At 44.0% G+C, this 70,969-nt stretch overlaps 3 protein-coding genes across 5 annotated transcripts; all 3 read right to left on the bottom strand.

Annotated features, from left to right (window-relative positions):
• Positions 1-11,825: 11,825 nt before the first annotated feature.
• Positions 11,826-26,978, bottom strand: RBM38 (RNA binding motif protein 38). Of its 3 annotated transcripts, XM_039378511.1 has the most exons (5): positions 26,872-26,958; positions 26,281-26,365; positions 25,479-25,602; positions 24,830-24,884; positions 11,826-13,266 (listed from the first exon to the last, which is right to left on the bottom strand). In XM_039378511.1, exons 3-5 carry the CDS (start codon positions 25,594-25,596, stop codon positions 12,966-12,968), a joined length of 474 nt encoding a protein of 157 aa, XP_039234445.1. In that variant the 5' UTR covers positions 25,597-25,602; positions 26,281-26,365; positions 26,872-26,958; the 3' UTR covers positions 11,826-12,965. The 3 variants fall into 3 exon arrangements, with proteins under 3 accessions (XP_039234445.1, XP_039234446.1, XP_027566312.1); XM_039378512.1 differs by lacking the exon at positions 26,281-26,365 and having other exon boundaries at positions 26,872-26,978; XM_027710511.2 differs by lacking the exon at positions 26,872-26,958 and having other exon boundaries at positions 26,281-26,650.
• A 12,259-nt stretch (positions 26,979-39,237) lies between these two features.
• Positions 39,238-46,722, bottom strand: RAE1 (ribonucleic acid export 1). Its single transcript, XM_027710672.2, has 12 exons — positions 46,638-46,722; positions 46,003-46,099; positions 45,746-45,850; positions 45,026-45,118; positions 44,527-44,613; positions 44,071-44,157; positions 43,780-43,851; positions 43,346-43,453; positions 42,927-43,033; positions 42,755-42,830; positions 42,031-42,225; positions 39,238-40,565 (listed from the first exon to the last, which is right to left on the bottom strand). The coding sequence occupies exons 2-12, from the start codon at positions 46,090-46,092 to the stop codon at positions 40,479-40,481; spliced, it is 1,107 nt and encodes a 368-aa protein (XP_027566473.1). The 5' UTR covers positions 46,093-46,099; positions 46,638-46,722; the 3' UTR covers positions 39,238-40,478.
• Positions 46,723-47,493: 771 nt separating this feature from the next.
• SPO11 (SPO11 initiator of meiotic double stranded breaks) lies at positions 47,494-60,891 on the bottom strand. Its single transcript, XM_027710688.2, has 14 exons — positions 60,800-60,891; positions 59,995-60,141; positions 57,333-57,446; positions 54,424-54,512; positions 53,836-53,902; positions 53,521-53,629; positions 52,833-52,919; positions 51,819-51,855; positions 51,486-51,595; positions 50,518-50,617; positions 49,972-50,009; positions 49,083-49,159; positions 48,776-48,887; positions 47,494-48,206 (listed from the first exon to the last, which is right to left on the bottom strand). The coding sequence occupies exons 2-14, from the start codon at positions 60,138-60,140 to the stop codon at positions 48,087-48,089; spliced, it is 1,206 nt and encodes a 401-aa protein (XP_027566489.2). The 5' UTR covers position 60,141; positions 60,800-60,891; the 3' UTR covers positions 47,494-48,086.
• Positions 60,892-70,969: the final 10,078 nt, after the last annotated feature.

The following is a 70,969-nucleotide window of genomic DNA, read 5'->3' as shown; positions in this document are numbered from 1 at the left end:
CCTGACAGGGAACAGCATCTCAGGTTGATGTTTGAAAAAGCCATCAGGCAGCAGGTGGGTGAGGGGAGCCTGAGAACACAGGGTGTTTGCTGTAAATCTAGGCCAAAAAAGCTGTGATTCAAACCTGTTCTCGGGGCCAAGACTGGTGCTGCCAAGTCACCATGGATTGCATGAGAGCCCTGCTCCTTTTAGGTGAGGATAAACAGTCCTGGAACACATGGAGGAGAGGCATACGTGGGTCTAGCCTGCTGGGGTCCATCAAAAAAAGTCCCAGTTCCATAGAGGCAAGAAAAATTACTCAGGAGAATTTCTTCTGGATTTTACCTGGCACCTCTCTGTGGTACTTTGTGATACTTTTGAGTTTGCTGTGGGAAAGTAAGCAGCTCAGATTGGTTGAATCTCAAACCTTATATTAAGCATTTACTGTCTGGTCTCCAGGCAGAGCCATATTCCTGCTGCCAGCTAGACTCAGTCCTCAGCCCTGCCCTGGGGGACTGGGGGGGTTGTGAGCAGCGTCTCCCCCACTGGGATGCACAGTCAGGAGGAGGGACTTGTGCCCTCCCACCTGGAGCTGTGGGGGCTGAAGGGACTCACTGATTTCAGGACCTGCCAGAAGGATCAAGGACCTTGTGCAGAAGGTGGATGTTTAATGTTACAAAGGCTTCTGGAGTCTTGCTCTATAATTCCAATTATATAAAAAAATCCAGATTTCAGAGTTTACTCTAAAAGAAGTGCAGGGGTAGAGGGATGATGGTTTCTGACTGATCATGGATTTATTTTTTAATTGTGTACCCACAAAGTGATGTCATGCAAAAAAAATCTAACCCATACAGAAACTCATTTCAAAATGAGTAACTGCAACATTTTTTCAGTCATTGTCTAAAAAGGCTATTGCAAGATTGCTGGGACTTCCCTTCTGCCCAGTATGATATTCTGGTATAATTGATGGGCCGTTTGGACTCTGATAGTTTCTCATGAAAACCCTCCTGACGCCTTGCAGAGCTACAAGAAGGTACGTAAGCTTTACTCCCCCACTTTCTCCCTCCCAGAAGGAGAATGGGAACTGGAAAATTCCTCCAGTTTCTCAGCAGAGGGGCTGAGGCGATGTGGTTCTGTACAAAGCAGCTCTGGCCGTGGGCTCTCTCAGCAGTTTTATCTGCTCGTTGGGCTGGAAATCATGACCTCAGCCACGGTCACAGGTGCTCTCTGGAACACTCTGCAAGGAAATCTGTTTGAATAGCAATAGCAGAACTACTGGAATAATTTATACATCTGAAGTAGCAAGGTGTTAATCCATCTCAGGGGCAAAACAAAAATCCTGTGAAACTTCCAGGGCCTTTGCTTGGTTTTTCTGCACCTCAGCAGGCTCTCAGGCTTGTGCTTGTGCTTGTGCATCGCCATGTGGAGAACACCCAGCACAGAGAGGCCATTTCTGCTGATAACAGAAAAGTTGGTGTTTGGTCCTGCTGTCAATGGGCTTTAGCTTGGAGAGAAACCTCCACTAGTCAGCTGCTTTGTGGCATTTTTACAGCAAAATAAAAGATGCCTGGAATTATTTGTTGGTCACCAAGCAAATGTTTTACTGCTGAAATGTTCCAGAGGCTGTTTACAGAGCCTTGACTGACAAAAGTGCAAAAAACTTACAACCCTCTACGTGCCCTGCCCTCCCAAGAGGCAAACCATGCCCAAGGCTGGGATGGAAGATGGAGATGATGGAGATGAACCTAAAGCTGAAGGTAGAGATGGAGCCACCTCCTGCAAAAGCCGCAGGGGTCACCCAGGGCTGAAACTGGGGAGAAGCTCATTTGTTATGCAAATGTCTACTTGAGCCTGGCTGTATACAGTGGAAAGCTCTTGAATTATTTTAAGCAGAGGACAAAAGTTCTCTCCCTCCCCCTATCATCTTGGATCCTTGCAAAAACAAAACAAAACAGAAACCTCTGTGTGAACCATCTGACAATGATCAGTACTTGGCTTTCCTGGCAAGAGCAGGGCGTACACAGGCACATGGAAACAGAGCAATTAAGGAAAAAAACGGTATTGGAAGCAGCCGGGCTTTATTTCGTCTTGATGACAGCATGAACCGATCATCCTCCAGCCTTATCTCTGTGAGCTTGCCGAGCACAGGATGCTGCAGGGGCTGGGGGGCTCTCCCTGGGTGACCCACAGCTCCCCCCGCTGCCTATCTGAGGCTGAGGGCTGAGGCTCAGCCCTGGCTCTCTGGGCAAGGAGGGGAGCAAGAGTGGCTATTTTGGAAGCAGGAAGCACTTTCAGGCCAAAAGTTCAGGCTGGCAGCCTGGTTCATACAGAGAAGGCACCCGTGCGAGGTTCCTGTGCCGGCCAGCGCTGAGCTCCCCGGCCGCCCATTCCCAACCACGGCACTGGCCACGGCTTTGCATGAGCAGATGTGCATTTCACACTGCTCAGAAAATCCTGTCAGCATTTACATAGAATTGAGGGGTGCAGAGGGGACAAAGCTGAGCCTTTCCCATGCGGGTGGTGATGCCATGCTGCCACATGCTGCCATTCCCGCGGGGAGTGCAGCTAAACCTGTGCCATGTGCTCCTGCAGCACTGCCTGTGCTCTGCCCACACGGAGCTGCAGCAAAAACTTGTTTTCCAGACAGGTTGTGTCTCTCCAGAGTGGTTTTCCACTGAGTCAAGCTCTCCCCTGACCTCAGCATCCCTGTGCCCCCACACCATGAGAAAGCCCAATGGGCAGCTGAGCTCTGGCATGCAGGGGGCTGGTTAACCTGGGGTGAATCAGCTTTTAAAAAAGATGTGGGGTTCAGACAAGCCATTGCCCTGTGTTGGAGAGATTCCTGCTGTTTCTGCAGCCCTGTGGTCAAATGGGAGTGCAGCACAAAACCCCTTCCTACAGGGCTGCCTGGCTGCCTCGCTGGGCAGCTGCTGGTGCTGGCATGACCCAGCTGCTGACAGGGAAACCTGGATTTTTCCACACAACAAATGTCACACAGGGTCAATTCCACTGATTCCTGCATGGGGCTTCCCCACAGTCCCATCCCAAACACGTCAGGGAGCTGCTGAGCTGTGCTGCTCCTGCCCCAAAACATGTGGGTCCCTCGGGCTTTGCTGGTGCTGCTGAGGGAGGTCAGCGAGGCCACAGAGGCTGGGGAAAACCCTCCACAAGCCCAAACAACCCCCCAAAAGCCCCATTCAGCCCGCAGAGTGGAGTTCAAGTCAATGTGGGCTCTGCTGTCTCCTCAGCTCAGGGCCAGCTTGCACCCCAGGGTCCCTGGGTGCAGGTGACATCCCTGAGAGCTCAGGACTCGCCTGTCCTCAGCCTGGCTCTCTCCTGTAGCACACAGGGGAACCAGAGGCACTTGGCCATTCCCTGAGGCCCCGCCCTCACATGTGTACCTTTTGTGGTAGGGGATGAGCTGCTGTGCTGGCGGGTTCCTCGTCTCATGCCACCATCCTGCCTTGCTGACACCCATCCTGTGGGAGCCTGTGGGGCATGGCAGAGGAAGCAGCATGTGCTTCTGGGAGGTTGGACAAAGCCCCCACCATCATCTGTACCACAAGGTGGGAGCAAAAATACTCATTCAAGGGCCATGAGCTAATTGGAGTGAGCTCAGCTGCTTTTACTACTCATAAATGAAAAAAAATGAGCCTGGTGTGCCATGACAGCCCATGCTTGGACCTGAACTGTGACCAACCAAGACTGAAGGTGACATTGAGCTGGGGAGAGTCATGACCATCTCCCAACTGCAGGCGAGAGCTGTGTCTCTGTGGTGACTGCAGGGCAGAGCAAATGGCAAGATTTTCCTTGGCATGGCCGGGTGATGCCAGCAGGACTTTCCCAGTAATCCCAACAGGGCCACCTGCCACCAGCCAGGTGTGAGCTGGGTGCAGGAAGGACCTGGGGTCTGTGGTGTGGTAGCACCTGGGCCATGTTTTCCTCTCTGTATAAAATGCTTCATTTCCTTGCAGTGCAATGTCTGCGCTGCAAAGTCTCCACTGCAATTCTTCAACACTTAAAAGCAGTTGCTCTCATGGGCATTTTTGCATTTGTTGGAAAAATTTGTGTGGGCATTAGAATGTTTGTTTTTTCTGATGACTATTTTTAATCTCGTTTTTCATATAAAAAATAATCGAGATAGATATGAATTGAAACTGTGCCTTTAAATATGACGTGATATTGGCTGCCCAAAGCTAAACACAAAATAAGGGAGAGTTGGAGCATGTGCCTAAGAGCTGGGAAAGGCTAAAGCTTTGTGTGCCACTCGCTTGGCAGTACTGTGAGAGCCCAGGGACCATGGCCAGGGTATGGCACTGGCCAGTTGGCACCAGAGGGGTTAAAGAAGCGGGTTCACCCTGCAAGGAGCTGGAGCTGAAATAGGCCTTTCCAGGAGAAGGTGCTGGCACCAGCTCCCCCAGTCTTCCCCTGGGCAGCACTGGGAGTGGGGAATGGCAAAGGCAGTGAGGGGGTGGTTCATGTTTATTCCCCATTGGTTTCCAGTGTTGGAGAGGAGCTGTGCAGGGAGCTGTGCCCTCCCCCAGCTCCCTGGCCTGTCTCTGGGGCTCTCTGCTTTTGTTCCCTTGCTGGGGACTTGGCCAAATGGTGTTTGATTGGAGCCAAAGGCTCGGAGAGACTGAGCAGGCTTGGTGCTCCCTTGCAGCAAGCCAAGGATGGGGATGGGGGGCCCTGCAGAGGGGGCGTGTGGGACTGCGGGCACCCCAAAAGCAGAGGCAGAGTCTTCCCCACAGTGCTGGCAGTGCCATGTCATGCTCAGTGCCATGTTGCCCAGGGACCCTGATACTCTGGGACAGGAGCAGCTCTGCACGTGTCCTGCTTTGTATTTCAGGAACCCAGCCTTCCCCCAGGAATGTTCACGGCTGAAGCCGGGGAGGGAGGACAGAGGACGGTGGCATGTGGGAAATGCGGTGGCACAGACCCTGATGAATGTCATGGTGAGCTATTTTAAGATTTTTATCTTGCTACCCTCTGACAAAAATGTGCTTTGGAGCAGAACTTATCATGTGCAGTTTGGCACATGGGGGCCCGTGAGGGGACAGTGGGGCTGGTCCCTGTGAGCTGGGGCAGTGATGTGGGGCCGGTGGTGCAGCAGCACTGGATGCTGCCAGCACAGCACCCATCTGTGCCATGGGAGATGGGCAGGAACAGCCACAGGCCTGACCCAGACAGCCTGTTCAGTGGCTCCCCAAGATAAAAACCAGGTATCTGAGCCAAAATCCCAGCCTAGGTCTGAATCAGGGAAGTGCTGGACTTCGCTGTGCTCCTGGCTTCCTGGTGTCACCCAAACCGTGGAGCAGATGAGGACCTTCCCTACCTCCAGTTTCTGAACTTTGGATCTTTCTAAACAGGGGGATTGATCAGATGATGATGATGATGCTGCCTCCTGTAGTCTCTTTTCCCCATGGTTGTGTCCCAGGAACACGGGGCATCACGTGCACAGGCAAGCAAGTGGCCCAGGGTGTGTGCCCTGGGATTGCCACCACCACCAGCTCCCACTGGCTCCCAGGGGAGGGCGAGGGAGTGCTGGTCTGGGATGGAACACCGCAGACAAGCCCTCCTGAGGTGAGGAGGTGCAACTCTGCAAACACTCAAACCGACAGCAGCACCCCCACTGCTGCGAGCTGAGGGTTCGTGTGAGTTATCACCCTTGTCCTCTGGGCTGCTGGGGTTGGAGATTAGGGAGCTGCTCCTTATCAGCCCCCGGCCCCGCACCCGTGGGGCTCCCCTTTCAGTCTTACTCACTGGAGAAATGAGTAAGTCTGTTGTAACCACCATGCTGGGACCTCTAAGCGGGCACAGGCTCGGGCTGCGCTTGGTGGGTTGGGGTGAGGGTTTTTTAAAGCATCTCAGCACATTGACCTGCAGCATCCAGGACATGCTGCAGACACCCATGGGAGCTGGGGCTGTGCTGGAGCTCGGGGCCTTGCACATACAGAGCTCAGCATGTCTGATGAGGATGGAAAGAGTTAACTCTGTGTGTGTGCATGTGCACGTGTGTGCATAAGAGGAGAGGGGAAATCCAAGGCCCTCACTGTTCCCACAATCTGCGGTGCCTCAGTTGCACAGAGACCCCACACCTGTTCCCAAACCCACTGCCTGTGCACAGAGCTCTTGGCCCAATCTCTGAACATGGGCCCAACTCCTGTGTGTATCCATTCCTCCATCCCTCCCTCCCTCCCTCCCTCTATCCCTCCCTGCAGCACCACACTGGGATGTTCTGCACAGCAACCATTTCTAGCAGTTTATTCGACAGCTACAAGAAAATATTCCTGCATTCTTCAGCTTCCCTAGGCACATGACCCAGACAGTGGGTATAAACATTTGGATTCAATTTATTGGATTCAATTTATTCTCCTTCCTGTAGGCTCTGTCTCGGCTGGCAACTGCAGAGCAGTGCTGGGGCTGGGGCTGCTCCCTGCCCATGGGACAGGGGCCGGGGCAGGTGCTGGCAGTGCCCTGGCAGCCTTTTACCCAACTCGATGTGATATTTTTAATTTTTTTTTCCATTCAAGCCCATACAGAGCTGCTGGCAGGCCTGGTGCTTTCATCCAGATTGCAGATGCCCAAAATATCTGTGTTCTGGACTGAGCAGACTGAGGCTGAAGTGCCCATGGTTGGTTGATTGAAGAGAACATATGGGAATGCAGAAAGACAGACAGACAGACAGAGACAGACACCCACAGGCAAAGTGCCTGAGCGTGTATGGCAGCAGTGGGCAAGAGGATGGGGGATGCCCTGGACTGTGAGTGCCCATCTCCAGCCATGGCTCTCACATCACCATAGGATCTTTTTACTGTTTTTCCCAGCCCTCTGAAACCTGAGCTCAGTCCAGGACATGGTTTTGCCCCAGGCGAGCTCGTGCTACCAGCCATTAAATTTTGTTGCACTGCTGTTATGTTATGCTCCTCAATTTAAATTGTCTTCCAATCTGCAATTCACCTGGCATCTTTAGCAGCCAGGATTTGTGAAACAAAAGTTAAAATATCAGTTGAAATAAGGCATTCATATGTATTCCTTCACACACACATATATACGAATGCACACGGTTATTGATAAAAAACATGTGTTTGTTCATAGATACATGTTTCTAATCAGATTTATAATGTATGTAATATAAATGTTTTTGTACACATAAAATTCACTTGAAAAAGGAAACCAGATTGGTTTACCTTACTAAAGTGGCATGAAATATAGAGTAGTGTACACTGTTGAAAATAAGGTAGGATGTGGGTTTTGGATGGTTTTTCTTCCCCTGAGGGCTTGTTCTACTATGTTTTTGTCTAAAACCTGCTAATTTTAAAGCCAGCTGATGGAAAACTAATGGTACGATCTATTTATTTCATTTCACTTTCATTTTGCACAGCTCAAGCTTTGTTTAACGTGCTCACATGTCAGCAGCTCATGCAAACACAGCAGCTGATGCTACCAGAGACCGCAAACGGCTGTCGCTGACCCCCCCACTGTGTTTATCCAGAGGTAGAGATTGAATGGGAGCCACTCAAGTGAGCTGAGTCTGATTTTAAAAGATCTTTTGAGTGTTAAACATGTAATAAGATGCTCAGTGCTATTTTCAAACCAAGACATATTCCTGGCTGATTTACAAAAGGCCATGGTCTCCAGCTTTATGTGGCTCCTGGGATTTTGGGGTCTCATCGATTCAATTCCTGACAACAATCTCTGACTTCTCCATCTCTGTGTCTCCATCTCTAACCTTTCCATCACTAACCTTTCCATCTCCAACAGCTTCATCACCTCTATCAGCCTCCTGAGCACAGACACAGCTAATAAATCTGAGTCTTTAATTGCCCTTGCACACCGCGTGCCCTTATCTGAGCCATCGTTCCTGTTGCTGTGCCCTGTCACACCTCTGTGTTTCCAGGTTTGTGCTACTGGAGTCAGCAAAAGGATAAAACAAGTTATTTGGGTCTGGTGTTCGGTACAAATCCCCCCTGTAACACACTCCTGCTTGCATGGTTCCACACAGTGTGTCTGACAAGGCCGAGGGGGCTTTGCATATTTACAAATCCTCTGCTTTTATCTCATGCAAGGTCCCACTTTTTGATTATTTATGCAGCTAAAACTAAGCAAAAATTTGTGGAGGTAAAAAACCCCAACAACCCAGCATAAATTCCCTTGCTAAGGACATCAGTAAGGGTGGAGGGGGCTGCTGCCCCGGGGTGTGGGTGCTGGGACAACTGATGCTGGAGAAGCCGGGATCACCATTTACAGCTGTTTGTTATTCGGGTCACAAGAAGACCCAATGCCTCTGGTACCCAAGAGAGATTTCTTTATTCCCCCAATTTATCCCCCCCCCTTCAGGAAGTTTCCCGCAGCCCTCCAGGAGAGGGGCCGGCACGGGCACAGCTGTATCAGCAGCCGCAGGTCTATCGGGCTGAGCAGAAGCTTTTCCAGGAACTATCTAGTGAAACACATGACCCTGCCCGGGAGATACGTGACAGGCATTCACCGGGCTCCCGGCGAGTCAGTTGACTTTGTTATTCAAACTATTTTAGTGATGGTTTTTAATCCCAGGCTTAAGTTTTTCTTTTTCTATTTTTCTTCCCCCCCCCCCCCTTTCTTTTTTTACTCTCTGAACAAGGGAATCTCTATGCTGGCAGGATTCAGAGAGGCACAAAGGAGGGAAAAACAAGTTTCAGCCAGAAGAGAGAGAAAAAAAAGAAAGGGATGCTGTTAGCATTCCCTGTATGCGAGGGGGTAAAAACATTTTGCTATGAACTCTATTTTAAAGGGCAAGTGCCAACAGCAGCCCAGTTACTATGCAAATAAATCCTGTGCTCAGCCTTTTCCTCTCAGCTGTAAAGGTTTGGTACTGGGGCTGTGGGAGCTGGGCCATGGGGGCTGGTAGTGCCCATTGTGCCCTGGCAGTGCCCCCCAGTGCTCCCTCTCGGGGATGGCCACTGGTTGGGGGTGCCACTTCGAAGCTCTAGAACTTGATGGGAGCCCTTGGGGCTCCCCAGGTGTCACCAGATAACATGGGGCAGCGGGGGTAGTGCTGGGTAACCCCTGCTCCTCATCATGAGCAGGTTCAGGCAGCTGCTGGCAGCAGAGCCCTCGGCTGTGCCTCTGTGATAGGGGACACCCCAGGGAGAGGGAGTGCCTGAGAAGGGCAGAAATCTCACCCTAGCCATCCCCTTCCCACAGTGGGCAGGTGGGGAGGGTCTGGCACCAGCCAAAGCTCCTCAGGCAGTCTGGGTATACAGGGCTCGCTGCTGTGGGGTGAGAAGGGAGGGGATGCCGGGAGATGATGCCGGACTGTGGCTGGGCTGGTCCAGATGGTGACCAGGACCCCAGCCCCAGTATTTATGGTGATATTTCCTCATGACAGTAGAGGGGCTGCACATGCTCTAGCCCATGCAAGCCAAAGCTCGCCCTGACAGCTCTGGTGTGATCGTTTCCTATAAAAAATATTTGAATTTGTCATGCAAATGACTCAGCATGTGGGCACAGCTGGTGGGAGGTGGCCCGGGCTGTGTCAGCCACCAGCATGGCCATGGGGATGTGCCCAGGACAAGGTCTGGCCCCATAAGGCCAGTCCCACCCCCAAAACCTGTGCCAAGCAGATGGTGCTGCTGGCAGTGCCCTGCCAAACCCACCCAGCCCTCGCCACTCCTTCCCACATCCCTGTGGCTGCACGTTGTTGCACCAAAGTTCTTAAAACAAGCACTGTGACCCCCCAGCTCATGCCATCCCTTGGCTTCTGTCTGGCTGCAGCAGAGCCGAGGTGCCTGGGGTGAACTTCTTTCATACCAGGACAACATAAGGCAGGCACATGGTGCAGGTGAAAGAGGATGATCCATCAAGCAATGCATAAAAAAAAAAGAAAAAAATTACACCTTTAAGCAATTTCAAAGTGATTTAAGCACTTGCCTTGTGCTACCCTTACCAGTCAGGAGCCAGGCAGTCACCACCTCTCATCCACACCCCACTGCTCATACACTGCGTTTAACTCAGCTAACTGTTAACACAGAGACCCTTTGAGCTCTTCCCACTTTCCCAGTGTAGCACCGGGACAAGGAAGTGCTTGGGCTCCTTTTTAGGAGCCACAGCCTTCCCTCACCACCTGCCACAGCCCCTCTCCCACCCGGCGGAGCTCATTATTCTGCCCGGCCGCACTTTGGCAGTCGGGTTCTCGCACACAGGAAGGTGGCAGGTTGGGCTGTTGTTTTGATGTGGCCGTTTCTCGAGATGAGCCCGGAGCAAAAGTGAGCGGGATCCAGGAATGGCATTCGGCAGTGGCAGGCTGGGTGCTGGTAGCGCCGCCTGTGCCCTCACTTCCTGGCAGTTTGGCCACCGTTCAGGAAATTAGACAGCTAAATGGAAAATCATCACTCTTTGCACTTCAGACTGCACTGCACACATGGTTTTTTTCAACAGCAAATTGATTTTCAGCAGCTTTGGTGTGTCCCTATTGACTGGGGGGAGATGTGGGTCCCCAGTGAAGGCAAAAGCTGATGTTCAGCAGTGCCAGGCACCCCTGCCTGAGGACGGGCACCCCAACGCTGCTGGGCTGGGGCCAAGTGCTCGCCAGTGGCTCCCAGCACCTCCATCCAGCTCCAAAATCCTCCCATCCCTCTTCTTCAGAAAGATTTATGACAGGGAGGAAGAAGAATTGCTGAATAATCTCCAGCCCCAATAGCACTTCAAAGGCAGGTCTCGGGCCAGGCTGAGCTCCCCGCCAGCACCGCGCTGGATGCGGCGCTCGGCTCTTACTCCTTTGGCAGCCCCACAGCAACTCCAGAAAGTAATTACTTAAAAAGGAAATAAGTGTCACCCATATGGTTGTAAGCAAAACCCTGGGCAGGATGGACAGAGCCCCATCAGGATCTGCGTTCTCACGCAATACAAGCAAGGGAGGAATGAGCTGTTTCCATTCATCCAGATGGGCTGTTTACTCTGAGGCCCACTGATGACATTAGACATGCCCACCGTGTGCCTTCCAGTTCACCAGGGTGGTTGATCAAAAACAATGCTGAACTGCCTCTGCTTTCATCCTGTGGCACCCTCTTCCCCTAGGATGGCTTTAGGCACCATCACCTTTAACAGCAGCATACGCTGGTGCCAAAGACATGACACTGCCTGGCACCAGTCCTGCCCTGACCTTCACAGACATGAACCAGATAACTGGCGTGATCAAATAGAATAATTTTATTTACTTCTAAAAACTGATTCTTGAAGTTTTGTAATTGTGAAAATCTGAAAACCAAGTTGGTTGGGAAAGTCTAGTGCAGCCACCTCACTAAGGCAAAGGAGGCTCAGGGATGTGAGCACCCTGCCAGTCTCACTGCTGCTGCACCTGCCTCAGCATCAGAGAGGCCTTCAGCAACCCATCCTTAGCAAGGCTTTGGCAGACCACTCACTTTTGGATAAATTCAGCTATGGAAAACAACTCTTAGACTGAACAATTAGGAAGGTGGTGTTCTGAGGGTTACGGGGTGTGGTCTGACCCCAGCTGTCCCTGCTTCCACTGGAGCTGCACCAGGATGGCAGCACTTCCCACCCTCTGCTCTGCACAGTGAGAAAGGGCCCCATACCAGCACTGGGGACCCACAGCTCTGTGAGCTCAAAAACCCTGAGGTGACTTGGGACAGGCAGAGCAAGTAAGGGCGCATGGGACACACTGCAGGGACAGTGGCACCCGGGCAGTGCCTGTCAGGATGCCAGCAGGGGCTCTTGCCCCAGGACACACACTCCTGGCCTACTCCAGCACACTCATGGTGAAGGCCCAGTGTAGCCAGATCAGGTCAGTTGGGAAGTACTCCCTAATGCACTTCAGCCAAGCAAACATGGTATCATAGAGCACTGAGTAATTTTAAAAGTTAAAATAGTTTATTGCTGTCTTTGTAGAAATGCACTTAACTTACATCGCCTGTTCTCTTCCTTTATTTGGCTGTTGGATTACAGGCATAAAAAGGTTACATTTACCCATTTGTTCAGTGACATAACACCTTTTTCCTCTTTTGCTCCACTCTTCTAAAACTCGCTGGCCAACAGCCCCAAATCTCTTTTACATAAATACTGTAAATGTCTCCATAGGTTGCAGCATTGTAACAAAAGATCTACCAAAGTAGACAAAATGTTCGGTATTCTTGGTTGGTTTTTTGCATTTAAAAATATACCTAAATTTGAGATAATCTTAAGAGTAACAATTACGATAAGAAAATAGTACAGTGCGTTGACTAAAGGAATATTCTGCTCTCCTTCAAGCCAATATTCCCTTTTGCATGTTGAAGTGATTCAGCAATTACTTAAGAACTTTTACCTACATACAATAATTTAGTAAAATGAGAATTAAACAAGGCAGATACTTACTACTATTCTTCTGTCTGCAATTCACAGCTCATGCGAATAAAATCGCAATAAATATTAAAAAATAGTTTTTCTTTTGCTTTTTTTTTTTCTGTAAGGCATCTCTGAGTATTACAAAGTTTTTGTACAACCAAAAAATAAGATTGCTTTTTCTCCATGTTCTCCAAGTACCTCTGTACCTCACCAGTAAATAAGAGGATTGCAGGTTTGATGAGGAAAGAAGGGCTGACGGGGAAGGGGAGGGTGGAAAGAAGACCACAGGTGATGGAAGCAGACCGCGATGTGTGCAAGAATCTGTAGTTCTCCTGTGAAACATTTCAGTCACTTTTAGAACATCTTCAAGACAGTATCTGTCCAGATTGAAGGAAAAAAAAAAAAAAAAAGGAAAAAAAACTTACCAGAAGTCCATTTTCATAAGCACAGTCAGACTGCAAGGGTTTGGGTTCGCCCTCAACACTATAAATAGCTTAGGTATCGATATGCACCTACATAAGGGAGATAAAGGGACGGGGTGATTTTTTTTTTGTTGGTTTTGTTTCTTTTATTGTTTTTTTTTGTTGTTGTTGTTGCTTTTGTTGTCCTAGTCGTATCCTTCCACGGTACGATTGTCCTAGGAGGCGAAGGCGCGGGCAGGGCCCTCACTGCATGCGGTCAGGCTGCAGCTGCTGGGGCTGGTACTGCACGAAGGCCGTGGCGGGTGCTGCGGGGTTGCTGGCGGTGATGGGGGGCTGCACTGTGCCCGTGTAGCCATATCCCACAAACCCGGCAGCGGGGGAGGCAGCGTAGGGGTACTGGTCGTAGGCAGCTGTGGTGTACTGGGAATAGGCTTGGCTGGCGGCGGTGTAGTCGATGTAGGGAGACGTGATGGACTGCACAGGGGTAGGGATCACCACGCTGGGCTGGATGATAGCTTGGGGGTAAACATAGTGAGGCGTGAGTCTGTGGAGGCAAAGGGACAGAGTCAGCGAGGGGCTGGGCTCCCTCCAGCCTGCATGTCCCCTCCTCCCCCCCAAATTCACGTGTATCAGCCACAGAAACGGTGCTGCCCAGCAGTGCTGCCCTCGAGCGAGGGGTGCTGCTCGGGGCGGGGGATGAAAAGCAAAACACTCCTAAACTCCAAGGGTGGAAGTAGTGCAATGTGAAGCATGGACTGCAACAAATACACACACCCTGGTCCCCACGGCTTGTAACTCCCATTATCCAGGCTGCTGGTTCCCAAAATAACCTTCTTGGATGACCATGACATAGCCCCTGCTCAACTGGTTTGCTGCATCTACTTGGCACTCACACACCCTTGCCTGTCCCAGCCTTGCTGCCTCCCATATCCTCCAGGTCCCACCACCCCAACCTGGGTGTAGGGTTGTGAGGACCCACAGCCCCTGTGGGACACCTCCCAGCACCAGGGACACCCCACTGCTCTCCACTTGCCCACCAGGGATGACCACCATCCCCTGGCACAGCCCTGGCCCCTCCAGCTTGGGAGCTGTTATCAGTTACCACACATTTACGCCCATGTTTCCATAACACTGGATGTTTAGGGCAATGCTACAGGGTGTTTGTTGTAAAACATGAGATATTAATGCTGGTTTTCTTCCCCTCAGCAACACTCCCCTGGAGTGTCCGTTCCAGCAGCCCCTGGCCCAGCAGTGACACTCCTGTGCCCATGAGCTGACACATCTCTGCTGCCCTTTCCATGCAGGTCCTAAAGCACTGCTTCTCCCAGCCACTTTGCCCCTGCCCTGAGGCAGCCATGCTGCTGCTGAGAGGAACTTAAGAACACCACCGTCAATTAAAGTCCATAGGCGGAAAGATCCTGGAGATGATTAATGCAGGAGTGCCCACTAATGTACTAGAAAGTGCTAATGAGGAGGAAAAGAAAAAAAAAAACCAGCAAAATTAAAGGGATGTTTTTTCCAAAGGGCTCACATCAAGTCAGGCCTCAAACAAGAGCAAAAACTGCACAAACCTGAAGGTTTAGGTCCATCCACACAAACTGCCACGGGCCAGACAAAAATGGGGAATTGCACATGGACTACAGAGTGTGAGCAGCCCCTGCCCACATAGCCCACTGCAGCAGAGCTCTGCTGTGTGTAGAGTGACACATCTGGGGCTTGTTTAAGAAATGGGGGGTGAGGACTGTCACCAGCTATCGGCACAGGCTCACTGTGGGAGATCAGAGCCACAAGCACCAAAAAGGGCACCCTGTGGAGAAGGTCCCTTTGGCCACTGCTTGCTGAGCCACGTAAGGCCACAGCACAAACCAAAGCCATCCTCTGGAGAGCTTGTGCCACTCTGCTCCCAAACCCAACTCGTTCTGGTAAACAAAAAAAAAAAAAAAAACCAAGCAAAACTCTGCAGAGAGCTTATGCAGATTCAAATATTTTGGGGATTTTTGTGTGGATGTGTGTGACAGCACATTTTCAAACATAACCACTTTTAAAAGCCTCCCACAGGCTCTTCACAAGGCACAGGGCTGTACATGACCACCTTCATTCCACCCAAGCATCCTAAGTCTTGGACACCATCTACAACGTGCTGGGATCCACCTGGGGTTGGTCACTCCTATCCAGCACTTGCAGGGCTGTTCCCATTTGCTTTACAACCAGCACCTGATGGTTTAACCTGCTCCTCAGGCAGGAGAAAGGCTTCTCACAAACAAGTGCTCATCTGAACCGAGTTTTCTCTCATTTTCCCACTGCCATATGCAGTTTGTTTTTTCTTGAGTCCATTTGCATGACAAGAGAATAACTGTTCTCTCCCCACACAGCAACACTGCCCCTGAAATCAGGGTCCTTCAATTAGACAAGGGCACCAGGGAGGATGGAGAATGGCAAGAAGCACCTCAACCTTTGGCTCATTAAGTGCAAGACCATCTCCCAAGGCCAGAGCCATCCCTGGCACAGAGAGAGGGACCTCACAGCCCTTCAGTCCACGAAGGCACCATACCCAGTATCACCCTCTGGGTAACAAGAATGAGATGAGGCAGCAGAAATTCATTGGATCCGTTTTTGTTCAGCTCTGATCTAAACTGAGGCTGGCACAGCTGAGTCAGAGCTGGAGCTTATGCACCAGTTCAGCCCAAGGGCACTTAATGTCACACACTCACATGAGGCAGCAGCAGCCACCTCTTCTGAGGAGTAGGGTTAGTCCCACCCAGAGGTTCCTCCTGCCTCATCTCTGGGGAATTGTTCTCTTTCATTTTGTTTTAAATAAGGCAGAGGTGCAATGCTGCTCTCCTGCTCTATCCCCCTGCAGATCAGCAGCTCAGACAACAGCCTGCATCCCAGACTGGTGATGGATCCTCTGGTTGCCTGTTGCCTCTCCCTGCACATCATGTCCCACTACCAGGCTTCCTGGTACTCCAGGGCTCCATAAAGTTAAAACCACTTCACAAATGTAACAAAAAAAAATACACAATCCTCCGGACTCATTAAAACCCACCCCCCAGCAGGAGGAGAGGAGGGGCCTGCACTTTTCCCCCTCAGAGGCATTCAGCCTGCCCCTGCCAAATAACTGGGAGGACAGTCCGAGAGACATGGAGCAATCCAGCCTGAGCATCATCCTGTTTGAGCAGCTCCACAGGTAACCCCTTGATGTCCCTTGCTGCCACCCAACTGCTCTTCAGAGCTGGCACAGCCCATGTGGGGGATGTGGCTGAGTGGACATTCCCAGCTCATCCCTGAGAAACTCTGCATGTTGGCTTTGCTTTCCTGCATGGAGCTCCACGATGGGCTCACAGACAGCAAATCCACAACATCCTGCACTGCTTTTTCCCCCTCAGCAAGGAAAATTTCCAGCTCTCCAATGCTACTTGGAATGAAAAGCACCATTAGTTTGGAAGACAGTAAGTACTCCTGTACCCTGTTTCCAGAAATACATCCCAGTCCAATGCATACACAAGCACACATCACACACAATAGCTTACTGCACTAGAAAATCACACTCAGCAGCTCCAGAATCTGCTTCTAAAGGGAATGTAAATGTAAAAGGGAAGGTTCTTTTGGTCTGTGCGATTTTAATAATTTAGCTAGAAACTTCAATCAAGATATTATGCAGTTTTGATTTCTGAATTAGGTGGACAGATGGCAACTCATCGATCAAAACAAAACACACAACCCAAGGTAAGGTCACTCTGATGACTTGCAGCTACAAACAAAACAAACCAGTGCAATACAATGAAGTTCTCTGCTGGCTACATTTAGCATCCACAGAAAATCTTAAAATATTTTCCCCCCCTTCCATTATTTCTGAAAATGATCTTTGAGGAATAATAAGAAAAAAAAAGCAGCAAGCTGTTTTGGAGTTCTCTTTCTAGAAATCAGCAAACTTGTCTCTGAATTTCTACAGGATGAGTCACATCTGTGTTTTAAGATGCCTTTCCCTCCCTCCCTGCAGTTTTCCTCCATCCCCCACGATGGGCCCTGCCAGCCAGAAGAGAACTTCATCAAAAACACACAGGGTGTGATTATAAAACATCAACCAAGTGATCAGCCACGGCCACCACACGTCAAAGTCATCCCGTGAACAGCAGAGGCACGAGATGCTTACGGCATGACAATTAATCATGGGCAAAGGCCACCCAACACAACGAGCACGGTCAAACCTAAGCCTAGAGGCACAGGAGGGACTCAGGAGGGACTCAGGAGGGCCGTCGTGGTCGCCACACCAGCCCATGCTCCGAACTCCGTGGCACCACACCACGCCAGCCCAGCAGGCAGGGGTGAGACAGAACAAGTGAGATGGTCACAGAGCCATTGGCAGAGGGGATGCAGGCTCCATTCTGCTTTTGCTGTGCAAAATATGGAGGACAGAACAAAAGGAGCCTGTTTTGGTGCAGTCCTGGGTGGAGATGTCCAAACACATCAGGTGAGGTTTGCGGTGCCAGCGCCCTTGGCTCTGGGGAGGCACTGCCTGCTGAAAAAAATCAGCTTTCTGAAACCTGCTGTCACCCAGTTCTCCCCACCACAGCTGCAGGGCTGCCAGGATGAGCTGCAGAGCAGGGGTGGCTCTGCAGGGGTAGGCAGCCAGGAAGAAGTGACAAGTCAGATGGCCATGTGCTCCACACCTCATCCCAAATGACAAGGAAGAGGAACGAGCCCTTGTCAGCTGCTCTCATCTCAGAGTCACTTAATATATTTAATTATTTTATATCACATTTACACCTAAAATGTGCTTCAGCTGCACTTTGTCAGCTCTCTCCCATCATGCAGGACTTCCTATGCATGAGCCATGAGCAGCTCCTGCAAGCTGCATGAGTTTGGGAGAGCAACAAGTGGGAGTTCCTGACCCCCTTGATCCCTGCCAGCCCTGCTGGGAGCTGGTTTTGCCACTTCTGGAGAGGTGGGAGACAGCTGCAGCCCTCTGTCAGGAGGGACACAGCATCACAAAAACACTTGGGAAACAAGGAGGGGCATGGGGCTCTTGGCAGCCTCACAGAGATCAGGACACAAATGCCACCGCCACGACCAGCCTTTTATTCCTTGAAGAATAAAAGAAACAGAGCCCTTTGTGTCTGCCAGTGAAGGCACAAATTCTGGCATTTGACCCCAGGAATTTGGCCTCCATTTCCATTAGAGTTGACCCATTAGCTGCTACAGGGACACCCACACTGCCACAGCACGTGATGGCAGGCGGTGCTGGTGGTACTGCACAGCCACAGCTGTCCACAACAGCAATGTGAAAGCTACCCCGGTGATGTTACACCTCCAACCACAGCCTGGATGACAGATCAGAAGATATATTTTGAAGTGGTTCATGAGTTTAAAAGCTGCTCCTGGAAGCACACCCCACACTCGCATTAGCAGTGCCATGACACCACCTCGGAGCTGGTGATGCAGGCACACATCCTGAGGTAATTCACACTCCAAGAAATCGTTCCTCAAGGACACTCCCAAGCCAGAAAGCACTCACCTCAAATAAACCTGTGTGGAGCCGAGGCAGGCTTGGCAATAGGTATCACGTGGGCCCCAGCCACAATGACAGGCTGTAGAAATGTGAGAAATTCAGGTCCTGTTCTCAATCCAGACATGATGAGGAGGGGCCTCAGGCTGGAGCATGGCCAGGGTGGGGGGCCCTGGCTGCCAACAAGGACTCTGGCTCCAGCAGGAGACCACAGAGTTTATCTACCAATACTTTGGTGCAAACCAGGACATTTGTTGTGTCCTGACCACTCCATCTTCACTCACCATTCACTGACAGAGGCTGGGCTTCAACCACTGACAAACCTCCAAATCCTGGAATGTCCCTACTAAAGCTGATGCACTGAAATGTCAAGGGTTCTGCCTCATCAGCCAGCTATCCCAGCCAGCTCAAAGTCAGACAAGGATGAACTCTGAAGCTCCATGGTATTTATCCTCACCTGCTACAATACGACACAAACACAGAATAGCAAACCAATCAACACAATTTCTGCTCATCTTGTAACTAATTTGCCTGTCTGTCTTCTACTCATCTTTCTCTGGCCCTTTGAGAAAATTTACACAGCAGCTTGTGCAAAGAGGTACATGACTGTATTTCCTACTTCCCTGCTGGGATCAGACATCACCACACCAGTGGCAATCACAAAGGGATAACATGTCACAACAGACCGTCCTAGACTGCAATCAGTGGGGAAAAAAGAATGAAAGAAATGAAAAAGAGGCTGCAGACCAAAGATGAAAGTATACCTCACAAAGATCTAATCCTTTTTCTCAGCTCAACCAAGAGTCTGAGATCAACATGCTGAGCTCCACTACGAGTTATAGCCAGGCTCAACAATTTTCAGCTTTATCCTTTGCATCTTGCTTCCCCCACACCCAAAGGAAAAAGGAAAAAAAAAAAAGAACCATAATCCCAAACAAAGGCATGCTGGGCCAGACCAAAAATAGTTTTGGAGAAGCAGGCTGAAAAACACTCAGGTAGCAGGAGATAACATCTGCCTGAAACAAGAGCCATCTGGCACCAAGGAAAAAGCCACAAGGAAGTTTATCCGCAACTAGTCAGCTATCCAGAGAAGGAAAAAGCCCTCCCCTTTGGAGTTATCAGCACAGCCAAACCAGAAATGAACCAACAGAAGAAACAGAGACTGTTTCACACCAGTGCACGACAGGAGCCTGAGTCCTTCAGCATTGGGGTGAGGAACCTGGTGGGATTCTAGGGAAAAACAGAGGCTCTGAAAGATTAACCCAGGAAGCCCCAGCAATTCTGCCTTTAACTGATCTCTCCAGTTTTCTTCTGCAGTTTAGAGAAAATCAATGGCAGAAACATTTCTAAAGTCTTCTGAAGTACCTGACAAGTTTTGGCATAATATACACTACAGTGACTACTTTCAATTGGTTCCATTTTCAACAGACTTTCTTTACACACATGATCCCTTCCACTGACCTTTAATTAAAACCATCCACACATTTGATTTATCAAAAACCCTTTCTTGGAGAGATGAAGTATTTTGAAGTAGAATGCTTCAGCTATGGAAGAAGCAATGAAATATCTATTTTTGATAAAAGAAGGCCTACGCTGATAAAACAAGTAATTAAGTAATTTCTCAGTCAAGAAAGAAATTCCATTTTAAGAGTTTGTGACCTCTGCTGCCGTTTGTGCCTTTGCTGACCTAGGACGTGTAAGATGTCTCCCTCCACACCTTCCTGCAAGCTGGAATCACGGGGGGATGTGTGAGCCTGGATCCAGCATGGCTTTCCCAGCCTCTGCTGCTTTGGCCAGAGCAGAGCCAGCAGCAGCTCAGCTCTGACATGGGAGAGCTGAAATGCTCAAAGCTGGCGACAGGGAAACTGCAGGGGACAGCACAATCCTGTTTACAGCACTTGGAAACTGAGAAACAGGAGACTCAGTTTTAACTCCGAGGTCCATGACTTTTCATCTTTTGTGATCATACAGTATATTTAGCTCTGGTATGTAGCTTGCTCCCATCTGTGGGGAACAAGTTCTTCACATATGTCATATTTAGAAGTGACCCGGTGTCCTTGCTACCAAATTATCAGCACAACAACTGTCTGGTTCCCTGGCTGGTGCCCTCAGCTCGGAGGCAGGATGCCCAGGGCTGCATTCATCATTCGAATTACTGGGCATGTGCTTAATACTACGAGTTAGGGACCAGTATGCCAACAGCTGCACAGAGGAAAGACGAGCTCGAGTACAAGCTGGACTGCTCCGAAAATTCAGATGCGTCCATCAATCTGCCACGTTGGGACTACTGGCACCAGCCAGTGCAGCAGAGGAGAATTTTGGATCTGCCACTCCCCAGCTCCTGCACCAAGGGGAAAGGACTCGGGTTGCTGCTGCTAAGGAGGCTGCTCTTGTGCTGGGGAGGATGACGAGCAGATCCACTGAAGGCAGTGGAATCACACAGAGAAGATGGCACAACCTGAGCTGCGTGCCATAAAGACAAAATTAGAGCCAGCTCAGCTTCTCCATCACACACCTGTGCTCTGACTGCACAGGAATGGCTCAGAGCCTTCACCCAGAGTCTGTCCCTTGCAACAGGTCTACGACTGCCCTGAGCTTGGCACACCATTTACACAGCCAAGTGTAAGGTCAGTGTATCAGACCAAGCTTTCCTTTTGTATTGTTCTACAAGCAGGACATGAGCAAACTGCACCTAAACCCAAAACAAACGGTACACCAAGCCCTTGGGCTTGACACTAGTACTTGCCATCTTGAAGCAGACATCCAAGCTAATTCACATAGCCATCTGATCTGCTTATAAATATGTGCCTATGCTTAAAACCCACTAAATAAATAAATAAAGGATCTCTTTCTGCCTGGCAAGCATTTGGTCTGAAAAGCAGCCACCATGCCCAAGCACTAGCAGCTGAAGCCGTTTGGAAACTGGATTTGAACATTTTTTTAGGAAATCCCCGCAAAGCTTTTATGTTACTTGTACAGGATAACATCCAGGTGCCAGGTGCTCCATCCCCAGGAGCCACCTGTGGCCGGCAGAGCGGGATGGGTTTGGGATGGCATCCTGCAGCTACCCAGCTCTGGATAAGTGAGCAGTAGGAAGTGGGAGCAGGGGGATGCCAGCTGACAGAGGCTGAGCAGAGCATGGCCAGCGTGTGCTGCTTTACAAGCATAACCACAGAAAAGATGAAAGTTTGCTTCCTTTTATTTTTAACCCAATAGAGAAATTTTAAGGATAAACAGCTGCAAGGGAGGGTGGGCTGACACAAAGAGGGACTTTCTTCACTTCCTAACTTCAGCAGCATCAATGCATGAAATTTTAAACTCAAAGCAATTTAACTCTTTGTGATGCTGCCTGAGACCAAATGTGGGCCAGAGGCAGGGGGTCACCACAACAAGCAATAACACAAGGATGGGGTCTCTGGAGTAATGACATCCCATGTGCTGATATGGAAAGAGCTGGATCCTGCTACAAGAGACAGCTTTATGTTTCCAAGAGCTCAGTCACTTACTCAGTCACTGGTAGATCTCCCACACAGATAGCTCCTTTGCTGAGGCACAGCCACAGGAATGCATCTGCCATATGCTGCCTGTGTCCAGAGCAGCAAGCATGGCTGCAAAGCAGAGAACCAGGGAATCCCCATTCCCTGCACAGAGTCGAACCTGTCTCCAGCATCAGAGTCCCAGAGGAGGGGACTAAGAGGTGGGCACCAAGCAGCTCTGCCACGTCACCTGATCACGTTAAGCGTGGTAGCTGCAGGGACACGCTGTGGCACTGCCAGGTGCCTCCAAGCAAAGAGCAGTCTGTAAGCCTCAGGCTGAGCCCCGGGCCTAATGCTGCTTCCCTAAACTCAGGAGCCAGATCTCCAAGTCACCCTGACACAGACGCATCCTTTGCCTTGCATTACTGTTAAGATCTCCGATTACAACAAGCCAAAAACTCCTTCTCAAAACAGGATTTACTACCGACTCCGTGCTGTCTGCCATGTGAGTGCCTCCCCTGCCAGGACAGCAGGAGGAACGAGAGAGGCTCCTCATGGTTTCTCTTTCTGTTCCGCATAGCCCAGGCAATATTTACAGCTGCATTTGGGTGCCTGGGGCTGGGGGGGGAAGCCTTCAGTTTATAAATAATCTTCACTGATGTTTGGGTAATTTTCATAGTTTCCATTCATTTCAGGTTTCACCAAAACCTGCATTTTGTGGTTTGATGGTTGAACGTGACTGGCTGCCTGGCTCTCAGTTAACTGCCCAGAAGTTAACGGTTGTTCATTCATTTCTGCCTTGCCAAGTCCAGCTCACACACCTAGTACCCCGTGCCCCTTAACAGTCATCCTTTGGAAACCATATGCCAACCCCTGGGCACAAACACTTTGCAGAGACAGGAAGTGCAGGAGGGAGAACCAGGCAACATCCCACACCACGGGCAAAGCAGATGAGCCACTTCATTTGGGACAGGTCAGGATCCACTCTGCACAGTGCAGAGCAAACAGACAACAGCAATTCCTTGAAGCTTCCAAAGACAGACCCTGATAAACTCCTCATCTATCCTCACATTCCACAGAGGGCCAAGGAAATTGTGGGTTCAAGGGAATGTTAGAGTGGAGCCTGGCAGGCTCTTAATTCTGTTGGTCTACTGATGAAACAAAGAGGGAACTGGCAGCCAATCTTTGTTGCTTGACTGAGCACCTGACAGAAGCCACAGAGCAGCCCCAGTTGTGGTGCTCAGGTAAATGGCTCCACATTTTGCCAAACCCACATTTCCAGTGATTCTGCTGCAGCAGTGACCGAATGCAACAAAATTCTTGTTTACTGATGCTTGCAAATAATGATATATAATCCCCTGCCTACAACCCTCCATTCTCCTGGTTCCTGTCTCTTGGCAACTGATAAATAATTTATAGTGCTGTATGTGCTAACTGCAGCTCTGCTGGTTTAATGATGAAACCAATGCCTAAGAACCGGAACAGGAACTGTCTAGATCACCAAGAGCATGTAATCAGTCGATCCCACACTCCTGTGTATGTGAAACCAAAAGCAAATTATTCAAAAAAACCCTGTGTTTTCCAAAGCTGCGGCTGTGGGGTAGGAACAGCACCCACAGAACTGCACATAATCTGCAAGGTGCTCCTGCCAACACCAGGAGCTTAATGGGCTTCACCATTTTGCTCTGCTCTATTTGCATGCATGGCAGAACTCACCACAGGCTGCTTTTATTGTCAACTTCTCTCCTGCACCCCTGTGCAATGTGGAAAACCTCCGAGTTCACATCCCCAAAGGTACCACTGCTGCCTGTGCTGGGGGCTACAAAAGCTATTTTACCTCCCATGCAAGGAGAGCTGCTAAAAAGCAGCATCTTGTCTATGCAGATTACTGTGGTTGCACCAAAAAAAAAAAAAAAAAAAAGGAGACTCTTCATTTCGTGACAGATGTTCTTCGAGTCTTTCCAACAGAGCTGTAACCGCTTACGAAAACCGGCATGTTTGAACCACACACAACACACGTACACTGGGTGTGCACTATTGTGGCAACACATCCTCTTATATCCATAAACTCATCGGAATGAGATTATCCAGGCAGTCGGCAACTTTAGCCATAAGGGCAGAGGAGTGGAAGTTTCTGTTTTATTGTTAGATTCTTTTTCTTAAAAACAAAAACAAAAAACAAAACACCACCCCCCCCCCCAAAAAAATGAGCAGAGAGCAGGGAAGGGATGAAGTATCCCAGTTGACAAAGGTCAAAATCCCATCTATTTATATTAGAGGCACACAAACCCCACAACAGAGCACTGCTCAGAAGCTTTAGAAAATGCACTTACTTCCTTAATGCTCTTAGAAAATAATAATAAAAACTCCCTATCAATATTCACTTTCTGAAATGGTGTAAAAAAAGAGCTGCATCAATCATTAAACAGTTAAATGAAGGCAGTATGACAGTCACTATTGTTCTCGTGAAGCACACTTGTCTTTTGCCGAGCAGCTGCCAGATCCTATTAGATGTATAAAAAGAGGACTTTTCTAACCGAGTAGGGATGGTATAAGCTATTGAAAACAGCAGACAAAAGCCCACTTTTGCAGACTATTCAAGCCTTGTATAACATCTGTCCAAAATCAATTTTTGACCTAATGTTACTTTCATTAAGTAACAGACTTTGTTTCCAATGCAATTTGTTTTCTAGGATAAAACTGTATCCTAAGCGTTATTACGTGGGAAACAGCACAGAGGAAGCAGAAAATCTTATTTGAGAAACATGAGAACAGAATTTGCTTAATTGTTTTGACACCTTAAGTACTATAATAGAGAAACTATTTTCCATTTATTTGAATTCTTGTGAATTCTTGCAGTTGGCAAAGCAGAGAGCAATGCACCGGGTTTATTATGACTATGATTTACTGAGGATAAAGAAGGATCTTTGGGAATTACATTAAAGCTGACAAAGGCACAAAACTTCTGAAATCTCCACCAGAAATAAAGTACTCCGAACATTAACAACAGCTGTTGAAACTGTCCAGTCTTGACGGCCAAGGCTTTTTTCACACATTTTAAACAATGAGGAAGTTGATTCGTGAATTTGATTTCAAACAGACCGTTAAGAAACATTTCCACTTACCCAAAGGGTCTCTGAATGAAGGCGGGATGTAGCTGCTGCACACCTATGGTAAAACCTAAAAAAAAAAGGTTCAGAAAAAAAGAAATATTAATGAATGGCACCCATTGTACCATTCAATTCGTAACTTGCAGGCATAATTACACCACATGTATATGCATTTTATCTGCTATGCATGTGAGCAAATTCAGAGCTCCATTTAGAAGCAAGTTAAATTTAACATGCGTATGTCATATGCACGAGGAGCAGATGGGAATTCAGATGAAAGACCAGTGTGAACACGCTGTTATGGAACAGACAATGGGGTAAAAAGCCTTATTTTACACACTGGGTACCGTGCTCATTAAACCAAAGGGTGGAACGATGAAATGGATCTTAGAGTGAATTCCCATTTAACGAAGAGAATAACAGGCAAACAGATCAGCCATGGAAGAAAACAGCTTTAACTCAGTTCTATGAACTTCGGTGTGTAACAGGTACAAGTAAGAAGATACAGAAGGGAGGTAACTGGACTACGCTGTGTCCTCAGCCAACAATCGGAACTATGGGAGACAGATAAGTGTGCACCAGATCAGATGAATCCAGCCTGAGGAACTTGTTTCCTCGTCTTACAAGTTATTCTAATAGAGATGGTCTCTCCTGGATGCCTCACCAGTTTGAATACTCCTTGGTTTTGCTCCCAAATACGCCAGGTTCACATTTGCTTTCCTGCCGTCAATGATGGGGTTTGGGTCTTTGCATGCTCTTTCTGCAGCAGCTCTGTCTGCCATGGTCACCTGGAATCAAGCACAGCCTTGTTTGTAGCAACAGTGCTTTGTAAACACTCCAGCAACAGGCACTAAGTGGAGTTTATTTATTGTTCTATTTTGAATCAGGAGTTAAACTCCCTCCGAGCAGCCTCGCCTGCATGGCAAGATGGGAAGGGGTTGCTGGGACCCGATGGAAAAGTGGGCTCCCCCCTCGCCCAGTTCCCCCGCTGGGCTGGTGCCAGCTGTTTTCCCCTGCCGTTCCACCTCCTCTCCGTGCCTTTTTTAAGGAGCTGGTGGAGCTCTCCCCAAACGCCCCGGAGCAGAGGAGCTCAGGGGAGCTGCGGGTGGGATGCGGGGACCGGGGGCACCTCAGCGCCGCGCTGAGCCCCGCACGGACATACGGCGGCGGGACGGGGGGAGGAGGTGCTGAAACGAACGGCACGGCCTCGGCCATCACGAGGGGCTCCCTCCCGAGCCCCCAGCCCGGCCTTTGTCCTGGCCGAGCCCCCCGCTCCCGTCCGCACCGGGCACAACCTCGGCGGCCCCGGGAGCAGCCGGCGCTCCGCAGCAGCGACGGGACGGGCGGCGGCTCCGCAGCGCCGGCACGGGGGGTTCCCAGCGCGGGGCTCCGCTGCCAGTCCCCTTCCCCGGGCACGGGGCACAGCGGGGGCAGCCCCGCCCGGCCCGCCGGGGAGCGGCACTTACAAAGCCGTATCCTCGGGATTTGCCCGTCTGCCGGTCGGTGATCACCACCGCCTCCTCGATGTCCCCGAAGACCTCGAAGTACTTCCTGAGGGAGGAGTCGGTGGTGTGGTAGGGCAGCCCCCCGACGAAGATCTTGGTGAAGGTGGTGTCCTTCTGCACGGTGTGCATGGTGCCCGGGCGCGGCCGGCCCCGGCCGGCATCCACCCCCCCAGAGCAGGAGCCGCGCCCCGCCGAGCCCCCCGCGGCGGCCGAAGGCAGCGCAGCGGCGGCGGGTCCCGGGGGCCCTCCTACAGCCGCCTCATGGCCGCGCCTGCAGCCGGAGCGCGGCCCCGCGCCCGCCCCGCCGGTGCCGGTGATAAGCGGCCGCCCCACCGCCGCCGCCGCCTTTGTAGGGCCGCGCCGCCCCGCCCCGCCCCCGCCGCGCAGGGGCGCTCGGGGCGCGTAGTCCGGCCCCGCCGCGCAGGGAGCGTCCCGGCCCCTCACGGTCCCCGGCCCCTCACCCGGCCCCGCCGCTGCCCCCCGGCACTGCCCCGCGCCGAGCGGCCGCAGCCCCCGCGGGCCCCGCTGTGCCCTGTGCACCCCCGGGCGTACCGTGGGGGTGCCCCGGCGGCCGCCCCGCTGCCCGTGCCCGGCGCTGACTACAAGTCCCGGCGGCTCCCCCCGGGAGCAGACCCGGCCCCCTCCGGGCGAGGGGAGCGCTGCGGGGGGAGCCCGCCAAAGAAACCGCCCCGAGAGCGGGCGCTCGGCACCCCCGGCCCGCGCTTATTGCACAACGATCTCACCCCGGCAGGTTCGGGCGCGGGGACAAAGCCACCCGGCAGCTGGCAGCCTTGGTGGCACCGGCGTGCTCGAAGCCAAGGCAGGAGGAAGGGCTGGTGTTGAATCGAATCACCAGGGAGGTTCAGGCACCGAACAGGGCTCCAGAAGTATCTTTCTTAAGGTTCTTAAGCCTCCTGCTTTCTCCTCTGAACACTTTAGCATCTACCTGTGCAGCCTGCCTCTGCGGACAGGGATGCACTGTTCCCGTTGGTGTTCAGCAAAGGGATTCTCCTCCACTGTCCCCGTTTTGCCTTTTGGTTCCTCAAAGGACAGGCAGCTCCTACTGTGAAATGTAAGACTGTGAAGTGCCACTACCTTTGACCTGACCTGTAGGTTTCAGCCCTGACCTGTGATTCAAACCTTGGGGTATTGTTACTGTAGCACAGCCCCATATTCGCTCCCTGTACCGCTCTGTCCATAACTGCAGGAAAACAAAACCTGAAAAGCTACTTTGTACCTCAGAATCCATTGCTGGAGAACACTTGCAATGCTTTATTTCCTCCAACATCAGTTGGAGTCTGGGGTGTGAGAGAGGGTCCCAGAAGTCCTTGTTCATTCATGGTTTCCATCTCCCAGAACCTCAAGAACTGCCCCTGTGCCTTAGGTTTATCATTTTACAGAGAAAGAGATTTTTGCCACATGATAAATGCAGAGGTAACATGTTAGCAAAAACAGCCAGTGAAGTTCTAAATCACCATCTACTTTGGCTTCTATACAGCAGGTTCAAACTGCAGACGTTTTTCTTTTATGGACCCCACAGAGAAAAGCCAGTTATTTCAAGAGAAAGGAATGCATTAATGTCTGCACTCTGTAGTTATTCATTAATATTTTTCTTGCATTGCTTCCATAGTTCTAAACACCCTATGCTTCATAAAAGAGAGGGGGAAAACAAAAAGCCAAGGAAAGCCATTAAGCTTTTCAGGACTAAAGCACCAGACTTCAAGACTAGGACACATTTCCACTGATTACTGTGGGAAAAAAGATGGAGCTGGGCCAGCAGCACCCAACATCACTGTGACATTAACAGCCTTCTGCAAACAGACAGTCCCATGGAAATCTGTGGAGCTTTTGTGTTTCATGCAGTGATGGATTATGCGCAGCTGTCCCTGATCCATCCCAACAGCAAGCCTGGAATACACCTTTGGGGTCGGACTCCAGCCAGAGGCTGGGGCCTCTCCACCACTGAGTCATACCCCTTCTGTCTGCATGACTTCCACCTCAAACTGCACATCAGCTGCTTCCTGGGCCGCCCGAGCTAATGACAACCCAGTTGGCACTCAGTCACTGTCCTTTTACAGAGCTTCATTCTGCTCCAAATGATGGCAAAGATTCAAATCATCCAAACAGACTCCAGCTCCTCTGCAGGGCAAGGCTTGCAGAGTTCTCAAAAGCAACCAGCAGTATCTCAATTCTTGATGCTTTCACTGGTCGGGGGAAAAACATAAGCTTCACATCTCTCAAAGGAGAGATCCCAGCTCCTCTTCTTTCCTAGAGGCAGGAACAGGAGTTCTCTTGCAGGCAGAACAGAACAAGAAAGAAGTTAGGGCTAAACTTGCACTCGGTGAGCACCACAAACCCCCTGGTCCCACTGGTGTGGCTGGGGGAGGCTGCCTTAGTTCTGCCACACCCTGGAAAGCAGGACGGGAAATGAAATCTCCTGTCTCATGGTACAGCTATTGCAAACGCAGGGTCTGATGAGCTGTTACCACAAACACAGTGGGGAAGAGAAGAGAAAGTGATTAAGGATAACTTTATGTGAGTAAATTAATTTTTTTATATTTTCCCCCCCACATTCTTGTGATAAGCCATCATGCTCCCCAAAGCACCAACAGATTAAATCCAGCCATCAGATCAAATCTGCAGGAGCTTGACTGAGCCAGTTTGATGACACCTTCTCCTGCTTTTACTACAACAACACGAGTACCCGAGGACGTTTCAAGTTTCTTTGGTCAAAGACAGTTCCTTCAGAGACAGGCATATCTCAAAGTGTGAAGCTGCCTTGAGGAATACTGGACAACGCTTAGCATAAATCCAAGAGCCAGCTGCAAGCAAGAAGGGGAACACGTATCTGATACATGCTATTGTGGGGGGACATTTAGTCCTTTGTAGTTATTAAGAAATAAAACTACACTGGTCAATCAATGAGGAGGCTGGGAGAAAAGTCATCTTTAGCAGCGGGTATACAACCATCCATATTCTTAAGGTATAGGATTTGTATTGCAAATCCAGAGCATCCTATTCTCATTCAGATTGGGAAGATTAATTTTATGATAATTCAACACAGTTAAGAGAACTCACTGGGGTTTTACTTGCATGTAAATATATTCCTTGAGGCTTATGCAAAACTGATACACAAAGGCTCCTTCTGGTGGATTTCAGCAGCATTAACCAAGAGGTTGGAATGGAGCAGCTGCAGATCAGCAAACCAAGTGTCCTGGGTTCCACTGAAAGTGAGAAGGTGGCACTGCAAGACTATCCAGGCACAAAACCATGTAGAAATAGTCCCTGCCTGAAGGAAGGAAGTAAAAACAAATTGTGGCAGGAAGTTATACCTTCAAGAGCACAAGAGCAGGACAGAGATGGGGAAAGAGTAGCAGGGGAAATGTTCCCTGTTTCTTGTCCTCTGCAAAGCCCCAAAGTCCTTTCTGTTCTTGTCCCTCCCTTGGTAGTGAAGCTCTGTGGTGCTCTCCTTGTTTACTTGTCTGAGCATTTCTCTTTCTTTCCCTGATGTCTTTGGGAGAGTTGGGTTGAGACATGCCAGGTCTGATCAGAAAGCCACTGAAGAACTTCCCTCATTTCTTAGGAGACTGATGGGCTTTATTTTTAAAATGTAGCTACAGTGGAGCTCTGACCTTTTTCAGTTGCTGCTGTTGCTTAGCCAAGACTTCATTGCTGTAGGGCAGTGCCCTTCAGCTTTGCCATGGATACCCACTTACTGCTTGTTGCAACAACAGCAGAAGAAACATCCCCCTTCGAAGCTCCACAGTTAAATAAGTTAGCTGGAGAGAGAGGGATCTACTGTGGGAACTGTTTGCTTTGTTAGTTTTACTAATGCTCAGTCTGGATGCTGGCCACCAGCTAGGCTGTGAACAGGAGCAGTGCTGGGAGATCTTGAGGGAAGCTGCATTCAGTGGCATTTGGTTTAGGTTATAGCAGGAAGTTCTGCATGTGGGCCCGTGGTCTCAGATTTTCTGCTTTGGTGCCCTGAACACACCGTAACCATTGCTTAACCCAGAGCTGCTGCCACAACAGGAATTGAAAAATTATCCTTCTTTGGGCCACTTGTAACAAAGCAGTTGAGTAGAGGATGTTCCCAATCAGGATTGCTTTTTGAATAGGCTTTTGCTTCTGTAGGAATTTTCTAATAGGACTATTTCCTCTTCTGAAATATTTCAGAACTGAGTGAACTCTGTTTCCTTTTGCTGGCTAAACTAGTTACACACAATCAGACCACCAGCTCTAGTGGGCACAGAATGATCTGGTTTAATGTGCAAGTAACCTGCATTAAAAGAACATAATAAGATGCCACATGGATATGGACATTGATAACTCTGGGACTGGGAGAACAACAAAAGGGACACCTGCCTCGACTCTGCTGGACCACAAGCATATTTTAAAAATTGTGTCAAAAGGAAATGCCATTAGAAGTCTAGTTATACTTCTCCAAACCTTCCTGCCCTCCCACTTGATATCCCTTGGCAAAATTAAAGTTGTGTGTCTGTGCCGTGACAAAGCACAAACTGAATCATGGTAACAGCTACAAGATTCCTGAAAACGAAGAGGCTCAGGGAAGAAATTGCAGAGCTCATAACTCCTTGGAGGATCTTGCCACAGGAAGGCAGAGCTGCACTGCAAGCCTTGGATATAAGTCTAGATTAAAATAAAGACATAATATTGCCAATGAAACTAAGAGGCTGTGCCATCACATTGCTCATACACCTGCAGCTGCCAACTAGAACTTGTGCGTTTTTCCTTGACACCATTACCATTTCCTATGAGTTCCTTGGAGAGGCTCAGCTGCAGCACAGTAGCCAGCACTTTTCCTTCCACATACCCTTGTGCAGGTCGTGCATGTCAGAGGGGAAGAATGAACCACCTGTCTGGGACCAGGAAGGACCAGATCAGCAAGGAAGGTGCTTCAGGGGCACAGTGGTGAACCCATGATGCCCCCACCTTGAGTGGTCAAACCTGCATTTATTGGTACTCGTTACTCTGCTCTTGGGGAATTTCTCCTCCATGATCTGTGATGTGCTGTTTATCCAGGTATAAGTCCTGGGAGCTGTGTGTGTACAGACTCTACCCAGCCTTGGCAAAGCTCTCTGGGGAGCTGGAATGACACTGCACTGGGGACGCAGCCGAGCTGGCCGGGGCTGCCAGCTGGGGATTGTCACAGTCTGACAGCAGGGAGCTGGGCTGGCTTTCTGAGCAATGAAAATACTGCCCTTGATTAGGATGGTGGCTTGTTTTCTGGCATTGTTGGCATCTATGCCAAATAGTTTTGTCATCGTCAGTATTGTAATGTCTTGGCCTAGAGCAGTGGTAACCCTTGCCTTTCCTGCAACCACAGGGACCACGCTCTTCGGCCTGTTAATGAATAACTAATTAAAAGTGCAGATCTTCACATTGCAACAAAATCATGTAACAAATCCAGGAAACCCTTCACTAGCTGATCTCAGTTTCTTCTTTACCTTGTAGAAGGTAGGAAAGGGACGATAAAGGGTTAGAAACAGAAAAGTACCAGGACAAAGCAAACAACTCATGTTAGTTTCTGGGGCAGAAGTTTCTATCCGGATTTTCTACCACAACTCCTCCATTGATAGTAAGCAGTGGGCAACAGGAGCTGTAAGATAAAGAGAGATACAGCAAACATTTTCCTGCTATGACACATTAGATGATGTCAGAAGGACATTAAATATGGAGGCCAAAATACTTCCCATTTTTTCGAGTTTGCCTTTGGTGATGTCATGGAGGAAGAGTCTCTTCAGGAACAGGCTCAGGTATCCCCATATCTGAAAGACAGAGCATGGGGAGAAGGGAGAGAAAGATAAAGAGATAAAGCCACTTATCACCACCTGCTAAACACAACCTCCAATAAAGATACTGTTCCCTTCCTGAATTCCTGCACAGAAAATCTGCCTCTCTGTAATGGAAATATTGTCCCGTCTCTCTTAGGCTGGGATTTAATTATCAAAAGGGTTTTCCTCCCTTAAAAAGGTTTTTTTTAGAAAAAAACATTCCATTTGAGTCAAACTGCAAAACTTACATCTCAAAATAGTTAAACAAATATTTTCGCTGTTTCAATTTTATGTTGTACGTTGGGAAATATTAATTGTAACTTCATACTTTAGTTAGCATTTTGAAAAACATAAAACTACATTTGACAATGAGCAAGAAATCATTTAATGTTCTTTAAAGGAAGGAAGCTCACTTCAGGCCTTTTGAAACAGCATTAATAATTATTTTTTTTTGGCCAAATATTTGTGGAGCTGTTATGATAAAACTAAGTGGTATTTTCTGATTTAAAAAAAGAAAATGCCAGAAGGCTTCTAACAATCTGTGCCAGAGCTGCCAGGGCCACATCCCATGACCTTTTCATGGGAGTGCACGTGACACTGGTAGTACAAACTGAGCAGGAACTGTCCACACAGTCCAGCCAGGGAATAAGACACAGAAGAACATTAAACAAGATATCTCAGCTCTGGGATGTACAACACAGTTGTATGGACATAACAGACATTCTCAACAGGGAAAGAAAAGTGACTCCAGAGCTGGAACACATCGATGGCATTGGGTCAGACCTCAGCCAGGCCCTTTTTATCCAATTTCCCACAGGTGACCACACCTGGGTCTCACCCATGGATCACTTCTTGACCTGATGGTCCTTTTCTCCAGGTTGCTGTATTTTAGACCTTACTAATACAGACTCTGATATCATCCCTCCAGCTGTGATACTTTTAGAAGGTATTTAATGCCCACAATGAACCTGGGCAAGCGCAGAATACCATACACACACACATACACACACACACAAATATTGGCATGGTATGTAATTAACCGTCTTTAAAGGTTTCGTTAGAAACTCTTAGAGCCCTCTAGTTACCGTCTACTCTATTCAAACACAAGGCAGCAAAGATTCGTTGCTGAATCAGTGGCTCTGAACAGGATATGAACACAATTGAAATGTCAGGACAACAAACCAACATATCAGCACTGGATACAGAAGGTGTATCCATGCAGCCTGGAAAGGTATTCAAAAAGAAAAACACAGTTCCCTGGACTGAAATCTGAATGATTCCAGCTTCTGCATGGTCTCAAAAAGCCCAAAATGGCCTTTTACAAAAAAATATTAGTTATGATGGTGCCACAGAAGTGCAGCACAATCGCAGACTGCAAAGGTCAAAGCTCACTTGGGCAAGGCCATCAAGTTCCCGACAGTCCAACGCCCACATCCCATCGGCTGGAGCATCGCAGTCATTGCTGATGAGGAAAAGCATCAACAGCTCAACAGGCAGTTGCCAGCAACACGATGTCCCCAACATTGCAACAGGACAGTGACATCAGCTGAACATGACAAGTGAAACAAAGGCAGCCCATTTCCTGCTAGATCACACGGACCAGTTCCTAGCCACATCATGCTTTTAGTTAGAGAACAGGGTAAGACAATAAAGAGGGCATGTATTACATGTGTTCTCAGAAGGACACAAAGGCTGACAGATCAGTTGATCTGCATTTTTGAAGTCAAGTCAAGCTCGTGAATGAAGCGTATGGATTAGTACTAAACCAGGAATCCATTCTGCTTCTTAGAGTATGATTTTCCTTTTGCCAGCCTCGGGGTGCCAAGGCCAGTCCTACCTCAAAGGACATTTTCACCAGCCTACAAGAAGAAAAAACAGTTCTTCTGTTTCCTTATCAGAAGGGTAGTCATGACAGAACTACCCATGAAGGTCAGGAGGCCTACTAAGAGCAAGTAGGTTACTATTGGTGAACATTTCCCTGGGCCAAGCCAGTTCAGAATCGTTTGGAGAGTTCAATCATCTCTCTCATCTCCCTACTGCTGTTGGCAGGACCACCAAAGAGAAGTGCTCAGATGATGAACTGGGTGACCTCAGCCATTGAGAAAGACACAGGTCAGCACTACAGAACGACTCCAACTGCATCACGCAGCCTATGGCTGAACAAAAGCTCTATAGGAGAAGGGTTCAATGAAAAAGGTTTTGCTAAGCTGTTCTCTTTAAATACACATCTCCCGTCTTTCTGTGGTTTTGTGAAAAGCTGTTTCAGTCCAGTAAATGTGTTTCTGAAATGCTACATGCTCACGTTTGAAGTCTGACAACACTCAACAGATGTAAAATTTGTTCTTTATAATTATATAGATACTGTTCCGTAATTAAACATTAATGCTTAAACAACCAGCTACTGTCTGCAACAGACCAAGAATGAACATTACATAGAAAAGAGAGACCTCCAAGGAAAAGAGTCAGGTATCTGCAGAAGGCAATTATCTGTCAGTAAGTGATATCTGAGTCCATATAAATCCCACCCTGTGTTACAGCAGGAGCATGGCAGACAGCTGTCCTTCCAAAGAAAAAAAGATTGTAGATTGTATTTGAATTCTAGTTTTAGTCCTTTGAGAACAGTTTGAGCTACTGAATTATCTGTGCAGTTTACTGAGTACATAATCATGGCCTATTTTAAACAAAATGTATCTCCTTTTGTTGAAGGCTGCCAGAGGAAGGTGATTGAACGAGCTGACAGTGGGTCAGAAAAGGACATTTGAACCTTTCTGGCATAACTGCAAGTACCTCAGGAGGAGCTGAAAAAATCACTGGAGTGATTTGCTTCATAGCATTGAGAGGAACTGAACATCGCTCCCCTTATCTAGTCCAGCAAATCAATAATCTGCATTTAAGAAACATTAATGACACAAAGCATTCTGTATCAAACTACAAAGCATTTGTTGATACGCCATCAAGAATTAGAGACTTAGCTGACTGGGGTATTTAACATGCAGTTTCCAGCATTTTTCTGTTGCTACAACAAACCCATTGTTGCATCTCAGGATATCCACACCTCACACGTAGAAAGCAGTTATTGCCTGCAAAAGATACGCTGGGCAGTAAAGGGTAAACCTTCCCTATGCACAGTTGAGAGTATTACCTTAATCTTTTATCTAGGCCTGCTTTTCAGTGGCACCTGATACAGGAGCTATACCAAACACTTCCTTGAATACATAAAGCCAGAGATTGAGTTACACAGGGTTGAAGATCTATGCCACGAGTAAGACAAAAGCTCCTATATTACCTGGCACATGCCTGCTAAATTATTGAAGTGTCTCTTCAAACTGAATATATTCACTGGATAATTAGTCAACAGAAGAAAACGATCTCTCTTTACAAAGCTAATGTTGACAGGTATTGTATCATTTATGCACTGCAACAAAAAGCATTTGCAGAGCTGATGCAACACAAACATTTGGAACTGCTCGTCAATGCAAGTGTTCCCAAGGCACTTGGTCCCCTTTGTGATGCTGCCTCAGTCTCATATTACCTTACAACCAAGTCCTAAACAGTGTGAATTACTTTTAATGATGCATCCCCCCCATTTCAGGTAAATGGTACAAACAGATGAAAGTTTGTTTTGCATTTGAGGAAGGGGTGAGATCAAACTGGCACAGGTACCAGCCTGACCCGATGCTGTGCCCACCTCTGTCAAGTGGGACCTACCTGGGGCTGTGCAGACGAGTCACTGCCACTCTCAGTTCGTAATTCTTGTAGCTGATAACCCAATGTGCCACTCCAGCAGCTGGATTCTCGTGGGCTTGTTTCTTGGGAACACAGGCTACTCCATGTGTACACGGAACACCCTGCACAACAGCAGTCCCAGCATCTGCCTGCTGGAACCATCCCAGCCAGCCAGCTGATGCTGCTCCGTTTATTCTGACCTTGCAAGGGAAGAGCAGCAGCAGTTTCCACCCATGAAATGGCTGCGCTGTTGCTGAGAGCAGGAGGATGGGCCCTGCACTGCCTGGGTATAAACCTAAGCATACCTGGAATTACAAAAGCTGTTTGAACGTGAGCTGCAGGATGAAATACACAATTCTACCAACTCCAATTCACAGCCCAAGGTGTGCAAAGACAACATCTGTCAACGCAATACTACTGGTGGTTTTTGTCTTTTAAGTTAAGCCTGTTACACCTGACACTAAGGGGACAGACAGGATTTTGGGGATCTTCAGAGTGAAGACAGCACTAAATTGTAGTTACGGTTAAAGCTTTCTTAAAGACAATATTATGATTAGTATAGCATAGAATTTATGATTAGTATGCCACAGGATCTCTACAAGAAGAATCAATTTAGTACAATCTATAAGTAGAATAATAACAGAATTTAAACGTAAATTATAATTTCTTATCACCAGGGCCCTCTGCAGGTTGGAGGATCTTAGTACATGGTTTGCTGTATCAATACAACAATCATAATACAGACTTGGAAATCATGTAATAGAATAAGAGTCACTCATTCAGTCCTGAGGAAGCAGAGGATGGAGGAGGCAACTGTGGCCACGGGGTGGTCATGGGTCTCACTGTTCAGCACCAGTCTGGGTCCGAATTCTCCACTTCGGATTTCTAACTCCATGACTTCATAGTCAGTGCTCCGGGTGCTGTTACACCTCCCTGGTCGGTGGTGGGATCATTAACAGCACCGGGCTGGCCGGGTGCCTGGGACCTTCAAGGCCAGCAAGGAAGAGAGCAATCAGCCTGGAGCCCAGGAATCTTGAGGCCAACAGGGAGGGGAAAAAGAAATATGTTTGGTTGACTTGGTTCACAGGACCTTCAGGGCCTTATAGTGAGGAAAGGGGAACAAATAGATGACAAATAACTGTACTTTGTATTAGAGCACACGTGCAGCAGCACTGCCAGCTCCTCACAGAACTCCAATGGAGACAAGCATTGCAACCAGGGCTGCAGGGAGAGCTTTCCTCGGGAGCCATCAGCACTGCCATCGCCTGGCACGGCAGCAGATTTACAGCAACGGCTTTGAACGGGAGCATTTTGTGCATTCTGCAACTGCTGGTGTAGAGAATGTTATCAGGGAATTGCTTCTGTTCCGAATTTGTTCCGTTCGTTATTGTGTGCTGCAGCACCAGATGGTGATTCTCACCTGGCTGGTAAAGGTGAACAACCCAAGGGAAACGTTTTACACAGTGAATCTCCATCAAAGACTTTTGAAAGAAGTTCTTTCAAAAAGTGAGAGTTCTTTCACCTCACCCCAGAATGCAAATGATACTTAGCCAATCTGGAGACATAAAAAGCATAACAGCATTTCACTTTGCCCTGGTTCATCTCTACAAACAAAGAAGAAAAAGCAAATGAGAAATAAGTGGTTTCTATCATTTCAAAGACCAGACAGTGTGAACCTTATGACAGTGGTTTGACACAATTTGTCCAAACACCACATCTGCAAACAGCACTTTTTCACAGTTAAATTAAACCAGGCCTAAGCAATAGTTTAATTGAAATGTCCCACATATGCCTAACCCCACCTCAATCTCAAATCCATACCTCTCTGGAAAACAACTCAAACAGACCTGTTTCCTGGCCTAGGTGCTAGAGCTGGAGTACTCACCAATTCAGTATTGCATTTCCTCTGACAGATGGTAAATTAAGACACTCTGCCTGCCTGCCATTGTGCAAACACGTCTGGTTTCATTTGTGAAAGGCTTTAGCAGACAAACTTTGCAATTGCTTAGTTTTCTGAAATACACTTCATTAAACCAATGTGCAAAACCACTGACACGTGAGAGTAGCAGGTGGAAGCTCATCTAAAAATATTGTAAAATATTCCCATTTTGGAAGGCTTAACTGAATTGCTCTTTATGCCAAAGATTATTTTCGTGCAATAAAACACCAACATTGACAGCAAACTTTCAAAAAACTGGTGAAAATAGGAATCTTACATTCTTCACTCAGGTTTTTGTGACAGGTAACTGCCACAGAATAGCAAGTTAATACATTTCCAGAAATGCTCTAACATTTATTAGTGTGTGAATAAGCTCTCACTTATGTTTGATGCTCGAAGGCACACAGCTGTGTGTACTTTACAACTCAGCCTCACAATAATTCCAGGGAGGAGTAAATTGCCAATGTGTTCTCTTAACTTTGGTAATGGAAAACAAATCAATTCAAAGTTTGACTCTCTCCTCCCAGTTGAATATATCTAATATGCACGGCAACATAATGGAAAATATGCCCGTCTAAAATTAGTCTGAACAAGCAGCAGGTGATGACTAAATAATTCTGAAGCCTCACTGACAAAGAAATTGAGTCCAGCAGGAGAATAACTACTCAACATATCAACACATAACAAATTACAAAACAAGACTGAACAGTGCTGGCTTTAGTGTCCACTTACGTAGGTTTGACTCCATGGGATTCCCACAGAAACGTACCTGCTAAACTAATCTATTTCCTCTCACTCAATTCACACTGTTGAGTATTTAAACTAAAAATACCAGGTTCTTTAAAACAAGAAACAATATACATTCCATTCTCCCCTGTTTACACCAGTGGGAGTTCTGCACATCCACGATCACATCCACCTAATCTTGAGCCTGCAGTTGCTTGGTGGCATTCACCTGACTGGGAAGTCTGGAAAAATGTGCTGACGACCAAAAACTGCTTCATAACAATTGCAACCTTAGGAAAGAAAAAAAATCAACAGAAACAGAAAAAATGTTTGAGGAAATGACCAGCTACTGATATAAGTGCTGGGAACTCTTTCCTACCTTAAAGAAAACAAACAGTTCATGAATGTGAAATCTAAAACCATACATAGATAGCAAGAAAAAAAATTGTCTTGAGAAATAAAAACATAGAAGAGATCATCCCTGTTGAAATACCAAGGAACTTGATTCACTCTCACAAAACAAAAGACCTTTCACACCAGTTCTCCCAACTCCTTCACCCAAAACCACAGGAATCATTTGTAGTGAAACAGCAACTGGAAAATGCATTCCCAGCTGGAGGAAAAGGAGTGGACTTTCAGAAAATGCCTCTGAATTACAGTGAAAGGACAAGAAGCTGCTTCTAGAAGTGAGCACACCACACTGTCCACGGTATTATAAACAGAACTTTTGAATATAAAAAAGCATTTAGTAAAAATTTTATTTGAAATGCAGCATGAATCCATAACCATAAGCATTAAAACATAACAGAGAATTTGTACAATATGACATGTATTTCTATACATGCGCCCCCCCCTTTTTATTCAGTCATTATCAAATAAACAAGTTAGACAGGAATAATAAGCATTCACTTCTGAAAAGAAAACTTTGGCATGTATACAACTGACTAGTTAAAAGTAAACAGTGGTAGATTCAAGTCAGAAAGAGACCCACTCGCTTTGTTTCACAGCATTTTTGATCTGGATGAAGCTCCCCAGCACTACTTTCTAGTTACTACAAAAATGACTATTTTTTTCAGTCCTGAACACTCTGTTCCAGGACAAAATCACGTTAAGAGAGATGCAGAACAACCAACTTTTAACGCTAAAAGGTGTCAGTTTCCAAGCAGTTTAGGTCACAAGAATTTTGCACACACTGGTTTGGTCATGAATAAAACCTTTAATGGTTTGCTTGTGTTACTGAACATTTTAACACTTGGCACCACTGGCAACTTCTCTGAACTAGAAAAAGCGTGAGTGGCTCAAAGTCTGTGACCATTGCTGAAGTGTTAGAAAAAACTAAAGTAAAGTTTGCACTGGGCCCATCTTCTGTCTTGAGTTTCTGTCACTGCTGTTGGCCCCTTACATACCTTCCTACTCATCTGAAAAAAGGAGGGAAAACAACTTGCAAGGCATTTCTTCCTGGCATACAGCAGACAATGCTTCCATTTCAAAAACCAGAAAGCAATGAAAGAACCCCTGAATTATTAATAAGAAAAAACAAGCCTCCTTTGAGAAGAATTACTGGTGATTCTTCAAGTACTTACAAAAAAATACAGTATTTATACAACTTCTCCAGAACTATTATAATTAACAAATTTTAATGTTGTACTAACAAAATAAATCCATAGATACAAATGGTTGCACTTCAAAGCAGGAACATCTACCCCAGATGTTGATTTTGCTGCAATTTCATTATTGCTGTGGAACAGAGAGTGGTTAAATCATGTCATTACGAGACTCTCTTTCTTAAACACATCAGAGTATCTAATTTGAAAAATGTTCTCCAGCAAATCAGATTACATTTAACGTAATTTTTACAGTTCCTGCTAAATGTTTGTGATCCAAAGTCAACTGAACCATGGTGCAACAGAGCCCAGATGGCAAAAGAGCAGAGGCAGGAACAACAGAACAAGTGCAGTATCACAAGTCAGACTCTACTTCTTATTCCTGGGCTTTAGCTCTTCTGCTGCATTTCGCAGAAAAATGTAGTTTTTCTTCTGTGGATTATAGAATTCATGACCCTAAAAAGAAAAATAATCTACATTTACTCTCTTCAAACAAGAAATATCAGCATAACCTTAAAATGTAAGAATATGGATATTCCATTAGTTTTGTTTATTAAGCCTTAATTTGAAAGCCTTTAAGACCAGATATTGGACCACGCTGGTGGATTAGAAAGAGCTTACTATAACAAGCAATTATAAGAACTGTGCATATAAAGTAATACTTAAGGGATGTTTATCCATTTGAAAAGTATAAAAAAAATAACCACACATCTCTAAGTTCTACTTTACAGGTGCAGCACAAAAACTCAGTATGATTTTTTTAAACCTCTAAAGGTCACCCAGCTTCACTCTATATTTTCTCTCTTTTAAATGACACAAGGTCACACCTTTTCAAAGTGAAGGCCAAGTTCTACAGGCAACTGCACAATTATCTCTTCCTCAACTACAGATGCAAATCTGTCATTTTGCATATTGACATTATTTGCATCCACATTACCAGCTCAAGACCCAAGTATCCAAATCAGGGAGAGTAAACACTAATAAAGCCACTGAAGTCCAACATGTAAGTTGGAAATTACCAACGCTATGGACAGAAATGGTTCTGGGAAGGAAGTTTAGTACTTAACACCTACTGGTTTTACTACTTAATATCGATTTACAGATACCTGGTCCATCTCTACCACTGCAGTCTACCCAAGCATTAGAAGTGAAGAATTCATCTGCCCTGGCACCGGTGAGTTATCTTACTTTGGGCAGAAGACTAGACAGAATGCAGTCAATTAAAATGTTGCTTTTTGTGGCATGCAATTGAGTTAATCTGTGTGACTTCTGCATTCATTTCAGTCATAAATACAAGGAACATTACCCTCAAAGTACCATGGAAATCAGTTACATTTCAATCTTGCTACCCTCCCTTCTTAAACTATTAAGAAGTACTGATTTTCCACACATTTGTTGTGATTCTCTTCAATATACATTGTTAAGTTTGGAAGAGAAACACATAAACAAGCACCATCAAAAAGCTTCACTCAGTTGTACTGAAAATTCAGTACATGGCATTCAAACACTGGGGTGTTTATAACCACAGTCAGAGCTTTTTCTCCCCTGCACAGGAAGCAGAGCTGTGCATTTCAAAGAGATCTGTGGGAACCTGTTCGGGTGCCACACTGCCCCGGGACACTGCCCAGGGCAGAATGTGTGTGAGCAACCACAGCCACTTCTGAATCATGGAATTTACATTCTGCTCATCCACATCTGCAAGACAGCATCATTTAGCATCTTGTCCAACTGAAGCTAAAACCCCCAGAATGCACAATTTCAGTGTTAAAAACTTCATCAGGTGTCCAAAGTGACCATTGTAAATTTTCTCAAAAACTAGAAAAACCCAGCTTCTATTTATAACAAACAGTGGAAACCTCACATGACAAGGACAGACTCAGTTGTCAACTGCAAGCATGAATGAGAGTCCAAACCTTCTTACCTTTGACCAATCATAACTGGAAGCATATGCAAATATGTTGCCATTATGGTTGAAACAACAAGCAGATATTGGCTGGTCAAGCTGTTCTGAGGTTTTTAGCTTTGTCCGTGCATCTTTATCCCAGAAGCTGAATCTGCCGTCAGATCCCACTGTTGCAAGAGTACCATGGACAGGGTGAAATGCTATCCCATTCACCTGCAGAACCACAAAAAACACTGTGTAAAACACCACATGTGTGAACAGGTGATGGGAACACTCACAACAGATGTGCTAAAGCCTAAAAGAGTAAATACACGGGGGAAAAAAAATCAACTAGATAGGACTCTTATTTTATACAATGTTTTCAGATATATTTTTGGAGAAAAAACCCAAAAAACAAAAAAATAACCAAACAAAAAACACCAAAGCAATAAGAAAAGCATCACGTTTTTTTTGTAGTACCTAAAAATTCGGTGCATAATGGCATTACACAACTACATTAAGTTTTGTTTCAATATCTGCAAAATTAACAAGTCTCAACTCCACTTGATGATTTTGTGAAAGGCTGATCTGGTGCTTGTTTTATGGGAAGTATAAAAATTTGTCTTTCCTCTTTCAGTATGACAGGTCTTTAAATATATGTCTAAGACAACTTTTGGCAAGACAAAAGGTCAAGGAGAACAAACAATTCAGATCCAACTTGACATTATGAGTGTAAACTGCCCTGTATATGTGATATACTTACAGCATAGATGTCCTGAGGTGCTGATGTGTTTGTTCCATTCGAGCGATGGCATTTAAAAGTGAAATTATCTTTTGCACTGGGAGGGAAATAAAAAAGCAATTAAAAAAATATCTTTTTAGATTCATTATTGTGAACTGATCAACACAGAAAGGATGTTTTAATAAATACTTACGGATTTGGGGGGTTGATATAATGAATAGCTACTCTTCCTTCAATACTTCCAAGGGCAAATCCAGTTGGTTTGTTCACTTTGTCTTTAAAAATAGCAACACAGCGATGCTAAATTTGAGAAAGATACAAAGGATTCTGAGAAACTTCTTTTCCACGGGGACACAAAACATCACAGACATCAAAGTAAAGCAAAACCACAAACAACGCCAAGAGATGGGTCAAATTCTGTTGAGAATTTGGGCCACAGTATTTGAATTTCTAAATCCTTATGAAAATCACCAATAAATCAATGGCAGACCAGGTCATGTGGCATACTAAGAAAACTTGGCTTTGAAATAGTGCTTGTTTTTACCAGGAAATGTCAAGCCCAGAATGTCAATAATCTGTAGAAACACACTCATAACAAATATTATAATTTACCTGGTGTTTAAGAGGAGAGTCTATTCTTCTAAATTCAGAAGGCTGGTTCTCTAACTGGTAAACTATCAAACCCCTTTCTGCAGTAGCCACAGCTGCCATAGGATGAACCTGGATAAGGTTGTAAGTTGGAAGAGAGACACTTGTGTTAACAGCATGGCAGAGAAGTCCGTTACTTCACAGAAAACCCTGATGAACTTAAAGGAATTAGAGGGAAGAAGAACAAAGTTCATTTGTAGACATATCTTCGGACATAACAAGTCAGTTTTTCACTGCCATTGAGAAATTAAGATCAGATTATGTTCTACTACTAAAATTGCACAGAGATTAAATACTGCCAGTATTCAGTACTACCCTAGAGAAGCCCCAAAATCTGCCAGTTTATTCCTACTCCCAGTCATCCTGCTGACACCAGTTTCCTGTATATCCTGGCTTACCACATCTGCACAGTAACATCTTTCAGGGAGCTGCAGTGTCATCATAGGTGTTGGTGAACGAGTATCCCAGAACTGATGGGAAAAGAAAAATGAACAAACTTACACTGGGAGCTGAGGATTCAAATTACTTCAGTAAAACCTGTGCCACACAACTGGCACAAGTTGTTTCATCCTGTGAAGTGAGGCTATTCCACTATTAGCATTTAATAAAATATTTTCACTTCACATACATACTTTCATACACAAATGACCAGCACACTTTGTGTTCATTTGTTCAGGTGAAAATCATACCTTCAAAGTTTTATCCCAGCTTCCTGTCATCACACAGCTATAATTGGGTGCTTTGATCCAATGGATAGTCTTCACAGGAGCATCGTGCTGAAGGAAAAAAAAGGACAAACAGACAGACAATTACTAATATAACAGGCCATGCTTCTTGTTTATGCTTCTCATATTTTTCTATTTATTTACACTTTTCATCCATTTGTGAAAGTCAATACAATGATATCTGAATTTTTTTTTCCCCTCTAATGCAGCAGGGTGACTTAGTGAGATCACTGCAGCAATGGAAAAAGTTCTTTTGAGTGAAAAAGAGGAAACAGGTGCACAGGTTACTCAAATCACTTTGATCACCTACTCAGGTGCATTTCACTATCTCAAAAATATAAAAATGCTGAGAAAGGTACATTTTAATACAAACAGAAAAGTAAAAAGAACCACCTAATAGTTTGGGGCTTGATTACTTACTTGTGCAATCTGAATCGCTTGATTACTGTTGAGATCCCACATTTTGGCAGTTTTATCACAGGAAGCAGTAAATACTTTACTCCCATCCTAAAAAACAAGAATAGGACCAAGAGATTAACTGGTTCTATCACGAAGTATCTGTCAGAAAACTGCCAAGTCTTAGTCTCTTCTAATAATAGTGTAACATCAATATAACACATACTGGGATTGCAAGACGAAGAAGCAGCATAAAAATGGACATTTATTTATGCCTGTATGTCATAAAAGAGCAAACAGTGCTAGGTTTTATCTAGTTTAAAATACACTCTTAGCTTTTAAACTCACTTTTAACCTTCTTGAGCCCATGTCAGTCTATCCCACCAGGACACACTTAGCACACATTTACAGCAATGTAAATCTATACAACAACCATGGGCTATATCTACTCATCTGCCTGCAAACCACATGCCAATTTTTTTAGAGTTTTGGTCAAAACTGTGTATTTTAAATAGGAACATACATCACTCCAGCAGGCATCTAGTACAGGCCCTGTGTGCATCTGCTGAGCCTTTGGAATTGTCTGTCCATTATCCTGAACTTCCCAGCAGCGAACCTGTAACAGGAGAAGCAGATGCAGAGGTAACATAGTAACACAAACTTAAAAGGCTGTCTTGAAGATCCCAGCCTTAGTTTATCCAACATTAAGTGAGATTATAAACACGAAGGTTTGTAGTTTTTTTGAGAACTAGTGAAACCTTATTTTCTCTGATTATGTCCCTTTCACCTGTACAGCCAAAACTTAACCCCACAACTTCAACTTCACCTCAAAATACTTTAAGAACACGAAAAACCTCACCGTGCTCTCCTGCAGAACCTTTAACTCCCAGCTGGGCAGGAGCTGCTCCCTGCAGGCCACCAGCCAGTAGATCAAACACAACAGTTAAAAAACATGCCCACACTCCTCTTCCCTCCCTGCTTTTGCCAGCTGGGATCTCACCCTTCAATTCAAACAAACCTGAATAATGTTGCACGAACTTGAATCTTTTTGAGGCTACACTGTCAAACTGGATGATCTACCAGCTTTGTCAAACTTATGCCTCGGTACCAGACACAAATTTTAGAGTTCCTCAACAAGTTATATAATCAGGTGCCCTGGTACAAGTTTTTAGGATGCCATTTTGCCGTTTAGGCACCAATGCTCCCAAGTTATTCAGCTGCATGTCTGACTGTGAGTACTTACATCATTGGCCCATGATCCTGCAATGAGGAAATTACCCGGCAGTGTGTGTGGACTAAATGCTAAACAAGAGATGCTGTCATCAGGTGGAGATGTTACCTCGATGTCCTACAAAGAACAGGAGACAAAACAAAACTTGCCACGTTTGAAAGACTATGAACTGAGATCTTATTACTCCTACGGAGCAAATTTTAGGCTCTGCTGTGACACACTAACACACAGAGCGGCGCGGTGGTGCCCACGGGGGCTGACACTCGTACCTTCATGGGGTTGTGGTTATCTGCTGTGGTGCTGCCGAACATGCTCGTGCCGCCGGTGCCGAACCCCGACGTGGATCCGAACAGACTCATCTTGGCCCTGCAAAGGAGGGAAAGGCTCAGCGAGCCCTGCAAGGCCCTCAGCAAAGCCTCTACAAGGCCCTCCAGCGTGCCCGGGGCGTCTGACCGCAGCCTCCACACCAGCGCGGCCCTGGAAAGCACTCAGGAATGTACAGATATACCAAATTCATTAATTAATTAGTTAAATAAATAAAAGGACACTTCTCGTCGCAGCTGTACCCCTGACACCTCCCGCCTGGAGGGAGGAGGGATTCCCTGCCGAGGATTCCCTGCCGGGGATTCCTCTCGAGAGCCATCTCCGCCGTGCCCCTCGCTGGCCCCGAGACCGCCCCGCGGTGCTGCCCCCCCCTCACGCCCCGCCTGGGGGGCACCAAGGCCGCGCCGCTCCGCCGGGGTCCTGGCCCCGGCCGGCGGAGGCCGGAGTTGCCCCCGGGAGTCCCGCGGGCGCTGCGGGCCCGGCCGGGCCTCCCCTGACCCAGCGGCGGAGCGGGGCTGCGCTGCCCTTCCCCGTGACCCAGCGGCGGAGCGGGGCCGCTCTCCCCCTCCCCGTGACCCACCGGAGCGGGGCCCGCTCGGGCCGTGCCCTCAGCGACGGGACCCAGCCGCGCGCACGGGACGGGCCGCTCCTCCCTGCGCAGGCGCCGCTGGGCGGGGCCGCGGCTGCGCCCTGGGCGCGCGGGGCGGGGCCGTTGCAACGAGTCCCTCCCGAGAGGAGCGTTGGGTTGGGTGTCGGGAAAAGGCGTTTGCCACAGAGGGTGGTTGGGCACTGAACAGGCTCCCCAGGGCAGTGGGCACAGCACCAACGCTGACAGAGCTCAAGGAGCGTTTGGATGACACATGGTGTGACTCTTGGGGATAGGCCTGTGCAGGGCCAGGAGTTGGACTCGAGGATCCTTGTGGGTCCCTTCCAAGTCAGCACGTTCTGTTCTGTGCTTGTGTCATGTCACCTGTTTCGTTTCAAACAGCATTAAACCTTTGATAGAATGCTGCCCCAGCTATTCCAGAAACTCATTCTCATGCAGATGGATCCTTCCTCAAGGCCAAACACACAACAGCTCCAGACATGACCCTCCTGCTGCTGGACCATCCGTGTGTTCCCTGGGTCCACACTGGACACCAGCCATCACTATCAGTTGTGACACTGCTACTGTGCAGTAAATAAAAAGGAATTTAAATTCGAATTTAATACTGGTGGAAGAGCAGTAAAAAAACCCAACTAGATAAATATACTGAAATACTATCTGTAAGATCTGTGCTGGCAACTCTCTAGGACAGTTTTGGAACTATTTTCTGGGCAGTCAATCTGCCTTCCTCACATAAAAGTTATTGTACACTTTAATCACCACAGTTTTCTGCTCCTTTTTACTGTATTAGAGCCAACTAAATAAATAAAATGAGCAAGGGATTCTGTTATGATGTGCATCATTAACAGGACTGTTTATTAAATTCTTAATCAGTAACATCTGCTTTCTTACTTATTCATGGAAGACAGGTAGAAATTTGATTGCTGGAACATTTATAGCTGCTTGAGACATGCAGAAATAAAGAATTATCTCTGACTTTTTTGGTCTGAATTTACAGTGAACACAAACCCCCACCATGTTGTACTTAAAACAATATCCAAAAGGAGTCACATACAATAAATTCTTAACCAAGTCTTTCACTCCCTTCAAAAATAAAAAGCTTGGTACAGCATCATCTTGTGCTTTAAGACAAAAGGCAAAGCAATTCTTGGATACATTTTTAAACTTAACATTTTTCTGTCAAGAAACAACATATTTCATTATCTTTTCTGTATGTATCATTGCATTTGGCACTTTTACACTGCAGAAACCATAGAATGGAAGCAGCAGTATTCTGCAAAAAGAGAAAATTTTAATCTAGATTGATAAAGAAACCTTACAAGAAGCTGACAGATACTCCTCTGCCTCTGCAGGGTTTTTCTCTAAGAGCAGTCAACAAAACAAATCAATATATAGAAAAGCATTTCATTTGCAAAACAGTGCTCATATCCATCCACCAAATTGCAGTTTGTTTGGTAAATAGACTCTGGAAAGGTAATCTTGTGAGAGAGAAGTTAGAACTTGAATTTCAGCCTTCAGTTTAGATGCTGCCATCATTTCCAGCTTAAAAAAAAAAAAAAGAAAAAAAAAAGGAAAAAAATTAATGTGTGATGCTGTAACAGCCTGATCCAGGGGTAAGTAAGAATTTAAGTAAGAATTACACTCATTGGATGTGCACGTAAAACTGTAAAGTCATTATGACTGGAAATGGTGCTGCAAAGTCCCTGTCACTGAGCTGAGATTATTGATTATTTATTGTATGTTCTTGTGTGCACCTCACAGGAACACAATTTATGAGTATCAACAGGAAGGAGGAGGTACACAACCCCTTTTCTTCCATTCTAACCATTTCACAGAATATGTGCCTGAATTGAGATATTTATATTTTAAAAGCTACAGCCAAGATTAGAGGTCTAGTACTGACTAAGGAACTGCTTTAAGCAGTTATGGCAGGAGAGCTTAAAATGCTTCTGAGAGCCATTGAAGCCCCTGGTTCAGACAGACATCCCAGGGCATGGGCTTTCCCAATCTTGCCTTCTTTTAGGGCTGCAAAACCTTACTGGTTCTGCTTGTCAGACACAGGATTTGTCCTGTGGGGAGGAAGAAATAGGAAACAGTAGGTTTATACACACTTCTTTTTTCCACAGTGGCTGACAAGCAATGTAAGGTCTCTTCTGTATACTTGCCAACTTATTTTGATCTTGTTTTGTAAATGGAATCAGGGCATCTTTACTTATATTTAATCTGAAAAGAAAATAAAGTTCTTAGATTTTCTCACACGCTTAAAAATATATTTTTTCCAGCTTATTTCTTTACATTAAGCCAAAATAATGTATGAAAAGAATAATGGATTTAAATGGATATTTGTGCAGTAAGTCAGATTGCATTTGCTGTCTATGAACCAGAAGAACACTTCTGTTTCTTTGGGGAATTACTAACCTCTTGAGATCAGACGGAAGGAGACCGAGCCACTTTATAGATGGAACAGCGAGATGATGGGCCTCAAAAGACATTGACTAAAACAAGAAAGGCTGGCTATAACACTCAGTGATTTTTAGTGTAAGTTATTTGAGATATATGCCTTACAAGGTCATGGTCAGGTTGTATTACAAAGACAAGTGGGCATTTTCACTCTCAGAACGGTATAGGAGAGCACAGAGCAACTGAAGTTTATCGTGTCCCCTTGCCAGGAACCCCCTCCTTTGATACAATTGGCACCCTTTGGCCTAGGACAGGTTCTGGACTAGTGCAGTTTAGGCTAGTCTAGTCTGAACAGTTTGTTTGGGATTTTTACAGTCAATATATTTCTGTTTGAAAAAAAAAAAAATTAGCCAAGAGGGCAATGACAATCAAAACTGGAAATTTCTGGTATTTTCTGCTATAAAGTATGACATCATATAAAAATAACCCAGACAAAGGTTCATCTGGCCCCGTATCATGGCTACAGCAAATATCTTAGGGAAAAGTGTAAAAACAAGCAGTTAATGATACTTCTCAGAATACTCTCCCTGCTCCCAACAGTTTGTGACTCCAACTTTCTGAGCCAGAACTGGTAGTGGTGTACTACTTGATTTTGTCAGGTTGCTTTTAGAATCCATGAAAACTTTTGTCATCTACAGCACCCTACAGCCAAGTAAATTACATGTTGTATAAAGGAAAACTTCCATTGTTCGTAATGATCACAGCATATTCTAGTTTCATTTGGTACACCTGTTGCCCTGTAACTGAACAAAACAAGCCTCCCAACAAAGGTTATAGCATTTCATACCTTCCAGCTTCCAGGCTAGGCTACAAAACAATGTACTTGAAGGGGAAAAAATATACTCACCACAGATCCATATTTGTAGACGCACATTATTTCTACACCTGGGTTGCAGAATATCAAAAATCAAGTGTCTGTTAATGTGCACACTGGGCATTTTTAAGGAGACTGTCTAATTCAATTTTATGGCATAACAGTTATGGCTTTATGATTAGTGAGGTTCTTTATGGCTTAGAAATATTTTTAGAGTATGTCAAAATAATCAGAATTTGAGCATAATAAGTCACCTTCACACAGTTAAATGTTTCACACTGTCTATGCATAGTCAATTCAAGCCCAAGAATAAGCAGCTCTTTTACACATTGTCCAACATTTATCATCAAAGGTGTCTTTCTTTATCTTGTCTAATCCATATCTCTTAATACTCTTGCTTTGAGCAGCTGCTTCTCTTTTTGCATTAATCTTCCTAATTTCACGTGAGATCAATGTAGATACAAAACCTTCTGATTGTGTCTGATTTCTGAGCTCTCAGAACCTTCCCATAAGAGTGAGAAAAGACATTCTAAGCAAATTTTGCTTTCCTTTTATACCACTGAACCTCTACAGATTTACCATGTGGATCTGCATCCATAAGGCTGAAAATAGGAATTTGAAAAGAATCCCACAGCTTCCTGACCAGAAGTCGTGTATTAAGATCTGGTACACCTCTTCCCTAAAGAAATAAAATAAAAGCAAACAGTTTTAGATTAACTAAAACAACACCTGGCTACATATATGTTTACATTTGTCATTTAAAAGCATGCAAACAAACAAACAAAATGCTGGCAGAAACATTTCTCCAGCAGCTGTTTTGCAGGGAGAGTTCTATGCTTCTATTTTGGCTCTGTGAGGAGGGAGGGATGGGCTGGGAGCAGCCTGGCAGGTGTTCTGGGCACTGTAGAAGTATCAGACATTTCTCTGTTCAAGGAGTTAATTTGTAAGGTCTGGGAGTTGATGTATAGAGGTACCCTAGTGTCTGTATAAGCTGGTGTAGGAAGGCCACTTTTTTATCTCAAAATAATATTTATGTCACTAATGGAACAATATAAAACAAGTTCTTGCTATGACTGACTAAAATGGAATGATATGCAGCATAGGAGAAGTGTTTCCTCTCTTTCAGGTGTGGGGAAATGTTTTTTTCTCATTGTATGCATATTAAGTTTACACATTCCTATTAATTCTCCTGGCTCCATAGCTCCTTCAGTACAATCCAAAATCAACCAATTCTGTTTCATTTGGGTTTGCTAAACCTCGGATCCTGAAGGACAAAAGGTCACTCAGCAGTTGAGCCTTTCTGAGACTTTGCAGCAGCACAAAGAAGCTGATAAGCTACCAAGCTCTAAGGAGATGTTTGGAGGAAATAACTATTTAGAATATATATCTCATACTTCTATGAGGAAAATAAATTTTTTTAAATTATTGTTATATATGCTTCATATTAATTTTATTATGGCCTTTTGCCCAAGTTTGAGCACCTCTACAATACTGAAGTATTACTTAAATTAGGTCTAGCTAGAGGATATGAAATGTAAGATGCATACCGTAACCATGATACATGGGGACACTTTGTTGAAGAAGTCATCATCCAGGAGCCTCTGAAAAGTTGCATCTTTTTCTACAATTAACACAAATTTGGCATGTGAGATTAAATCTTTTCTGTTAAGGCTAGCTGCATGCAAAGTGATCCATCATACCAATCAATTAAAACTTAACTGCTCTGAAATACCTGCTCTGGAGCCAAAAGCAGTGATCATGATTCAATTTCAGAGCCAAGAAGCAAAGAAAAAATTACCAGAACATTGTTTAACTTGGAATATTCTTTGTTTTTACTTTATTTTTTCAGTCTATGATGAGAGTTCTTGCTCAAAGGATACTTTTAATTCCTTGAACATTAGATGGCACAGAGACTGCCTAAAACAACACAAATGAGATTATTCATTTTAAATAGAGAAAAATGATATATTTTAAAATAACAGCATTAGGTAATGAAGGACACAATTGCATCTCGAAACAACCATTCATCTTGTCAAGATCAATCTTGACATTTTCACCTTTTTATAAGCATATTCAGCCATTCATATCCTGCTCTATTGTGTCATTCTCCAGGAGTCCCACTGTCATGACAAGATGCTTTTCAAAACTATCACAGAAGATTGTTCATCATATGTCAAGATAATGACAATCACCTGATTAATTTTTGTCTGTCTTAGCCAGAAAAAAAATGTCTGCTTGGTGTGAAGGTAGACAATTTAATACAAATTTAAAATATTTAAGAATTAAATCCTTCCTTTTATTGACCTATAACCTGATTTTATACATATTTTGGAGCCAGAGCCTGAAGACACAGTAGTGTTTACTTTGCATCTCCTATTAGGATTGGCTCAATCTGGCAAGCATATGGATGAGAAAACAGGAACTGGAGGAAGAACTTGGCAAAAGAATATGTATATATTGAAGTGTGTGGTCTGCTTTTACTTCTGACTGCTGAATCACCTCCGGTACCAGGGTGGAAGAACTCAGCAAATAAAAGTATGAAGAGCTGCAGAAGAGCATTAATAACAAGGCACTGCTTACAAAGTGTAATGGGCAGCTAAGGTTACCTTTCAGTTTTTGAAATGAGTGACTTAGGCTTACAGTGAGCACATTTTCCAGAAAATTGTGGCAGTAGTCAGCAAGTCTGAGTTCTATTGCTGCCTTCATACTCTGCATGGCTATAGGAAACCTCTCAGGACTAGGTCAGTTGAACCTCATCTCCTTAAACCACTTTTGCCAGAAGTCAATCTATTGTGGCAGAATTGTGTAATAAATGTGTACAGTGACCTAAACTACAAGAAGTATCTTGTAAAGGCAGATGCTATGAATTACTGTTTCTGTTTTATAATACATACTGTTGCACTGCAGGTACAATTCACTTTTGTACCATCTTCCTCAGTGTAACTTAAATGACCAGCAACAAAACCTTTAGTTGTAGACAGCTGGAAAAAACAGTAAGTTGTACACAGTAAATGGAAAGTTACAGGCTGTCACACTGCACAGGCAAAACAAGAAATTTCTGAAAATAATCCTGGCCAGTACTAAGCAGTGATCAACTGCCATCAGCCCCTTAAACACTAAGCAATGTTGTTGTCATCATGCACATCAAGGCATACTTACAGTAAATAATTTTAGATACAAAGGAACTCTTGTAAGGCAGAGATACAAGTGAATTTGACTGGTTGTTACATTTCTGATAAATTTTAATTTTCATCTAGCCCCCAAGTTAGCAAATCATTTGAGTACAAACTGCTAAACAGATGCCTTGCACTCTAAAGTTTAAGCACTGCCTTCACTAGATAATAGCAAAAGCCTCTGTGATTTTAGCTGGCAGTTTGTCCACCAAGCAAACTCTGAATTTTCTGTGAAGAAAGAAACCCTTTGAGTGCCACGACAAACCATAATTAGGTTTCATTTTCATTAATGACACTTTTTATTTTAACAATGTAATTCCCGCTGATAACTTTTCATGATACTTCCCCTTTCAGTTTAATCTATAAGATTCGGAAATAATGACAAAAACATTTATAAGAACCCACTTACTATATGCAGACTTCTCCGAGGTATCTTAAGCATGCAGGAAATGTCATTGATTATATGGTCCACAGCACTTTGGCTACCAAACAGCAGAGTATCTGAATAATATATATCTCTACCAAGACAAAATTTTGTATTTGCAATTATAATCCTGAAGCAGCTGCAGGGTCATGAGAAATTTATAAAGAGCATCATGAATCAGATCAATCTAAAACATTCTTTGTGCAGGAATCCTACAGGTTTGCATCCTGTAGGCTGTTTTGCACAGAAACACACTTAAAATACAGCTTTATTTGAAATTACAGAAATTAAGTCTGTTACCTTTTAGTTGCATAAGTATTGCTCTGCACCATCTTATAGATCATAGATAATATTTTGAGCATAAGAGCTGGAAAAAAAATTACAAAATATCAATTTTCTGAAGTGATTATATAATCATTTGTCTTTTTATTGACCCATAAATAAAACTGAAATTTTAATGTGCTGTGAAAATACAGAGAGACTGTATTAATCAATAGACTCAATAATTTCTAGCATAATGAGAAAAATATGATGGAGTTAAGTGAGGGAATGTATGCCCTGATGTCCAGGCCAAGAAATTAAATGACTGAGTTAGAAAAAGAAATGACCTTATTGTCTGTATTCCAAGATTCCTTTCCTAGCCAGCTTTTTGAAGAAGGGGAAAAACTCTAAGAATATTGTATTAATTTCACTGTCACTCACTATAATTTAATAGAGAAAAGCTGAAGGGCTGGTCATAGTATCAGGTTATATCAGCCACACAATTATAAACTGCAGTGCATAATATATTAATTTTTTTTTTTACAAAGTTTTGAACTACAACACAAAAAAAAACCCCAAACCAAAACCCCAAGAATTCTTCTTTTGGACTTTTTTTTTTTAACTTACCAAATCTTGGTGCTGATTGAGGGCAGTCACTTCTTATCTGTTTTGTAGTACAACGTGGTATCATCTGTAGACCTACAGAATCTTTAAATCTGACACATTCCAAACAAGTACAATGTAAACTCACTGAATAAATGTAAATTGTTGTCTGCAAGGTAATTCAGCCTCAGACCTCTTTCCTATAATCAAATGCTCCAGGGCTATTTTCAAACTCAGCATAGAAACCATCAGCTTGGGTGGAGTTAGAGTGGCCAGAGGAAAAAAGGCAGGAAAGAGTTTCCCAAGATGCTTCAAGACTGAATTCAAGCATAAAACATACAAGTTTCCAGACAAAAGCAGAGACAAGAAAAATATTTTAGTTATGTTTAGAACCATTAATATATCAGCATCAATAACTTTTAAAAATGAAAACAAAGGAATAAATGACAGGAAAAAATGTGAACCATTATTAGAACACTAGAAATCAAGTTTGACACAGTGACTTTCTGATGCAGAATGTGTGAAAAGCTGTTACTGTTTCAGATGACAATAACATTATCTAGTTTATGCCCTTAAATTATTATCAGAAGAACTCAATTATACTCTGTTATTAACTTTTGGAAACAGAAAGGTGACCCATCCTGTCCTCTAAAGAGCTTTTTAATCTAAATGAGCTCCACCATTTCACTCTTCACTGTTTCGTGTGTGAAGATGCACATTTCACCAAAAGAGTCAGTTATTTTCTTAAGGACACTTCACTATTTTACAGAAAATTATTTTAGTGCCTTATAATATGGCAGTCCTAACTTTAAAGCACTCCTTTTCATTTCATAGTTTTGTGTGTACTATTAAAAAGTACCCGTGGTATAATGGCTGTAATTTCATCTAAAACCACATCACGTTTCTCGATTTGTTTGTCGAAGGCTTTGCTTCGTGCATCCTTTGGGTGGCAGAGCACACACGCTGCACAAACCCGAAGGCACAACCCAGTGTAGCATCTGCCTGCCAGCTTTAAAGTAACTTTATTGCCTTTGTAGTGCAACATTTAAAAGGAATTTGTGCTTAACCATTGCCTGCTCTCTACATTGTAACAGAAGAAGAGGAAAACTGTAATCAAGACTTGGCTGAGCTGCTCCCAGGTTAAACCCCGAACGCTCCAATTCTTCCTAGGACTGTGCTTTCTCCAGCAGAGGAGTTTTCTATAAAATCTTTATTCCACTACTGGGAATTTTTTTGTGTATTTAGTTTCTTTAATTCCTGAAAAGATAAAGCTGGAAAATGAAAAGCGACTGTACTACCTAAGGCTTGATATTCTCACTGATTGACATCATTCTCAGGTAAATACCTCTGTGGGCATCTACAAATGTTTACAAGGAACATGTTAAACATGAAATCATTCCCTTGTTCTACTCATTCCTGCCCAGAACATTCCAGCTGGAATAGGTTGGGTATGAGAAAGCTACCTAAAAAAGAAAAATAATGCCCCACTGATTGTGTTTTCTGCCATTCATATTATATTTTGGCATCCTGATTTTATTTTTGATTATTTATTGTGATTTTAATCTTCCTGACATGTATTAAAGTGGGATATAGGTCACTGTTCAATGGAAATACATATCTGAGATTATATTTCTCCACCAGAAATAATAGTTCCGCTTTTTTTAATGTGATTGATGAGTCTTATTTTTAACATACTGTGATCTTAACTTGTTTTAATTTGAATGTTTTTCCTCGTATGTGTTCTGATGGCAACTAAAGGCTCACATTTGTTTTTCTAGCCCGGAATGCCATTTCCCTGAAGACTGCCAGACATTGCATAACTTTGTTATAGTATTTTAATTTTACAGACATCTGAGTGAAATATTTTTGTCAAACTATCAAGACACAAACCATTAAATTCCCTGGAACATACAAGCCTTTCAGTTAACTGATTACCTTCAGGCCCCTCAGGTTTTTTGATTGGCAGAAGTTTATTGTTCTCATTAAATGAGTGTTCCACCAAAGTGTTACACCTGGAAAGTGTGCTGTGCTTCCTCCCCCTTAAATGTTTGTAATGTGTCCACTTACAAGCGCCTCTGTAATCGTATCAATCTGAATATTATTTAACCCACTGGTGTCCAAAGCTGTTACAAGGCCAGAGATAGATTTGTGTCTTCCTTTATTCTTTTGCTTCTGTATTATAGAAGGCAGTTAATCTCCTAGTATTGGGGATTCTCAGGTTGAATGAGCTCCTTGGAAAAACACTGTTGCATAAGCACTTTCCTACAAATCACAGAGTGTGCTGTAAAGGAGGACAAGTTGCTTTTATTCTAATCCTGTTTAGATAAGCTGGCATAAGACCTGAAATTTAGATAACATATTGGAAACTTGGTTTGCTTTATTTGGCTGGTGATTAACTTAGAACACACCACACAGGTAAGAAACACAATGGGAAGAGGGGAGATGCAGCTTCTCTGAAGAATAAAAAGCTAAGTTTATCACTATCATTTTAAGAAATAAGATACCATGAGGAAAAGCAGAGAAAAAGAAAAAAGAAAGCACAGAATGGGTTTGGAGGATGGAATTGCTAGTAATTTCTTCCAGCCCCAAACAGGTTTTTTCACTCAAACAAAACATATCATTTCTGGTTTCTACTGCTTCCAGAAAATGATTGTTTACAGTACCTCCCTTTCCTGTCCAACCCCTATTACAGTGGTTTTACATTCTCTTTTATGCTATGGTCTGCTATTATTTAATACACGATGCCTGTTTGGAGTGGTTACTAAGCATTTATGCTTTATTTGTTCATTACTTCTTAAGAAGTCAAATTATTTATGGATTCTAATACTTACAGAACTACATACAATTAACTTTTCTGGAAGTTATATAATCAAATTTATATTCATGGAATTTATATTCATAGAAGGCAGAACTTTAAAATATATACTACTTACTCTATGTTCCTCCAGTCTGTTCTGTTTGCCACTGTGAGAACAGGTGCTTTTTTTTGGGCCAAGCTTTGAAGCACACCTTGAATAACATTTTCTATTGCTTCAAGAACTTCAGAACTGAAACCAAGACAATTAATGATACAGATCATATGATAACAATCTCATTCTACTTTGAGTTTTGATCAAGTATCCTCACTCTTACAAAAATCATGGAAGCTAAAACTGCTTTCAGCATCCATTTGTTTCAGAAATGTGGAAGAATGCTTTTGTTTTTTAATTTTGTTTTGCTCAGTTTCCCTAAAACCTTTGCCTTTCCATTCCAGATGCATGACTGAGGACACAATTTAAAGTATATTTCTATTCAATCCTGAAACCATCAAATTTTTCACCAGCTGAACTTTTAGACCAAGCGGCTGGTTTGTGACTAATGATTAATGTTTTACTATAAATGATGTAATATTGGCTTTGGCTGTGATTTCAGCAAAGTTTTTTTTTAATGCTGTAAATTTAAAAAGTGTTCAATAGCACAAACACTTCCTGTTGTACCACTGCACATTAACTTTTGATCTGCTGCCCTGAACAAACTATTAGGGGTTCTAATTATACGAAGGCTCAGTCTCGACAGACACACCATGAAGAGAATAAAATCTGGATCTTTCACCTAAAAAGACAAAGTAACCTTGCAGCAGATCCCTTACAGCAAAACCCTGGCCTGGTTTGAGTGTTATGACAGATGCTTTTTATTTTCATAAGCAATCTGACTCCAACACTTCAGCTGTCCTTAGAATTACAAGTGTACTATACACTGTCATAAGTCTAGGTAGGAATTAAGGATTATAAAGAACTTATTTTAGCTCAAAGTTTTATCAACAAGGTCCGATTTTGTCATTAAGTAATACACTGAGAAATGATGAGCCAATACCAGCACAGGCCACACAAAATGAATTATCCCATTACAACATCAGCAATGATTTTTAAAGCTGGGCTGAGTCTCCTTAAACAACAATGAATTGTCACTACGGCTCCCCTCTATCAGCTGACCATATTTCTTCCATTTTGTAGCTCAGCTTCCACATACTCCCCATTCTGTTGAAACAGAATTATAATTATTTTTTAGAGCAATTTCTGGAGAGTATTAACCTTTTATTTTAAAATGTTAGTCATAATAGTATCTGTACTTTAAAAAGCCTGATGGTATTACTAACATTTTTGTCTGCTAATATTAAACTGTTCAAGAAACACAATGTAAGTTTTTTACTGGTTTTCAGATGAATAAATTTGGAGATAGAGAGACTAATGACTTTCAAAAAGGTAAAACAGTGAAGCATTTGCAGTGTTGATAGTACAAGAAGGCCTGCTCATGCAGCCAATATATAAATTAATTTTCTACTGTATAATAGCTTTGGAATTAGTTCCAAGACTCCCTAAATTTCAGACTCCTAGTCTCTTCCCCCAAATTCAAAATCTTACATCTCTCTGTCATATCCAAAATAGAAATTCTTTTAAGCACAGAGGAAATGGTTGGCTGGTGAGCTCAATGTGCCATGCAGCAAGAGGTAAAACAGGTAAGCAAAGCTGACTCTGGTGCGGAGCTCCAACACCACACAATTTAGTGTTGATGACAATAAAAATCTGTATGGGCAGATGGAAGAAAGAACAGGTAGGAAATCTAAACCATGTTATTGCTTTCATACTCATAAATATTTTACTTATTCATTTGGTTCTGTCCACTGTAACTGTCTCAATATTCCACATGTTACTTCCAGGTTTGCTGCAGAATTTGAAAGTCCAGGTTTCTGTTCCAATCCCAATTTCCTAATTTGTCAGCCAACAGAAGTTGTAAATGTCATATGCAATATGCAAAATGTAAAATAAGAGGAAGAGGACAGCAAGTCTTTGGGTACCCCCTGCTGATATTCTGTCCCTTTTTGCAGAGATTATCTGAATTTTAATAAGCAAACATGCAACACTGGCCAAGTATGTCTACTTAAAATTCATTGTGGTTTAGTCAACAGTGACATGTGAGCAGAGAAGGAGAAGGTGCTGCACAACTCACAGGGTTTGCCTGATCACTTCTAACAGGCTGCAGCATGACTGGATACTTGTTTCTGTATAAAACAAGAACTGCGTAAAAGATTAATATTGTAGCATCTTTAGCAAGCAAAAAATATAAATGCCCAAAAGAAACAGTTACAAATAAAAATCTGCAAGGTAATAAAGCAACACTCTCCAAAACTTAGAACTGTGCATCTCTAAAGTCATGAGCTTTCCACACCCTGCCAGAGACCAAGAACTCTTATCATCATCATCATCATCATCTAGCCTTTTCTTTTTAAAATACTTTAATGATGCTCCTAATCTGTTCTATCCTTTGAGACTGATATACTGTGTGCAGAAAGACACTCTAAAAATTGATGAGTGTTTTTTGTTGGTGTAATTCACTATACTCATTTTGTCATGGTTTTCTCTATTTCTGGCTGTAGCCACAGACATTTTAGAGAGATCTGAGGGAACGGAGATGCCGTTTGCAGCGTGAGAGCCCCTTTGTTTTTGTAGGGGAGTATGTTTTTTGCATTAGCACCAGCTCATTCCGTGCAGTCATGTGCTACCTACTTAAGCATTATCACAGGAAGAGAGCACAGGTGCTATTTTCCACATATTTTACCTGGGGACGTGGCTGTCACGTCCAGACAGACTTGTTTTCCTGAAGCTGGCCTTGTTCCCAGCTGGCACTTCAGTGGAGCACACACTGCGCTCCCCCATGACGGCTGGCACAGACCAATCCAGCTCCTCTGGAAGGGATGAAGCCATGCTAACAAGAGACAAAAGAGGTTACCACAGAAGTTAGAAGCTGCTCTTCTGCATGCTGGACGTAAAACTCACGATCCGAGCTCAAACCAGAGGCAGAGAGAAAAGGCAGAAATTTTCTGTAGCAGCCAAGGTCAAGATTTTCCCGCCCTTCCTGACTGACCACCTGAGGGCTTCTCCCTCCATTTCTAATAAGCAGCAGCTGGCACTGCTTATCCTGTCCATCTGAGGGCTTCTCCTACCCATCCTGTCCAACTGAGAGATTTTCTCACCCATCCTGTCCAACTCAGGGCTTTTCCTGCCCATCCTGTCCAACTGAGAGATTTTCTCACCCATCCTGTCCAACTCAGGGCTTTTCCTGCCCATCCTGTCCAATTGAGGGCTTTTTGTGCCCATCCCGACCAACTAAGGGCTTTTCCTGACCATCCTGACCGACTGAGGGCTTCTTCAACCCTTCCTGACTGACCAAGGGATTCTCCAACTCTTCCTGACCAGCTGAGGGTTTTCCCTGCCCTTTCTGACTGACTGAGGGCTTTTCCCACCCTTCCAGACTGACTGAGAGAGTTTCCCACCCTTTATGACCAACTGAGGGCTTTCACCACCTGTCCTGACCAACTGAGGGCTTTGACCACCCTTTATGAACAAACAATGGCTTTTCCCACCTTTTCTGACCAACGATCGGCTTTTCCTGCCCTTCCTGACCAACGGAGGTCTTTCCCCACCTGTCCTGACTGACCAAGGGCTCCTCCCGCTCTTTCCGACCCTCTGAGGGCTTTTCCCGCCCTTTTCGACCGACCAATGGCGTCTCCCGCTCTTGCTGACAGACAGGCGATGGCCCCGCCCCCCATCCCACCCAACCATGGCCTCCCCTCAGACCCGTCCCTGGAGCCGCCGTGTGTGAGGAGATGTCTCAGCACAACCTCCACAGCACCCAGACTGCTGGAACAAATCCGGCCTAGAAAGCAGCCGAATGGTCTATCAGTACTTTCCTCATCCTTTCTGCTCAACCGGCCATTTTCTTCTCCTCTTAATGTCAAACGCCTGTTCCTGACTGTTCTAAGTGGCCGGAGGAAAGCCGAGAGAGCCGAAAGCTCCAGCTCCACTTCCTCCCCCAAAATGGAATTCAACTTTTATTGAGATTAAAGATTTAACACTATTTTTGTCATTAGCTTTCAGCATTCCAAAGGTTTGCAATGGTCTTACGATACATATTCAAATCTTTCTCAATACACTCTGAAAATCTTGTGTTCTAAGCAAACAATAAACCCCCAGTTCTAAGAGTTGTGAATCACTGGCTTCCAGGGAAGCTGAGATTTAAGAAAAAAAAGCAAATCCTAAATATTTAAACAGCTTTTACTTTTGCAGTTATGATATGCCAAGGCGTATTTTCAACTCCTAATTTACGTCATCATAATTGACTTCTGATAGTGCTCACTTTGAGCGTGTTAGCAGTTACTTAGGACATAAATAACTTAAGCCTTGTCCTTTCTAGAGGAAAATTTTCAAAGCCCACTGTTGATACCATCTTTTATGCACAGCAGTCAACAATATTGGAAGCTGTGCTCAATCCAGCTCACAGCCAACAGCACTTCAAACATTGTGGTGCTTAGACTTGTTGTTAGCAAGTTGGATGATGTAGTGTTTAAAATGTTGCAGGCAGCTGGTTTCTCCTGCTGCTCCATTAGCTGCTACCACTGAACCTTTCTTCTTTAGTACTTTTGAGATTAAGCCATCCAAATCCAGCTTGGGTAGGTAATTAAAAAATTCATGCATTGGTTTATTCAAGGAAAACCTCAGGCTATGATGATATGAGCACAAGGTGCTTCAATTAACAGAGGTAAGTGAAAGAAATGGGAGTAATAAATTGAAATTTTCAGATCTTTCATCTTAAGTCTTTGGCCTTTAGGTATCTTGAGATCACTCCGGAAATATTTATGTAAAATCTCTGTTGCAGTTTCCAACAATTCAACATCAAAACAAAAAAAAAAATTGTTTGATATGGAACTGACAAAATTATATCATGCCCCCGGCAACAGACTGCAAACAAAACTAAACACATCCACTTGTGAGAAGCCAATTTAATGACTTATCTCTTCCTCATAGCAGCAAACAAGAACTGTAAAAAAGCACAACTAAAATACTCAATGCTTCTATCTGAGCTTTAAAAAACCAGAGATTGAAAAACAAGTAACAATGACAAAAAATTTCCATGTTTCTACCTTATACTACACATATAAATACAAATATAGATATTTCTAACTAAATAAATTCATATCCAGAATATAAGTAAATGAACTGCAATCAATAAATTAACTAGCAAGTTAATTTCCTAAATTTCTCTTTCTTTATTTTCCCTTTTTAACATCTGCTCATCAAAAAAACCCACCAAAATTAAATTCCAAATATTGACTTAATATATGTATAAAAGAAGGGAAATTAATATGAAAATACAAAAAGAACTATTATTAAATATTAAGATAGAAAGAAAGACGTGAAAGCAGCAGTGAAGCAATGCAGATCTCTCATCCTGCCTCTACAAAGCTGTGCAGTAGATGGCACCACAGATGGCAGAGAAAATGCTCCCACTTGGAGGCTGTCAAATTTAACCCCTTGATTTCACTAATCCTTGATAAAACAAGTATGATAGGTAATGAAGCACTTTCAGATTTGTTTGCTTTGAAAGATACCCTGTTATCAAAAAGTTCCCTTAAGATTTTCTCCTATTATAACCCATGCATGCTCTTATCAGGACTCTTCCAGAGGGACCTGTGCTCTGGAATACTCTGCATGACCTGTCTGATGCCACTTCCAAAGACTATCTGTAACTGCTGAAGAAAAGCCTGTCTGGATCAAAACCTGTTGCTATCAGTACATACTACACATAAAAAGAGTGATATAGAACAAAAATGTGCATTTATCTTGTGCATTTATCTTTTTAATTGCTTGTTACTGATTTTGCATGTATAAATAGCTGCCTCAGTGGAATAAATGACACGTAAACAGATATGTGCATTTTGTGGTTTCCTTCACTGCATACCTTTTGAAAAGATTTTTCCTCTTTTCATAGGTAGTTAATATCTTACATTAAGTTTTCATGATTGCTGGGATAAGTATTTCTCTCCAAATGGTCTGTCCTTTATTCCTTTCATAGGCTGGTAGGAAAACCAGTGGGTCTGATCTGTCTATTTTCAATGAATGTCAAACAGCAGGTGAAATCAAGTTTAAAAGCCTAAAAAGGGAGACATCTGTGGAAGGTAGTGATCCAGTGCAAGCCAGAAGGATTTGGGCCAGACAGGAGTGTTAAGGAGATATTTGGAAGCTTAAAAACTACAATAAGAACAGAACAAAAAAACTCCCCACCAGCCACTTAAGAGCTTCTTAGGAGTATACCTAATGTATTCCAGAAAGCTTCAACTTCTTTCCAACACCCTTAATTGTGATCTGGACAGTCCTTGGACGGGCAGACAATTTGTGAGCCAAAGGATTTTACTGTGAAACGGTCAGGATGAAACAGGAGCCAGATCTATCACCTGCCACTTACACAAAAAGTTGCTGATCTTTTTCTAATGAGCAAAGCCCAGAGAAATAGGAGATGAAAAGTCATTCACTGCTAACAGCTCACAACTTCAAATGAGATATCTCCTTCCAAATAACATGGGTGGTTAAAAAGAATGACCCAAAACTAATGCATGTTTTCAGTTTACCTGGCTCCAGAGCGAGAAACACCTGCAAAATATTTATTCTGCAGTGAGCCAAATCACTGTAAGAGGAAGTGAGGTTTTGTTACTATCCTTTCTCTTGGTGTTTTATCTTTCAGCCAAAAATAAACTCTACAGGCCATTCTTAAAGGGAAAAGTAGCTTTCATCTAACCTCTGTCAATTTTCAGATCCGTATTTTCTAATGCGTAGTAATGTATTTTTGGTGGCAGGTAAGACAGGTACTTGAGACAAAGAAACACAAAGTAAATGAAATGAAATAATTCCTTTTCCCAATTCAGCACAAATGGCACGTGCACTCTAGTTCATTGACAGTAATTAAATTAAAAATGGGCAGCACTGTACAACTGAACATTTGGACATATAATTTTTATGTGCTGAGAAGTCTGAGCTTGCCCAGTAATATCATAGCCACTATTCTTCACTCCTTAACTGGTCTCACACTAAGATGGGACACTCCTCCAGCCTAATAAGAAAAATTCTTATTAAAAAAAATGTGTTAAAGGCAAAATATGTCGAAACAAACAAATGGAAGACATTTGTGCTGAAACATGATTGGAAAGCAAGAATGTCTTTTATTCCATGTTCATGTGAGTGTTTGAACATAGCAGTCTTGGAAACAGCTGTACCATTTCTTCTGGCTTTCAAGAGGTAAAATGGCTTGTTTATTTTCTGTTTTCCTTTTGTTGGCAAAATCCTAGAAAGCATGAAAACACAGGTGTGATTTTGCTCTTTAGACCCCAGAATGCCACCTGCTCTATGTTAAAGATACTTGAGCCAAAATCTGTTATTTCATTTATGTGACTCCTACACCAGTGGTGTCATGGCCCCAGATTTATGACAATAGGTAAAACTCAGGATGGACTTTAGAGCTTTGTTATTAACTATTTAATAATGCCTGGGGAAAATGAAGTCAGAGGATGACGTAGGAGTCTGACACTGAATACTGTGGGCCGTAGGAATAACAAAAACAGGTGGGGCAGTTGCTTAACATTCTACTTCATTTTTGGAAGCCTAGATGAAAATTAACCTTATGTCATCCTTTAAAGTGCATTTGGTGATTTTAATTAAGCTACTAGCATTAATTGGTCCACACCACAAAAATGCCAGGGGCACTGTGATGTAATTTTGGATAAACGGCAACCTTTGCTTTTGAGGGTCCTAAGGCTCAGTAAAAAGTATGTCAAATTAAAAAATAGCACAGATGTCTTATCTTGGTTTGTTCTCTTTTTTTTTTTCTTTCTTCTGGAGAAGAGAAAAAACATGACTTAAGTATAAATACGAATCCAGCCCCAAACATGTCTTACTGAGCTGTTGTACAAGCAGCTCTGGATGCAGTGAGATTACTAATTGACCTTCAGTGAAGACTCTGCGCTGCCTTTCCAGTATACATTTTTAGTCCATTCAAACATTTTTCAAAGTCTTTCTGCATATTTATTAACCACTCTTTTCTCTGTACTCAGAGCAAACTCAAATGTGTCAGCTGGATGGCATTGCTGCAACCCATCCCCTGTACTTGGGTGTGGAGGAAGGGGTGGCATTTTGCTCCATTTTGCCTTTTTTTCACTACAGCTGGCGATGACAGCTACCAACTGCCTTGGGTTTGGCTTGATGGATCTTCTTCCAGGCAACTTTCTGGCTGCTGGTTTAGGCTTCCAGAAGGTACTGGACCAGAATAGTCACAAGGATGGTGCCAGCTTTATATTATGGAGAACTTTATATTATGGAAGTTTGTATTTCTGTCCCATCTCTCCCTGGCTGATCTCGTGCGCTGTTCCCAAAGGGAGTTCAGCGCTGAATTTGGACCTTAAAGAATTGAATAGAACAAATTTATACTATTCTCTAAAGAGAAAATCTGGCAGAAATGGGAGTTTGGAGCTGTGGACTTATGGCTTCTTTACACTGGAAAGTGAACTGGAATTGCTATTGCAGAAAAAGCTATTCTGCAACAACTTATTTGACCCGTGACTTTTCCAGGCTAGAATATCCACACGGGGAGCTATTATGGATAGTTTATTCAGAAATAGCTATTGTGATCACTTTTCCCACACTGCCAAATGCACAGTGTCCATGCATAGCTGCAGCAAGCAAAAAGCTTGGTTTGTTTTTTAAGGAAGAACACTTTTTGTCTGATAAATGGCATATGACAAAATGGTAAAGTAGAAAGGGAACTTTCAATCAGATCATGATGCAATTGATTAAGACCCTTTATTTAATTTACTAATATAAGATATATTATTATAATTTACTATGATTACTTACATACTAAGAACATCTCCACATCTGCAAGACTATGTCCATTACAGGATGTTGCATCAGCTTAAATAAATCTTTAAGAACCCCACCATATCTAATTAAGTCAGTGCAAAAATATTAACGAAATTACTTGCTGTAGTCTCTGATTGATGGCTCTCACATCTCGGTCATCAGCTTTTTCATAACATCATACATGTTGTTAAGAAAGAAATAGGCAACAGGTCTGTGCCTCTGCAAAAGCCAGGCTATTTTTCACCTTGGCACAAGAATTTAATAAACAATAAATGAACAATAAACAGCCACTTGCTAATAGCAGTAGTACCTTTTCTAGGTTAAGAATTCTTTTCTAAGTTAAGAATTCCTGTTTGTGGCTTAGGAACAGGTGGCTGACAAGTGGGTCTAGCACTTGTTAGCAGAAAGAGTTTCTTTCTAAAAATCTGATGTAGTGTTAATTTATTATTTCAATATTTTTCTGCATGTTCTCTACTCTGGAATGTTAAAGGGTCTCCCATGCACTGCACTGGAATGCTTCCATGTTTGGATCTGCTTGTGAGGAGTTTTGAGTGCCAGGAATGCAAGATTGGGACCATAACAGGCCAAGGAGAAGAAATAAAAAATACAGAAATGGCATTGCTGAAGACACCACCATCCATCCATTAGTCCTAAGAAAAGAGTATCTAAAGCTTTCTTTATAAATTAAACTGAAGGTTATCTTTCAACCCTTTAGTAAAGTTTGATACCTCATAAAAAGGAAAATGAACAAGCTCATCAACCAATCCAGATTCTTAGATGATGTGGAGAGCTGGATGAGATCATATCCTCACCAAAATTATGGAATGCTAAGAAGCAAATCAGGAGAGCCAAATCCTAACTCTCATTTTAACGACAGGGTGCCTCATGTTAGTCATGTAATATAAGCAAATAATAGGTGTTGCTGAACAGCTGCTCTTACACTATATTGGCTCTTCCCTCCTAAAGATTCAAGCAGGAGAGAACTGCTCCTTTAAGTTTTAAATTAATTGGTTTCCTAGATATTTCAGCCATATTGTGACAGCCAATACATCAAAATCCTCAATTCCTATAGAACATGCTTATCCTATAAAGACTACATTTGCTGAAATGTTTATTGACTTCCAGAAAATTGGGTTTGCCAAACCTTATATTGTAACATATGAGGAGAGTTGTAAGAAAAACAAAATGTTGCCTCTTGGAAACTTCAAAAATATTTTTGATTTTTAATAGATTTTCAAGTACTCTTGATTATAAACCTAAAATAGATATCAATTTATTTACAAATATGTATTTTATATGTTCTGACAGAGAAATGGCAAAAGCCATTTTCTGCCAACAAACAAACAAAAAAGTTGCCAAAGGAAAATACATACTCAGCTTCACAGAAACATATTAGCAATGAAATAATTTGCATAATTAAAAGGAGGAAGACAATGACACAACATCAGTTGTCTGGAAGAATCCAAATCCCTACAGATTTGTGTATGTTTGGGATTACTGACACACTCTGAAACATAGGCAGTTCTGGCCTGGCATTTGGAAGTAATTCTAACGGTTCCAAGTACTGTGCTGATGGTGTTTTCTGGGAATTGTGGCTCTACCCATAGGAACTGATGTGAATCAGATTGTCCACTCAATGAATGGTCACAAAAACAATTTTGTGTAATCTCCCTGGGAAGAACAAGGCTGTGGCAAAAGGATTCTCAGGGAGTCCTGGCTAAAAAGAAATAAGGTTTCATTCTGGTGAAGCAATCAGATTATTACCTAAACCCTTTCATGTCACTGTTACACTGGAAGGACCAAAAGAGTGGACAGTAAGAAGATAATGATAACTAGAAGCTGGAAGGCCAAATGACATCTCAGGCTAGAACTGAAAGGAACAGTACTAAGAAAGGCCAAAATAGGAGAATTCAGTTATACAAACAGGTGTAATTATAGAATAAAACATCGTATTTTTTTTCTCTTGGAATGTATTTTGGAAAACCAGAGCATAGCCTTCAAATTCAGAGACTGGAGAAAGATGACTGACCAGAAGGTTTTCATGACACTCTGCTCCCATCTTTTCATTTCAGTGGTGTGCATGTCTCAGGAACCTATTTCATTTTCATATTGTACTTATTCTCCTTGTGCAGAGAGAAAAACAACACAGCACAAACCAAGGAGGTCACTATATTCCTGTCAGAGGGATTTAGTCACTGCTAATGTAGAATTAAAAGAAAAAAAAGTCATTTACAGGATGCGAAAGCCATTATTTATAGATATTTAAACTGATTTCCAGTCCTAGTGGAAAACTTCTCATTTCATAAAGTCTATGGTGCCTACTTTACAAGAGACATTCTTGCAGAATATACAGTTATCATCCTCATTTATACTAATTTTGTACTAATATGGGGTAACAATAAGAGAGTCTTTGATTTTTTTCAGTCTTCTGTTGAAAAATTAAATCAAAAGCAAACTTTTACTCTGAAATTATAAGTTTCAGTGTTTTACAGGACACACTTGTAATAAACATTTTAAATTATATACTGAGGTCAGTGATGCTAAAACACTGTAATAAAAATACATGCTGCTGAGTGTTTGAGAAATTATGAAACAACTGTTTTCAAGTTTTCATAGTTGTAAAATCCCCCAATGGACTCGATATTTGAGAGGCATTTCTCTGCAGCACAAATCCATTTTTTAATCATTACTTTCAAAAAGAAAAACCTGTAAGTTTTGCCAACTGACCTCCTAGGTAGAGCCTTGCCCATAAATGCAGTGAGGCAGATTGGTGCTAACGATATGTAAAGTTCATCTTCGTTCTCCATTCATTCTCACTTCATTACTGGCAAGATTAGTAATAGCCAATTTGCATTGATTTATACCAGCTATTTACAGTCCCCAGGGCACAGAAGTTATTCATCCATGAAAAAAACCCATCATACTCTCCTTTTTTCTAGTCATGCCTCTATCTATGTGGTAATAGAGGGATGGAATTTCTGTCTCTTGGTGTGTCCTGCACAGAAATCAATGTCTCTAAAGCCAAATGTAGCAGAAAAATATGGCTTTGCTAATGGGAGACCTAAAGATTATAGTGAGGAAAAGGCTGAAGTTCCGAAACCCTTTCTTACACTGATTTACATCTCTGATTTACACAGGTTTTACATCTTTGTGTATCAAGCACAATTTGGCAAGGAAAAGGGCAGTGGTGGAGCAATGCAGGGACTCTTTGGTGAAACTGGGCATATTCCAACAGATGGGGCTGGTTCTGCTGTGCCCAGTTCTGGCTCCCCCAATTCAGGAGCAGTGTGGGGAATCAACAGGAGGTTCAGCAGAGGGGTACTGAGATGCTCTGGGTCAAGAGCACAAGACCCAAAGGGAGAGACTGAAGGTGCTGGGCTTGCTTAGTCTGGCAAAAAAGAGGCCAGAGACTGATCTCTGCCTGAAGAGCAGTCACAGAGATGACAGCCAAGTTCTTCTGGGTAGGTAGTGTCATAACACAGAACAAGGAGCAATGGCCATAAATCACAGCATGGGAGGTTCAGTTGAAAGTTAGGAAAAAATGTTACTCATTTTTCAGGCATTCTTTGAAAAACAAAAACAAGAAACCCTCAACAACTACGAAAACAACACCCAAGTAGGAGTACAGTTGAAAAACTTAATAGAAAATAAAAAATTGCCCTCCTCTGGTTTCTTACCGTTTCAGATATTTCCCACCTTCAATATTACACAAATTACACATTTTATCACACAAGTGTGTTACATACATACACTACCTATTTTTGTTTAAGATCCTTTGCACGCAATTAGTATTTGACAGAATGCCATTTTTTGGTGAGGAATGAATTCTTTTTGCACAAGCAAACCCCAGAAGCGTTTAATTTGCAATGGAATATTGACTATCATCTCCCTGAATCAAAAATTAGCTTTTTATAATGAATTTATTGAATTGTTTGAGCACCATTGCATCACCGTGTCCAATGAGATTAAAAAAAAAATGTTGGTAAGACAACCTATTGAAAGGAAACTGCAACAACCCTTTGGCCCAAATGCCATGAGCATGCTAATTAACTAGCAGGAGTTACTTGAATAATCAAGACAGGTTTTTTCTTGTATTTATTACATGCCCTTTCAGGTATTTGTTACATCAGCTGTGGTATTTATCTAAGCATTGGTTTAGAACACCACATAGTTGCCTGCGTGCGAGAGAAAAGGGGTTAATTTTGATCACTTAAACCACAGATATTTAAGGCACTTTGTGACACCAACAAGTTTTCACCTTTCCCTCAGGATTTTAAATCCACTAGCACTTCTCAGATGGCTTACACCAATTTTAGGGCTTCCCAAACACGCTTCCAACCATTCAACTGCTCAGTACCCACTGAGAAAATTAGTTTCCTTTCCTTTGCAACTTTTCAGTTTCCACAGACCAGTGGTTAATATTTTCAATACAGACTCTCTATTCAAGAAACAAAATGTTTACAACATGGGTGACATAATTATCTCCACAATGTTAAAACCCAAGCAATGAACTCGCCTACAGGCAAACTAAGGCTTTCTGACTACTTGATTGCTGTCTCTACAGAGAATTTGCAATGATAAAGATAATGTCTGGAGCTATATAAATATTGATTTGTGCTTTATCAGATTTACTAGTGTTTGAAACCTTTTTTTTTTCAAAGCTAGTCTGAGAGTTCACCGCTGCTGTACTGAATCCATCAGTTTGGATCATACTTAATAATGTCTCTGTGCTTCAACATACTGCTGCAAGGACTCATGAATCCCCACATCCCCACATAAATTTTCTTGATGGGAAAAGCTTTTGTATGAATTTTTTAGAGCAGTTGGCAACAAAATATAAGAAACAT

This window comes from Pipra filicauda, unplaced genomic scaffold (assembly GCF_003945595.2).
Source record: "Pipra filicauda isolate LSUMZ 115617 unplaced genomic scaffold, ASM394559v2 scaffold13_size5146498_pilon, whole genome shotgun sequence".
Classification (NCBI taxonomy): Eukaryota; Metazoa; Chordata; class Aves; order Passeriformes; family Pipridae; genus Pipra; species Pipra filicauda.
The sequence above is the reverse complement of the archived record's forward strand: the minus strand, read 5'-3'. Positions and strand labels throughout refer to the sequence as shown.

Coding starts and splice junctions, on each gene's coding strand:
- SPO11 (XM_027710688.2), bottom strand. CDS start 60,140: ATGGCTTCATCCCTTCCAGAGGAGCTGGATTGGTCTGTGCCAGCCGTC. Junction 53,630..53,835: donor AATACTTATGCAACTAAAAG/GTAACAGACTTA, acceptor TTGTCTTGGTAG/AGATATATATTATTCAGATA. Junction 48,888..49,082: donor CTTCCGTCTGATCTCAAGAG/GTTAGTAATTCC, acceptor TTTTCTTTTCAG/ATTAAATATAAGTAAAGATG.
- RBM38 (XM_027710511.2), bottom strand. CDS start 26,448: ATGCACACCGTGCAGAAGGACACCACCTTCACCAAGATCTTCGTCGGG. Junction 24,885..25,478: donor ACCAAGGAGTATTCAAACTG/GTGAGGCATCCA, acceptor TTTTTTTTTTAG/GTTTTACCATAGGTGTGCAG. Junction 13,267..24,829: donor TTCATTCAGAGACCCTTTGG/GTAAGTGGAAAT, acceptor TTGCCTCCACAG/ACTCACGCCTCACTATGTTT.
- RAE1 (XM_027710672.2), bottom strand. CDS start 46,092: ATGAGTCTGTTCGGATCCACGTCGGGGTTCGGCACCGGCGGCACGAGC. Junction 44,614..45,025: donor TAGATGCCTGCTGGAGTGAT/GTATGTTCCTAT, acceptor CTTGTTTTTTAG/GATGGGAGTAAAGTATTTAC. Junction 43,034..43,345: donor ACTCTCCTCTTAAACACCAG/GTAAATTATAAT, acceptor TCTCAAATTTAG/CATCGCTGTGTTGCTATTTT.